At 43.5% G+C, this 71754-nt stretch overlaps 2 protein-coding genes across 3 annotated transcripts; one reads left to right on the forward strand and one right to left on the reverse strand.

Moving 5' to 3' along the window:
* Positions 1-2185: 2185 nt before the first annotated feature.
* G3BP1 (G3BP stress granule assembly factor 1) lies at positions 2186-40723 on the reverse strand. The gene is made up of 12 exons (XM_070414556.1): positions 40643-40723; positions 26966-27078; positions 22975-23056; positions 21418-21591; positions 17167-17257; positions 16186-16279; positions 14602-14803; positions 13345-13446; positions 12974-13085; positions 12630-12758; positions 12204-12313; positions 2186-6711 (listed from the first exon to the last, which is right to left on the reverse strand). The coding sequence occupies exons 2-12, from the start codon at positions 27058-27060 to the stop codon at positions 6505-6507; spliced, it is 1398 nt and encodes a 465-aa protein (XP_070270657.1). The 5' UTR covers positions 27061-27078; positions 40643-40723; the 3' UTR covers positions 2186-6504.
* A 6942-nt stretch (positions 40724-47665) lies between these two features.
* Positions 47666-65429, forward strand: ATOX1 (antioxidant 1 copper chaperone). 2 transcript variants are annotated; one of them, XR_011471497.1, is made up of 5 exons: positions 47666-47771; positions 53176-53251; positions 56425-56594; positions 61377-61666; positions 65213-65429. XR_011471497.1 is itself a non-coding variant. In XM_070414557.1 (4 exons), exons 1-3 carry the CDS (start codon positions 47766-47768, stop codon positions 56547-56549), a joined length of 207 nt encoding a protein of 68 aa, XP_070270658.1. In that variant the 5' UTR covers positions 47666-47765; the 3' UTR covers positions 56550-56594; positions 59142-59262. The 2 variants fall into 2 exon arrangements, 1 of the variants encoding a protein (XP_070270658.1); XM_070414557.1 differs by lacking the exons at positions 61377-61666; positions 65213-65429 and adding an exon at positions 59142-59262.
* The last annotated feature ends 6325 nt before the right edge of the window (positions 65430-71754 follow it).

Consider the following 71754-nt stretch of genomic DNA (forward strand, 5'->3'; position numbering starts at 1 on the left):
ACTTAAGTCAGGCCAAGGATGGAAGTACCTCAAAATGACCAGTGACTTCCTCTCTCCTCCACTCCCCCACCCCCCTTAAAATTTCCCAACAATCCCCTCCACTATGAAATGTCATAGTGCCTAAAATTTCTTCAATTAAGTCCTGGCTCTAGGCATACCTCCCTTTTGAAAATGAAAACAGAAATACATTAATTCATTCAACTCAATGAGTCATCATTAAATGCCTCTTTCCTATAGTCACTGTACCTTCAGTGGAGTGCTGGGATTAATTTCCCAGTCCTTGTCCTCTAGGAGCTGTGGTCTAATGATGTAGTATAACAGATTCAGGTCATTCTAATTCCAGGTTGAAGGCATAAGTTTTCAGCTAGGAGAAAGGTAGAAAGTGCTCTAGGAACACATATTTTTTAAAAATGAAGATTGGGACAGACTGTCAAACAGAAGGGACAATGTGGAAGGAAAGAATATGGGAATGAGTTTGTTCCTCATTTCAAATTCTGGCCAGATCAACCACCAAATAAAGGTTCCCCGCTCCTGTTGCAGATCTTTTCTCTCTCAGGGAAAAAGAACAATTAGTTCTTGAACTGGATCTTCAAAAAAAATGACTTTGATGGCAAGGAATCTGGACGGGGGAGAGCAGATGCAAGTGTATCTTCAGGGAAGAGAGAGGCACTTGAAGCCACGGAGTCGCAATGCCTGGCCTCTCAGAGGAGCCAGGAGTAGTTCAGGATGGCTGGAGCATCGCTTCCATGAAGAATTGGGAAAAATCACTGGAAAGGAAGGTTAGGACCCTGATACACACACGGCACTGCCAGGCACTGAACAGGGTACCTGTCTAAGACCAAATGGCTGCCCCTTAGGAGCTTACAGTTATAATACAAGGTGGAGAAGCACCACAATGTACAGAATGTAAAATGCTGACAGATTTAGGAGAAAATTACAGCTGAGTTTCAGCTATTAACACATTAGGATACCCAATAGCTTTCTGACAGCTAGTAGTAAACCCATCCCTGAGGGGAGCACATGTTAATGTCTTTCAACAGGCCCTGGTAGAAGTGGGCATTAAGACAGTTCTAAGGAAATGGAGTAAACCTAGGTATGAAAACTGAGCTATATAGGAGCAACTGAGTGAGCATGTAAAATGTGGCTCCTTTCTCTTTCTCCCATATCCGGATCTTCAGCCAGCCCAGGGAGGACTAGCAATCCCCTCCGTGTTACTTCTACAGGCCGATCTGGGACTCTGTACCAATAATTAATTCTCTGAGCACCTAGATCTTTGGAAAAATGAAGGTGTTATACAAATCATTTTAGTCCTTTCCAGCACTAACTTTCTATGATTCAATGAATTCTAGGAGCCTCTTCTGTCGCTTGTGCTAATAATCAGAATGAGAAGAAATCTTTTAAGAAAACATTCAATTGTTTCTCATTTTAAAATTATGGTTTTTTTCCTTATAAATCACAAAATGATTTCTATACCATCAGCTAAGTTCCACCTCCACGTCACTCATCTTCAAAAGCTAACAACTACCTATATGAATTTTTTTTAACAAGTTATGTTCTACAATCTACTTAAGTGTGCACTGAATCTTTAAAGGAAGGGAAGTTCTTTTCTTCTCCTTACTCCCTTATGCCAGCTTCTCAGCATGTCTTCATTTAAAAGGGCCAAATCAGTATACATACACAATCTTCACAAAGACATTTAAGAATTTAAATAAAATCCAAAGTAAAATAGGTGGTTCTAACAAAGCTTGGGGCAAGTTTCAGTAACCAAAATGGATAATTATAACAATAGTTAAAACTGCTTATATCCAGATTAAATAAAACATGATCATCCCGGAAATTACTACCAAAATAGGCAAACTTCCCCTAAGTGGGTTTATGAAAAAAGATTTGTTAAAATAATTCAATAGTAAATTTTTGGTAAACATCCCTTAATTTTCTTTTTTTTTTTAAAATAAGACACATTGGGTAGATGAAAGTCCCTTGGAATCTGTGACATGGGCCACGTTTCAAAGTGCAAAACGTGTGGATTTCTAGTTGGCCAGGTCACATGGTTTATGGGAGTAATAGTGGAACTGACTTCCAATACTATTTTCTTCTCTCAAGGAACTAAAAAAAAAAGCTACCAGGTTCAAATGGAAATTGGAGGAGAAGAGACTATCCAAGGTTTTCAAAATAAGTCACATAATCAAAAAGCAAACAACCTTTATTCTAAGCCATACTGTAGCATAAATCAAAACAAATAAAACTAGTGCTTTTAGGCCGCCTCTAATCAACTCTTTATTCATTCAGGCCACGATGAGAGACTGTTTCATGAAAGCACAAGCAAAGCAGTCTAATTTCAGCATTACTCTGAGCTACATACATAGTCACTAAAAAGAATATAAATGGAAGTTTTATCTCACATGTGCCACCATTTTTCCTTTAGTTTAGTAAGAATTCACAAGCCTGCCTATGGTCCCCAGAACTTCAATATCACAGTATACAAATGAAAATCCCAAAAGGAATTACTACCTTAAAAGCAGAAATCCTTACATAATTATCTAGTACCACATAGCCAATACTTGATCAGCAAGTTAAATCTACAACCTCATTCCACATAAGACATTGCTAAGTTGCTAACATTCATTCCTAAGGTTTTTAAACATTTGTGAAAGACTGTCATGATTATCCAATGCCCATTTTCAGTATATTAGGCAATTAGCTAGAACCCTATATTCAAATAAATGTTGAAGTTGCTTCTTTTTAAAGTTCAAGATTGCTTAATTAAAAGGTCATCTGTATGTAGTTCCTGCAGAAAGTCTTTTAAGTAGCACAAAAATAAAACTTCAATATAAAAGATATCTTTAGATCAGTAGGTTTGACAAATGCAACCATTTACATAAAAGAAATAGGCCATTCAGCATAAACAATGGTCTACAAATTTAAACCTCATAGGAAGATTATTTCCATACAGATTCTAACGAATTATTTTCTATAAAGTGCCTCATTTTCCACTAACTCATTAAACTCTACAAGGATTTTCAAATAAAGGGGTGAAGGAAGTATCAGAGGATGGCAGTTATAAGCACAAAACATAACTGCTATAAATTCACCTGGATTATGCTCTGATAAAAATATTATTCACATCCAGATTTCTAAATGTATTATCAAACCAGATAAGAAATTAATCTAACAAGTCATTATTGTTACCAAATAGTCTGCATATCAAAAGAAGCCCTATACAAATCATTTACATTATATTATTTACCCTATGGAAATGAAGAACAGAAATGCTAACCTTGTTATCAATGTTTTTTAGACCCTGGTTTCTATACTGTAGTAATTATATGGTCATATCCTATATCTTGATATGTCATTCAAATGTACATATGTAGGCATTTTGGTTTTGGAAAAAAAGCATCAGTTTCGGAGGTCAATCTGCTCCTTGCTACATGGATGGTTTGGAGGCCTAGTCACATAGCTGCCCTGATGCCGTTTCTCCTTTATCTATTACTTTGGGGAAAACAGTACCTAATCCACAGAGTCGTGAAAATTATTTTTCCAACCTAAACTAAAGTGCAATTTAACTAATACTGTGCAGTAACCTACTCAAATAATTATTTTTGGATAATTCTTTTCACTGCTCCCCAGCAAAAGCTCAAAAAGTTGAGAACAAAGGCATACACAAGTCAAGACCAACCTCACCATAAAAGCAAATAAAAGTACTTTTTTAAGTCCCAAGGTGTATTTATTTTCAACAGTTCTTAAAAGATAAAGATGCACATTGAACTAATCTTATACCTAGTAAGTTACTAGGTAAGTAAGTAAGGGTGTTAAGCTCAGTAGAAAAGAACTAGACACTGGGCCATTCCTAGAAATGAAAAATTATATTTTAAAACCTGAAAAGATTGAATATGATGAGCTGATGCTGCCTATAGAAAAATCTTGCCTTATTTTATTTTCACTTTGTATCTGTGTGAATATATGTATCTCTACGGTATCATGTTTATTCCATCAGCAATAATGGAAACAAAGATACCAGGATTTTTATAGTGTTAAAACATGACGCTAAATCCTACATATAAAAGTCCTATGCTATTCAAAACCCCACAATCACCCAAATTCTGATGAGCTGAAATTACTCAAGTAAACTTTTGTTTTCTGGGATTACACAGTAACTCCCTGCAACAAGTTACAAGCAGCATCTAGCATAATGCTACCTTCTCCAAAAATTTTTTAAAACCACATATTGGTACAAATGAAGGGAAATGAGATAACTTACAGTAGATGTTACTATAATTGCTGAAAGAGCTATCTATTTGCTAATTCATTTATTTTTATTTATCTGAAGCTTTACTGCAAAGGAATGAGTCTTCAACTCCAGTTGTAGTAATCCACTGCTCCGCCCATCATGCATTTATAGGAAACTATCTATTTTTAATGCAGTTGCTTCATTTTTACAGAACATGTGCATTGTTGATACCTACCCACTAAATGCCAAATGCAGTGTCCCCCTCCAACACCCTTCACAATCTCACACATTTCCAATGTCCTCTAGTCTAGGATATAACAGCCCCAAATTGGGTACCATGGCATCTAGTTAGTACCCTTAAACCTGAGTAGAAAGAACTCCTATTTTGAAATGCATGGTTTAGTATTCACTTGTGAAAAATGATTTTTAGGTTATCCATAATTTATGTCTTTACAGTTACTGCAAAAATAACTCAGGCTAAGTTTTTTTCCTTTCTACAACAAGCTTAATATAAGCTACAGAAGTATAAGCTGGATTTCTCCTAATTATCACTGGCTAGGCCAAATGAAGTGGTTACCAAATAATCATTTAAACTGAACACCAAAACAGCCGTGTGATTCAGTTATATAAGTTTCTTTATATGAAGGAGATGCTGCCAATTTTCAAATATTTGAGGTATTGAGGACCAACTGATAACATCAAATTTCATTTTAGTTTAAGACTACACCCTTCAGCAAACCTAGTTTCCCAGTAACAGAAAAACAAACATTCCTATTCCTACTCACACTATCCTCAAACAACAGTCCTAAAGATGAATACTGTTAGAAGAAAATAAGTTAAATTTGACAGCCTTGTTGCCCTTCAACTAATAACAATGATAAGATACTACACAAAGGCTTGCTTCACAAATGTGTAAACAAAACCTTCACCCAAGTCATACACAGCACTCAACAAACATACTATGTAAAACGAGTATTAGCCTACATGTCAGATTAAATTTTCTTCCCAGAAATATTTTAATAAGAATTGGCCATTTCAAAGAAACACCCACTGCATGTCCATCGATAAAAGAGAACCAGTAAAACAGAAAATTTACCGTATAGCTATGATTTAAAGGAAAAAGACTAGCAGACACTCAAGCATACCAGCAAAGTCCAATATGAAAATCACATTCCTTCTTGTGGGCTGATTAGAATTCTGAATAGATACCAAAATAAAATGCTGAGCTATTTAGGTCAAAGGACCTCTACAGAAGCACCCGTCCTCAAGGCATTCCAGTTTGAGACTCAATTTCAGACTAAAGCATAACAAGTGAACAGAAGACGCACAGTGAAAGAGGGGTTCCACAATTCCCAACATACTCTGAACCTGGAAAAAAACAAATCTAGACTTTTTTTTATTATTTTTCTTTAAACAATTGCCAAGACCGGAATCAAAGATAAATAGAAGGCACAACAGTTTTGCTCTGGTTTTGTGTTCCTCGGATTGTGGTGGGGAGGGTGTTGTCTTTTCTTGTTTGTTTAACAAATACAAATTAAACATGAAAATAAATTCTACTTCAAAAAAACCCCTAATAATTTAAGAAAAGCATATCAGTTGCATTCTAGACATTTAAAACCTATCTCACAATTTAAATTTCAATGGTAAAAAGAGTGGATTTTATAATTGTTTTGTGATCACATATCAAAAGAAAAAACTTCACTAACATCTTTTATTCAGTTTTTATCCATACCAGCGAGAATCAAAATTGTCAATTTTTCCAATGGCAGTTTCTCCACACCAGAAGGTAGTCATGACTCTCAAAAGAAACAATTTTGGGGTTTTTCCTGCCTTCAAAATGTTTATCAAATCCTGTATTTCTCAAAGGCTTTTGAAACATGTAGAAAATAAGTAAGAAATATCCCAATGAATGAAACATACCAAATGTCAGTAATAAGCGACACATTCCTTTGGGGAAAATGGCTGTTTAAAAAAAAAAAAATCCAGTCTGTATATGCAAAGCAAGGAAATTCAGTCTTTTTTTTTTCTTCTTTAAAAATCCATTTTTCCTAAAATATCATTCCACAAAATTGGAAGTGAAGGAATAAAAGGTGAGGAGAGAAAAGAGGAAGGGAGGGAACACACACCATTAACACAAAAAGTAAAATTGTACAAACTTAAGCAGTTTATAAGAGACCAGGGTCATACTGCAAGATACCAAAGGATGGTTGAAGAAATCACCATTCTGCAGGAACGGGGTTTGTACTGCTGCGTGAAGATCAGTGAAGAGCAATTCACTGCCTTGGAGCAATTCCCCTTCCCACTCCAAATCCTGGTTTCTGCACCATGCCTCCACGGGGAGGGCCTCTCATTCCACCACCCAGCCCACCTCGAGGGCCTCCGGGTCCCCGCAGGCGGTTATCTCGCCGGTCTCCTTCCCGGGCAGCTCGATTCTTCTTCTCTTCCACATTCAGACGAACCTCACCCCTGAACATGATGGGCTGTAAGAGTCAAGGTGAGAAGATTTACACACAGTGCTGACCAACTACCAACTATCAAGGTTAAAACAAAGCTATTATACAGAACCAGCAGCTTACAAATCACCTATGTCCTCACAGTTCAGTTTTTGTTTTAAATTCAGAATATATAATGTTCCCATTAACAAAAACATGGAAAGGTGATTAGATATGCAGGAGTATGCAGGCTAGTTCAAAAAAGTCCATTTAAACAGCATAGGAGCACAAGGTACTCTAATTGTACTTTATTAAAGTAGATCTTATTTTCCCATAGAATTACATAAATACAATATAAGAATTGTCATCTCTATGAATTTCAAGCCTTTGAATAAAACCCCATCACCTAATGTGGAAAGATTGTGCTGCACATACTTATACAAAGTACATATGCTTCTCAAAAGCTTTAATTTTATCGAAATAATAATGTCCCATCACACGGATTCGTGCACACGGAAAGGAAATTAATTAGAAGTAATATTTTAATATCGTTATTCACGTCTTGTTAATGAAAAGAAAATAGGATTCTACCAAGTCTCCTATCTACCTACTCCAGGACTTCTGTGAGGATCAAATGAGATGAGGCACGGGAAAACGCTTCACAAACATTTGGTTAAACTGTAAAATGTTTGCACCTGGCTATAAAGCAAGTTGGGTTCCTTGGCTAAAGAAACTCCAAGGAGGCTAGTCTCTAGCGAGAGGACGCCCAGTGTTGCTATGTGACGTCATTACCCGGCGCCCACAGCCACCATTTCCAGGCTGGGCTGGGTTGTGGGGCACATTTTACGCTATGGGGTCTTAGCAGCGTTGGCTGCAATTTGGTGGGGTGTCACTCCAGAGAGGTGGCAGGGCCTGTGACCCTCTTGGGGGAAGCCCAGTGTTGGTTTGTTGGCGCCAGGTCCTTGGTGCCACTTATTTTTAAATGGCCAGGGTGCGTCACTGCAGCTCCTGCATTGAGCATCTGCTCCCTGGTGGTCAGTGCATCATAGTTACTGGTAGGACAAACACTTAGCCTTTTATATCTATAATAACAATAAAAGCGTAATATGCAAATCAACCGAATGGCTGAACAGCAGAATGACCATCTGGACAACCATCCGGATGACTGTCTAGTCCAGGGGTGGGCAAACTTTTTGACTCGAGGGCCACAATAGGTTCTTAAACTGGACCGGAGGGCCAGAACAAAAGCATGGATGGAGTGTTTGTGTGAACTAATATAAATTCAAAGTAAACATCATTACATAAAAGGGTACGGTCTTTTTTTTGTTTTGTTTTATTCATTTCAAACTGGCCGGATCCAGCCCTCGGGCCGTAGTTTGCCCACGGCTGGTCTAGTTGAAACCAGGGATGCGAGGGCAGAGTCCCTTGCATGAATTTCATGCCTCTAGTATATAGAAAAATTTCACAAAATGCTATTTGCCTTAGTAGAATTTTGAAAATACTGAGGACAATGAAGATAACATTATCTTATTAAAAGGAAAAAGAAAACACATACACACTAAGTCTTTGGCTTTCCTTTTCACCCAATAGAGCTAAAGTAGGAACAAAGGTTTACTTCAGATTCTAATGAATTCAATGTACATGTTTCATTAGCAATCCTGTTTGCTAACTGAAATATTTTTAAAAATAAATATCTAACAGAACTTGCTCTGCAGATACATGTTCTATATGCTTCACATGTATTCTCTCATTTGACCTTCACAACTCTCTGAGGATTGTTGTTATACCTATTTTAGAGGCCAGCAAACTATGGGCCAGGAAGGTTGAGGAACACTCAGCTCATGGGCCACAGCACTAGTGAGTGAGTGATGGAAGAGGACTGTAAACCAAGCCATCCGGACTGGAAAGTATAAGATTTGAACCACTACGCTACACAAAAACATGTCAAATATCATGGTCATCAGACTTATATAAGCTACTTCTGTACTCATAAAAAATTACTGAAGGGATTTCTATCAATACAGTGAGATGAGGGAAAAATTAAGTTACATCTGAAGTCCCCAAACTACAAAGACATAATCTGAAAGTATACATTTAAAAAAGGCTTTTTTGAATTCTAATTTATACTTTAAATTCTAATTAAACATATATTTATATTTGCACATTTATATTTTATTTAACACTTAAGATAAATGTAAGTATTTTTATATAAATCACTTCACACACAATCTGAAGCACTGTTACAGGCAATCTTCTAATACAACGGGAAGAATAAAATCATATTAAAGTCTGAAAGATTAAAGGGACATAGGTTTGGGCTGGGATATTTTGAAACATAGTTATGGAAAACATCTCTGGGAGTTATCATAAGGGTAGAAGCAATCTGAATGAAAAGGTATCAGACATACGGCCCCTTTTCTGAGAAAATTTACTTCAAACAATTCTTATACATAAAGATGCCCTGGCTTACCCACATTCATTAAAAGAAACAAATCCCTATCTTGGGCAATTAACGAGGAAGCCAGTATGGGAATATCATACCCTGCAAGGCAGGAGTGAGGAACCATTTTTCTGCTAAAGGCCAGTTGGGTATTTATAACATCGTTCACGGGCCATACAAAATTATCAACTTAAAAATTAGGCTGCTAGATTTAGTCAAACATTTAATTAACTCAACCCTAATGCCTTGGCATGCCAAATAATTTTGCAGGCCTTATACAGCCCACGGGCCAGATGTTCCACACCCCTGCTGTAAGGAAACAATTCAAGGCTGCGCCACAAAACTTGGCCACTAGACCTATTGCATACTCAATGATGGATTTATCCAAAGCCTACTGGAGATTTCTGGGTTCAATATTCTGTGGCCTTCGTGAGATAATAAGTTAGTTTCTCACTTCTCAAAGTTGTGCAGGAGATGCTTCACAAAAATAGTGGAGTCAATGTACACATCTCACTGGCACTCAAAATGCATACGTACAGGTTAAGGCTCACATAATATTATGACCACATCAAACTTTGCAGAATATATCCATTAACATTCTGGAGAACCTCTGGGAAATAATGATATACCACATTCCTATTACATGGTTAATAAGACCTGTAGTTTTAATTTGCAGAGACTGAAAGCAGATTAGTGGTTGCCACTCCTATTACATGGTTAATAAAACCTGTAGTTTTAATTTGCAGAGACTGAAAGCAGATTAGTGGTTGCCACGGGCTGGGTAGAGAGGATATGGGAAGAGACAGCTTAATGGGTAAGGACTTACTTTTGATGAAAATGTTTGGGGGTTTTTTGGTTTTGTTTTGTGGGTGTTTTTTTTTCTGATTTCTTTTTTTATTTCAGAGAGGAAGGGAGAGGGTGAGAGAGATAAAAACATCAATGATGAGAATCATTGATTGGCTGCCTCCTGCACGCCCCCTACTGGGGATAGAGCCTGCAACTTGGGCCTGTGTCCACTGAGCCAAATTAGCTAGGGCTGATGAAAATGTTTTGAAACTAGATAGGTGTTAATAAATGTTACTGTACTGTTCTAAATTTATTGGGGGTACTTTGTAAATTATATAAATGTCTAACCACTATGCTGCACACCTTATAATATTGACTGTCAATGATAATAGAAACCATTTTTTAAAAGAAACAAACACATTAAAAAGTTTGAAAATAGAACTAAGGCCATAGCCGGTTTGGCTCAGAGGATAGAGCGTCGGCCTGCGGACTGAAGGGTCCCTGGTTCAATTCCAGTCAAGGGCACATGCCTGGGTTGTGGGCTCGATCCCCAGTAGGAGGTGTACAGGAGACAGCCAATCAATTATTCTCTCTCATCATTGATGTTTCTCTCTTTCCCTACCTCTCTGAAATCAATAAAAATTTATTTAAAAATAAGTAAATAAAATAAAACTAAGATGAGCCAGTGTGGCTCAGTTTGTTGGGAATTGCCCCATGCACCAAAAGGTTGATGATTTGAAAGTTGATTGTTCGATTCACTGTCAGGGCACATGCCTGGGTTGTTGGCTGGATCTCCACGAGGGGGCCTTCAGGAAGCAGCTGATCAATGTTCAGTTCTCACATCGATGCTTCTCTTTCTCCCTCTCCCTCTCCCATCCTCTCTAAAAATTCAATAAAAATATTTTAAGCCCTAACCGGTTTGGCTCAGTGAATAGAGCATCAGCCTGAGAACTGAAGGGTCCCAGGTTTGAGTCCAGTCAAGGGCATGTACCTTGGATGCGGGCACATACCCAGTAGAAGGTGTGCAGGAGGCAGCTGATCGATGTTTCTCTCTCGTTGATGTTTCTAACTCTCTATCCCTCTCCCTTCCTCTCTGTAAAAAATTAATAAAATATATTAATAAAATATTTTAAGACTTAATTTTGTTTTGTGAATTTTACCTCAAATTTTAAAAAATGAGGGTTTTTTTTGCCGAACCGGTTTGGCTCAGTGGATAGAGCGTCGGCCTGCGGACTCAAGGGTCCCGGGTTCGATTCCGGTCAAGGGCATGTACCTTGGTTGCGGGCGCATCCCCACTGGGGGGCGTGCAGGAGGCAGCTGATCGATGTTTCTCTCTCATTGATGTTTCTAGCTCTCTATCCCTCTCCCTTCTTCTCTGTGGAAAATCAATAAAATATATTTTTAAAAAATAAAATAAAATAAAATAAAAATAAATAAAAAAAATAAAATAAAAAATGAGGTTTTTAAATTCCCATATCCATCCAAGAAAATTAACAATTATTTATCTCTCTGTTCTTCTCTACTACTAGTGCTACAGGAAGTATTTTTTGCTAATGAAAGTTGTCGGGGAAAAGAAGAGTTCTTTAGAACTATCAGTAAGATAATTACAATTCTACGAATCCCTCTGTAATTAGACTAACAGTGATTTTTAAAAAAATATATTTTTATTGATTTCAGAGAGAGAAACATCAATGATGAGAGAGAATCATGGATCGGCTGGCTGCCTCCTGCACGCCCCACATTGGGGATTGAGCCGGCAATCCTGGCATGTGCCCTTACCCGGAATTGATCTAAGGAACCCTTCAGTCCGCAGGCCGACACTCTATCCACTGAGCCAAACAGGCTAGGGAAGACTAACAGTAATTTTAATAAAAGTGGTTTCAGGTAATGTGACTCCAAACCCAGACTACTTATAGAATAAAAGGCAAAGCTCCTCATAGTTATGACCCAGGCTGCAGTTTTATACCAAGACTACCCAGGGCAAACAGGCTCTTAAAATATCTTAGCTAAATGCAACATTGTATTTCATGTTCTACACAATAAGCCACCACCAAGAAAAGGAATTTGCATAACTCTCAGTGAATCGGGAATTATTCTCATCATTCACTTATTAAAAAACTAAGTTATTTAGACAGAAGCTTTGTTTTTCTAAACTCCCAGGCAGTTCTTTTGATACTAAGGGTTGAACATCATAGAATATATTACCAAACATGTTGGAATAAATTGCACTTTACATATCAACCATAGTTAGAAGGATAAATATTCCAAGAGCCAACACACATGCTTATAAAAAAAAAAATGAAAAGCTGCTTACCCTGTTGCTAAGGACCTTTTGAACAGGCTCAGAATCATCAAACACAACAAAACCAAAATTGGGTAATTTCCCACCGCTGTTAATGCGCAGCTCCACCACATTCCCATAATCTGCAAGTGAAATACAAATTCTCAAATAACTTATTAGGACATTTCATTTAAATATTACACACACACTATCCAATACGACATGGCTATAGAGTACTTGAAATGTGGCTAGTTCAAAACAAGACATGCATTAAGTCTAAAAATACATGACTCTGAAGACTGAGAATAGAAAAATATATACCATCTTTTACATATTTTTATATGTTGAAATGACAGCTTAGATACTTTGTGTTAAATAATTACATATGTGACTCATCTTCTATTTCTATTGGGCAGTGCTGCATTAGATGAAGCTAGTGTTTAAAACTCAATCACCTACTTTGAAAGAAATCTTTAAGCTCTGATTTGTCGACCTCATGAGGCAGATTGCCAATGAAGAGTTGGTGACTGTCAGGGTGTCGCACGATTCTTCGGGGTTCAACATCGCCTTGCTCACCAGCCTCACGGACTTAAGAGAAAACAAAAGCAACAATGAAAGACAAAGACATGTTTCAGTGACTATTACATACAAGTGTTTTCTCTTTACCCTAAATACAGGTAATTTCAACTCTCAGGTAATTTTTTAATCTAAGAAAATATTGAGCACTGCCCTCCCCCAAAGAAAAACAAGGTACCCACTTCAAAATCCCCCAAACTAGAAAAGTCATCCTTCTGAGCTCTTACTTGGTCTAGGTCCCCTCTGGGGAGGAATATTTATCCGTTGTTCTCGAACTCTTTGATCCCTCTGAGGCCTCTGCGGTGGAATCTGAGATTCAGGCTTAGACTCTGGGCGAGGCTGAAACATTTCTAAGTTAACTTTTGTGTAAAAACAAAGCAAGCTTACTTTTTTTCTTGTGAAGTTTCTTAGCTAACAATAAGGTTTAAACTAGAATATGACAATTCTCTCTCACACACAAAAATCATTAAAACTATCTTTTACCCTTCTCCTCTGGTCTTATAACATCAGTTTCCACATTCTCTAAAGCACTATGAAACCACAGTACACAAAATAAAAATAAATTTGCCTTAATATGCAAGCTGAATGAGAAATTCACCTGTGAAGCTGGTACTTTAACAACGTGAGGTGGTATCCCAGTAACTGGAACAGCTCCACTGGGTGGAAGGTTCTTACTGGTCACAGATGCCCAGGAAAATGTCTAAGGCAACAAACATCAATACCAGCTGATTATACTATATATTAAAACAATATAAAAGCCATTAGTTCTTGATTTCTTGTACATGATATATGCATCACATTTTCATAGGCAAGGTAGTTTATAATTATCTTGAGATTACCCCCCACCCCCCCATTTACAAATTTAGTACTAAAATTTCTTAGAAATGCTATGATATAAACACTGATCCAATGTTATCAACTTTAGAGTTATCGTAAACCCCTTTTCTATCCATATAAAATCACCAAATTCTGTTATTTAACTCTGAATTATCTTCTTGCCATGTCCCTAATCCAAAATATCATTCATTCTCTCTCTCCAGAATATAACAGCCACCTAACAACTGATCATTCATTCTCAATCCAGCCAACCCACTTTTCTACCTGCAAGCTAGTCTCACCATTTCTTTCCTACTTACTCACTTACTAAAGGAGAGACCAAGAACCCTATCCATTTAACAGATAGTTCCCATACCTAGAACAATGCCTACAACATTGGCACTTGAATTAACTGTCAGACAAACATAAATATTATAAGAACCCTGACCCCATAAATACAGCACTAAAACATATTTCTTCACAGAGTACCAAATGTAAAGGTTCTGGGAGTTCAGTTAACATCATCCTGATGTGACAGGAGTTACTGAAAAGTTTCAACACTTTGAAATCAGGTATTCTAATCAGGAAAGTAGTTAGTTACATTTCAACAATTTGTTTCTACTCCTACCATAAAGTTATTCTCAATTAGATTTCATCAAAAAAGAGAAGAAAGTCTTTTGTGTCATATTATTTTTTAAAGATTCATCACCACTTGTTTGTTATAACAAGCATGTAATAATCTTCAATTTAAAAGATGAAATATTAAAAAGATGAGGGGTTGTTGATATGGCGATAAAACAACACCTGAAAATTTCTGGTACAAAAAGTATTCAAGATTCCTTAGAGGGGAAAGCAAAGTTACTTTTGATTTTATAAAGCAATATGCATCTCTTATCTGAGGCATGGCTCAATGTGTAAGAAATTTCCCTGAGCCACCAATATAAAAATGCACATACAGAAGTCAATCAAGCATAACAAAAGAGAAGAGAGATTTAAAAGTAAACCAGAAGGAGGATAAAAATAAAGACATGCTGCACACCCTCAAGTCTTCCTGCGCTGTCTGAGCGATGTCTGTGGGTGCTGGAGAAGAACTCTTCTGAGAATCCTCAGGAGCCGTTTCCTCCAATACTGGCTCACACTTCTCCTCCTGGATTTCAGATACGGGTTCTTGTTCCGGTTCTGGTTCAGGATCAGGCTCAGGTTCAGCAACAGGTTCCTCTAAATGTTCTTCCAAGTCATTGCTTTCACAGAAAAATTTGAGAAATATCATTCTGCCTCCACTGATTTAGCAAAAAATTCTCAAGTATTTATTAATTAACTATAGAGACTTGAACCCAAAAAAGATATAAGAAATACATGTCTGAGTATTAAAACAAGACAATTTTTTAGAAAAGCACTCAATGAGTCTGGCCAGTGTGGCTCCCATGGTTGAGTGCTAACCTATGAATCAGGAGGTCACAGTTCAATCCCCAAGCTACAGGCTCGATTCCCAGAGGGAAGCAGCCGACCAATGATTCTCTCTCATTCATTGATGTTTCTATCTTTCCCTCGTCCTTTCTCTCTGAAATTAATAAACCTTAACTACAATTAGATTGGCTCAATTCTCATAAGGAAATGCATCAAAATGGATCAAAACTATTACAATTTACCTATCACACATTACACAACTCTATAGGCTGTGAGAAGGGGGCAAGGGTAGTTGAGCTGTTCAATGGGTACAGTTTCAGTTTTGCAGGATGGAAAGTTCTAGAGATGTGTTTGTACAACCATATGTACATTACACTTAAAATGGTTAAGAAGGTAAATTTTGTTATGTGATTTTACTACACAAATAAAACCTCTCATAATAAAATAGGTTAAAAAAAAGACACTAGTTATGATTCAGAATAGTTCTTAAACTTTCACATAAATCAGTTTGTTAAAGCTGCAGATGTTTTCACCCCTGAAATTCTAACTCGGTAGGTTTGTGGTACAATAAGTCATTTTCAACCAGTAATGCAGGTGAGTACTGTGATAAGTTCATCAGTGCACCTTAAGAAACATTTGAAAATATCCTTTAAGCACTGAATATTAACATTACTGGTATCACATGGCAACACGTAAACATCATAGTAATTCCTATTCCTATCTAACACATTTCTGTTCTGGTTGCAGATTTAAAAAAAAACAAGATACAGTAGCACATTTATTGTCTCAGTTAATTGATGAAATTCTTTACTGCTACAAATCATGTCCGAATTTCTATCGAGTTATGCCTAATCTCTAAACAAGCCCTAGTAACTTTATAACCATCTTCTTCCCCAAAGCACTTAATGCAGTGGCTTGGTAAAATGTGTTCATTACTTGGTAAGAAATCCTAACTCTTTTACACTTCCACCCAGAAAAAACTAAGCCAAAAAGCAACTGGTGGATCCTATTTAAATAGTCCTCATAGTGCCAAGTATATTGAACACATTATAGATTTTTGGAAGCTCAAAGGTACCAAAAGTAAAACCTTTCTTTTGGGAAATTATCACTATTTTCTGAAGTAATTCTGAGATTACATAACTATCCTCCAACAAAGGGAAAGACCAGACAACCCCAATTCTCATGCAGCTCTGGAGAGAAAAACAGTTTTCCTTACCTGACAGTCTGATCATAGAAAGTTCCAGAATCATCAGGTACCACTTCTGGTGTTTGCTGTCTTTCTTCAGGTTCCTCTACTTCTTCCTCAGATTCTAAGTGAGAAAAGAAACTTACAGTAATTTGTGCTTATTTAATTCACAAATAAATTCCCTTTCACAATGTTCATCATAATAAAAAAGGCAGTGACTTAAGAAAAGCAAATATATATTTAAAAAGTCAAGAAAACAAGGCAATTCAGTAAAATCATAGCATAGGCTTTAAGGACACTGTAGTGTCGGGTTAAGAACATGGACTCTGAGGTCATATTGCCAGTAATCCAATACAGGCTCTACCACCAAATCAGCTATATGCCATCGGGAAAATTACTTCTCTGTATTGCAGTGCCCTAATCTACTAAATGGGAACAACAGTGCCTAAAGTACTTATCTATAAGGCTATGGTATTACATAATAAATATAAAGCACTTAGAATCGTCTCAGCCATACAGAAATTGTTCTGAGACAAATCTCCATGGGTTTCTTGTGTTTCTATATGTCTTACAATTGAGGCAATGTCTATCCTTTGTTCCAGACTATCTTTTAAGAACATTTATAGAGCAAACAACCTCGGAAAACAGGGTCTCTCTCCAGATGCAAGGGCAGTCATGTTTACTATCCATTCTAAAAGATCTGGGTTCCCTAAACTTAAGGTTCCATTCTTACAATGCATCCCATTGCAATGCAGGTATCATTTGGACTTCAATGTCCTGTGGAAACTGTGACAAAAAAATGCTACTATTTTTGCTGTAACAGCCTGTCTACTTATGACTTAGGAGTTTTATGTCTTCTACCAATATCCATGAAGCAGACTAACCTGTTAGCTTCAAGTAGGTTAAAAACTTGATGTCTTCATACATCTTGACAATTTCAAGTTGTTAATGAAGAATAGAGCGTATAATGATTAATTAATGCCATCAAAAAAATTTAGGCAAGTAACTTACCCTCCTGAGGCTCAGTGACAAAGCCACCAAAGACCTCATCTTGGTATCTGAAGATATCATTGTGAACGTAGAACTTATTTGCAACAGAGCCCTGCAACACCAACAAAAAGTTATTACTTATTCAGCAGACTTTTAAAAACCCAAATCACCCTACACTGGCAGTTCTCAACTAAGGGCATTATTGCCTCTCCAAGGAACTACTTGGCAATACCTGCAGACATTTCCATTTTCACATAGGGAGTGCAACTGACAACTTTGAGTAGAGGACAGGGATGCTGCTAAACATCCTTCAATGCACAGAACAGCCAGCCACAACAAAGACTTATTGGCCTAAAATATTAACTGTGCCAAGGTGAAAAACCCTACTCTACATTATGGCTGTTAAAATTGACACTCAAATATATGGCTTGCTCTATTTTTTCAAATTATAAGAAAAAGTTTATTTAGAAAGCTACATAGATAGAAGTGAGCCAGATGGGCTGCATAAGCTCAGGAATCAAGTTACAGAAGCAGAGGAAGAACCCTTCGAGCTTAGGAGAGAGAAAGGCAAAGGTAATGTGCCTGGGAGAGGGGTGGTGTCAAGGCGGGGGAGAGTGGAGAAGAAGGGGAAGGGAAAGGCGCTGGCATGCTCCCAAGTGAAAGAGCCTCAAATATATGGTTTGCTTTACATACCAACAGTTGGATGCCCAAAATGTGATAAAGCTTTAAGTATGTAAGATGCCACAGCCCTCACCTCAAATCATTTCTTGAACAATAAATACCTATTGCCAACTTTAGCAGATGTTTTAAATTCCCTATTTTTGTACCCAAGACTATTGATACAAGCACTCAAGAGTAGGGTAGCTGAAAAAGTTTGCCTACACTAGATTAAGACACTCTCGAGTCTAAATCCAAGTATGTCAACTACTAGCTATTCAACCTCTAAGGCTATTTCCTCATGTGTAAAAAGGAATAGCAACATATACCTTAGAGCTTTCAGTATTAAATGAGCTAGACTTTTCCTTTTATATCCCAACTAACCCCATGCAGATTTAGAAAGTCATCAGCAGTTTTACACTGTAGATAATCAAAGCCTTCCTCTAAAAATTATGACTACAATGACATGTAGTTTTCAAAGACAACTGAATTATTTTATGTTCAAACAGTAAAATGATAGGGGTTTTAGGTTCACTATCCTAAACAGAATATTATCTTAAGAGTAACGGTAAAGAAAACATTTAATCAGCAAGTCCTTATTGAGCCATTTCCACAGATTATGCAGATAGGCTTCCTGCCATGGTTCAGTCTGGACCAGTTGGGAAAACAGTACAAAAGCAATTACTCAACATAAATCTGTGGTCCTTTAATAAGCATGATAACTAAAAAGAGCCAGGGCTCCTTGAAGAAAACAGCTGATCCAGGGCTGGGGCTGGGGCTGGAGCTGGAGCAGAGACAGTGCAAGATGAGCCTGAAGTATCTTCTGCCACAAAGTTACAAAGTGATTTATTTATTTATTTTTTTTAAAATATATTTTATTGACTTTTTACAGAGAGGAAGGGAGAGAGATAGAGAGTTAGAAACATCGATGAGAGAGAAACATCGATCAGCTGCCTTCTGCACATCCCCCACTGGGGATGTGCCCGCAACCCAGGTACATGCCCTTGACCAGAATCGAACCCGGGACCCCTCAGTCCGCAGGCCGACGCTCTATCCACTGAGCCAAACCGGTTTCGGCACAAAGTGATTTAAAAAAAAAAAAAAGATACACACACACACCCACACACACACAGGAGCTGGCTTAAAGGGGTTCACACTTGCCATGTCTGGGACATTTTAGACATTGATATAAAGTTAGCAATGGATTAAATCTACCACATAAAGACTTCATGAGTGATAAGAGATAGGAGAAAAGGTGAAACTCTTTACAGTAGAATACCAATTAATATTGAATGATAGAATCAGATAATCATCATTTGTAACTATTCAAAGTAGCAGTTAGTTCCGGCAAGAATCATCAATGAATGAAAAAACTAGTATATAAGTTTGATGAAGAACAGGGTATTTGGCCCTAGCCAGTTTGGCTCAGTGGATAGAGAATCGGCCTGAGGACTGAAGGGTCCTGGGTTCGATTCCGGTCAAGGGTACATGCCTGGGTTACGGGCTCTATCCACAGTAAGGGGGGGCAGGGGCTGCAGAAGGCAGCCAATCAATGATTCTCTCTCATCATTGATGTTTCTCTCTCTTTTTTTTCTCCCTTCCTCTCTGAAATCAATAAAAATATATTTTAAAAAAACAGAACAGGGTATTTGCACAGTCTCAAAGAATTACCCACAATCTACACTAATAAAAGAGAAACATGCAAATTGGTGTCACTCCGCTACGCCCACCCAACGAAAATGGCAGTTAATTTGCATATGAAGACTGAAGGCTCCGGCCGGAGTGAGGAGTGAAGAGTGAAGACTGAAGGGCCCAGCTGCAGCGGAGAAGCCAAGCCTCGCTGCGGCTGCAGTGGAGAAGCCAAGCCTCGCTGCGGCCGGAGGGGAAAAGCCTAGCCTCAAGGCTTGGCTTCTCCACTGCGGCCAGACCAAAGGCCTGGGTCCCAGGTTCTGGAGGAAAACTGGTGCTGGCAGCCAGGGGAAGGAAGGCCTATTGCGCGAATCTTCACGCAACAGTCTTCATATATATATGGTAGTCGACACTCCGGCGTTGGGTGTGGGTGCAAGCAGGGCCAGCACCAACAGTGGGTGCGAGCGATGGCTCCAGCACCGGTAGTTTTTTATATATATATATATATATAAAAAACCCTAATATGCAAATAGACCAAACAGCAGAACAAACAATTGGTTGGTATGACATGTGCTGACCACCAGGGGGCACGTGCAGAACATGGCTGGCATCACCAGCAGGCAGCAGAGTGCAGAACATGGCAGGCATAGGCCGTGGCAGGATGGTGGAGCAGGTGAGTGGGGGCGCCAGACCAAGGCGGGGAGCCGGTCGCTGTCATCAGGGTGAGCCTCTGGTGATTACTGAAAATTCCTTGTTCCGTGCGCCATGGTCCTGCCCAGCACTCACACCTGCTGTCGACGCCAGCCCTACTCGCACCCGCTGCCGGCCCCGATTGCCCCTCAGGGCTTCTCCACCTCTCCCTGCTCCTAAGGGACAATCGGGGCCAGCTGCCACCAACAGCCCCGCTCCCACCCACTACCGGTGCTGGAGCCATCGCTCGCACCCACTGTTGGTGCTGGCCCTGCTTGCACCCACACCCAACGCCGGAGTGTCGACTACCAGCCCCAATCGCCCCTTAGGGCTTTTCCATCTCCCCCTGCTCCAAAGGGGCAATGGGGGCAGCAGCCTCCACTCATAACCGCTACTGGTGCCGGCCCCAATCACTCCATGCCATCAGTGGATGCGAGCAGTGCCGTCGCCATCAGCATGTGGGAACTACGGTGGCAGGAGCAGGGCTGCAAGCAGAAAGGGGACCAGGAGCCACGGTGGAAGGGGCTGGGCAGGGGCATGGAGCATGGAGCATGGGCCAAGACCCAGCCCTGTGCCCACCTCAGCCTCATGGCCCACAGTTCCTTTCAAGGTGCACGAATTCGTGCCCTGGGCCCCCAGTTTATTTATAAATGAGCAAAGTAAAACTTCAGAGTGGCGAAATCTGTTGACCATTGCCTTAAGTGACGAAAATTAACATCGCTAATAAGAGGAATAAAGGAAATCAAGAGCCTCCCTAATATAAGGCACTGAAAGAACATATGTGTATAACCTAAATCTAATCACAAGACATTCAGACAATTCAAACTGAGGCATTCTACAAAGTAACTTGATCATACTCTTCCAAAAGGTCAATGCCACCAATAAACAAAAAATAAAACTAAAGAGACACCAGAGCTATACACAATGTGTATTCCTATACTCAATCTTGGATTGGGGTGGTGGATGGGGATTACTGTAAAGGACATTATTGAGAAGATAGCCAAAATTTAAATATGGACTATAGATTGATAACTATACTATGGTTATGAAATGCTCACTTAAGTATTTGAAGATGACTGGGCATATTTCTAATTTACTATCAAATGGTTTAGAATTTAAAATGATAGGTTAATAGAAAAAGAATTCTAAATGTATGGACAAGTGCTGACAGTGGCTCTAGGTAAGAAGTATATAGAAGTTATTGTACTGTTATTATAACTTTTCTTTAAATTGGAAATTTCAAAATGAATACTTTTTTAAGAGATGCACAACCATTCATTGTTTCTTTTTTCATACCTCAGGAGCAAGGACAAATGTCTGCATGAATCTCCTCAAAGCCTGGTTGTTATTGGAGAGCAACCCCATCACCTGGACCACCACACCATCATTCAAAGTGGCATGAGCATCAACATGGCGAATCTTAGTGTGGCAATTGGTAAAGTTTTGTGACATCACCTTCCTATGGATTTCCTAAGGAATGAAAGCATAGGTTAATGCCTTAAAACTTACACAATCTACAACAACAAAAAATTTCCCACATAACTGTGAGAATTTACATGTTTAAATTACAAACTATACAGACCCTATTCTGATTTGTCTTCTTTTTTTGTATGTAACAGCTTGAGCCAATCTGATGACATATGCCAGGCAGCAAGTTGTCAAATGCTTTCCCATAACTTGCTTCATTTAATATAGTATACTAGAGGCCCAGTGCACAAAATTCGTGCACTTGGGGGGGTGGGGGGGAGTCCAGGATCCCTCAGGACAACCTTCTCGCAGTCCAGGACCCCTCGCACCTTAGCTCTCGGCTTACTGCTCCTTAGCGCTGCCGCAGAGGTGGGAGAGGCTCCTGCCACCGCCACGGCGCTCACCAGCCATAAGTCCAGCTTCTGGCTGAGCAGCGCACCCCCTGTGGGAGCACACTGACCACAGGGGGCAGCTCCTGCATTGAGTGTCTGCCCCCTAGTGGTCAATTTGCATCATAGTGACCAGCCGTTGTGGTCGTTCTGCCATAAAGGTCGCTTAGGCTTTTATAATATAAACTAGAGGCCTGTTGCATGAAAAGATTCATGCAATAGGCCTTCCCTTCCCCTGACTGCCGGCACCAGTTTTCCTCCAGCACCCGGGACCCAAGCCTTCGCTCCGCCGGAGCCGCCTTCAGTCTTTGCTCCGCCTACATATGCAAATTAACCACCATCTCTGTTGGTGGTTAATTTGCATATCTTGCTGATTAGCCATTGGGAGGCATAGCAAAGGTACGGTCAATTACCATTTTTGTCTATTATTAGATAGGATAGATTCCTCGTGACCACTCCTGAGCCTTTTAAATTATTGTCTTGAATAACATACCCAAAAATATTTACAGCCCTCGCCGGTTTAGTTAAGTGGATAGAGCGTAGGCCTTGGGACTAAAGGGTCCCAGGTTTGATTCTGGTCAAGGGCATATGCCCAGTGGCCCAGTGGGGAGTATGCAGGAGGCAGCCAATCAATGACTCTCTCTTATCACTGATGTTTCTTTCTTTCTCTCTCTCTCTCTCCCACTCTCTGAAATCAATAAAAATATAGTTTAAAAAAAATTAGAAAAGAAAGTTTATAATAGATGACCCCATGCTAAAACCAATAATCTCCTCATATAAAAAAAACCTTCACAATATATAATACAAAATGAGCAATGTGACATAAGCATTTCAGTAACTACCGTATTAACCAAATAGTCATTAAATACCTAAATTTTTTTAAACTTGACAAATTTGATCTTTCAGTATCAGCCAATCTATTAAGCATGCATCTACCTCAACTTTAGGGATTATTTTCTAGCTACTAAACCACCTACATAAAGCTTGGTATGCTTACTTTCTGTCCATAGACTGCATCTGCTGGCTTTCCATTTGAATCCAATCCCCCGTGGACATAAGAAGAGTTCTTTCCATAAAATCTGTCAAACAGGAACATAATTTACTTGTCATCTTCCTAAGACCAGGTATTAATTTTTCATGTTTGGTACTTAACTGCCTCAGCGGCAGATTCTTGGAAGCAAGAATGTGCTTTCTTGCCCTAACCCAGCAGTTCTCAACCTGTGGGTCGCGACCCCTTTGGGGGTCTAAGGACCCTTTCACAGGGGTTGCCTAAGACAATCAGAAAACACATATATAATTACGTATTGTTTTTGTGATTAATCACTATGCTTTAATTATGTTCAATTTGTAACAATGAAAATACATCCTGCATATCAGATATTTACATTATGATTCACAACAGTAGCAAAATTACAGTTATGAAGTAGCAATGAAAATATTTTATGGTTGGGGGTCACCACAACATGAGGAACTGTATTAAAGGGTCGCAGCATTAGGAAGGTTGAGAACCACTGCCCTAACCGGTTTGGCTCAGTGGATAGAGTGTCGGCCTGCAGATTGAAGGGTCCCAGGTTCGATTCCAGTCAAGGGCATGTACCTTGGTTGCGGGCACATACCCAGTAGGGGGTGTGCAGGAGGCAGCTGATCGATGTTTCTCTCTCATCGATGTTTCTAACTCTCTATCCCTCTCCCTTCCACTCTGTAAAAAAATCTATTTTAAAAAAAAAAAAGAAAGAAAAGACAAGACCTAGAAAGGGGAACAGGGACCAAGATTTAAAAAGAAAAAAAAAAAAAAAGAATGTGCTTTCTTTTTCATCTTTGTACACAATCATGGATCCATCCCCTACATGTCAGTAAACAATGCTGAGTAGGAATGGACTTGGTCAATGAGGTGAACAGTTATTTTACAACTCACACCTTCCAGGTTTCAGAGTAGGATGATCATGTTGAGAAGGATCTTGGAGTTAATATCAGGAAGGCCACTTAAAATAAAACAAGAGTCCCTGTTTTCACTCAAGAAGAAATCAGGCACTTTGAAATAGATGAGGACACCTATAATCTCCATAGACTTGGAGAGTCCTTTCGTATCTAAGAATGCAGGTGAGGAATTCCCATTAAAACCCAGTAAACTCATCATGCAAGTGTGTTTTAGTAGTTTTTAGTAATGCTTGCTGATGCACTACAAGCTGGAGATTTTAATCCCCATAGCTTTTTCATTTTCTTCTATCCTTGACTGCTGTGTTCTCATTACAATACTATACTGGATCAGGAAAGCCAACTCACAGTTAACCACCCTATAAGGATTTCTTGATATCTGTACTTTATATAAATAATTTTTCACATTGGCCTGCACAAGGCCCTGAGTTCAATCCCCGGCACCTCCACCAAAATAATAATAATAATAATAATAATAATAATAACAATTTTTCACAAATGAGCCATTCTACATCTTGACTACTTCCCCCACCCCCCAAAAAGGGAAAGATCTGGGCTCACAAGACCCCAAGTATATCTTTTAATTGTTAGTTATTAAAAGGTTGCACATCAGCCAGTGAAATCAATTCACTGCTGGTAAGCCACTTTTCATACCTCAGAGATAAAATGTGAAAAAAAAAAGATGTCTTAGAATCAATAAATATCAATACTGACAAGAAATATATGAATGTCCTTGGTTAGTGTCTTTCAAAACCTGCTTCTTAAATTCAAATTTACCTAACTTCTCTAAGGGTACAGAATAAAATTTTGACCTAAAACACAACAAAAGGCCCAGCCGGTGAGGCTCAGTGATTGCGGGTGGAGAGTGGTTGGCAGTTTGATTCCTGGTCAGGGCACATGCCTGGGTTTTGGGCTTGATCTCCCATGAGGGGCATGCAGGAGGCAGCCAATCGATGTTATCTCTCATCGATGTTTCTATCTCCCTTTCCTTTCCTCTCTCTCTAAAAACATTAACACACACACACACACACACACACACACACACACACCTAAAAAGTTTTTTTAATAAAAAATAAAACACAACAAAATGTTTGTAGACTTTTTCTATTACTAACATTCATGAATACCAGGAAATTTTTAACTCTTTAGCATCTTTATCTGCAAAATCAGATTAACTCTCTACAATGCCTTACCAAAAAGTTTTGGAAAAGTTCAAGAAGAAACAGGTACAAGAAATATTTCCCATTTCTAGAGTACATACATAGAAAGATTGTTAGCATGGTTTTACTTCCATGTTTATTTAATAATGTTTTAATTTATAACAAGCATAGCCCCTAATTTTTAAAAGCATAGCAACACTGAAGTATGTTTTTACAAGAACAGTCTTCAATATGACTCAACAAAAACACAACAATGAACAAACAAAAGCATGAATATTTTACCTTTAATTTTCAGGCATTATTTTTCTGATAATGTGTAAGTTTTGTTAACTTAAGTCTCATTTTTAAATAATATTTATAGCCCTGGCTGTTTGTTCAGTGGTTAGAGCATCCACCTACAGACTGAATGAAGGGTCACAAGTTCTGAATGAAGGGTCACAGGTTCGATTCATGGTCAAGGGCACATTCCTGGGTTGCAGGTTCCCCAGCCCCAGTAGGGGCACAGTGAGGAAGCAACCAATCGATGTGTCTCTCTCAAGTCAATGTTTCTATCACTCTCTACCCACCTCCTCCCTCCCTTTACTCTCTCTAGAAATAAATGGAAAAAATATCCTTAGCTGACAATTAAAAAATTATCTATATGCTAGAGGCCTGGTGCACGAATTCGTGCATGGGTGGGGGGGGGTCCCTCAGCCTGGCTGATGATCGAAGCCTATCGGGGGACTGGCCAGGAGGAAGGACCGCGGGAAGTTGACCAGCCAGGGGGCGGAGGGGCCACGAAAGGTTGGCCAGCTGGCCCCCCAGTTGGGGCTATAGGGGATGGAAAGGGAGGGGCACCAGCTGGCCGGGGGGAGGGACCACGGAAGGTTGGCTGTGGGAGTGCACTGACCACCAGGGGGCAGCTCCTGTGTTGAGCTTCTGTCCCCGGGGTGGTCAGTGCATGTCATAGTGACTGATCAACTGGTCGTTCCAGTTGTTCTTAAGAGCTGCCCCCTGGTGGTCAGTGTGCTCCCACAGCGGGAGCACCACTCAGCTGACTGACTGGCACCAGACACAGGGCTCACAGCTAGCCACCACAGCCCAGAGACTGCAGCGGAGCAGCAGCAAGCCTACCGAGTGGTGGCAGCAGGCGCAGTGGTGCTGGGATGAGCAGGAGCAGCAGGCAGGAACAGCAAGCAGTGCTGGACTGCCAGTTTCGGCCAAATCCCCGCAGGCTATGCTGAGGGACCCCACAGGTGCACAAATCCATGCACCGGGCCTCTAGCAATAATAACATTTGTGTATTTTATTTAGAATGGTATCATTTTAGGAGACATATGTACTACTATTTGTAATACTTTAAACAAGAAAATAAAATTTTTGCCGAAACCGGTTTGGCTCAGTGGATAGAGCGTCGGCCTGCGGACTGAAAGGTCCCAGGTTCGATTCCGGTCAAGGGCATGTACCTGGTTGCAGGCACATACCCAGTAGATGTGCAGGAGGCAGCTGATCGATGTTTCTCTCTCATCGATGTTTCTAACTCTCTATCTCTCTTCCTTCCTCTCTGTGAAGAATTAATAAAACATATTTTAAAAAAAAGAAAAGAAAATTTTAAAAATAAATAAATAAAATGGTATCATTTTAACAACCACAATTTATTGGCACTTATATAAAGCACCATTACACATTTTGACTTGAGATGGTAAACATACAATATAATATACAGATAGATGATGTACTGTAGAACTGCATACCTGAAATCCATATGATTTCATTAACCCATGTCATCCCAATAAATCAATGAAAAGAAAGCACTATTATGCAACAACCCTTTATGTGAAGGATGAATAAGAGAATTTCAAGGATAAATAACCACATACTAGAAAACAACATTTGAAGGAGAACAACTTTCACCTGTGTAGCATGTCTGGGGCCTGGTTCAGCAGTGTGTAATACTGTCTCACGAATTCCCGCCCGACCAGCAGGGGACTAGGCTTCTCCATAACCATTGCTTTGGTCAATTCAACCTGGAAAAAAACAGCAGTTAAATATGTTCAACTGGAAAGATCAAGTACAAAGGGAAAAAGTAGCAGGGAAGAAGATAATCATTTAGCTAAAACCAACTCAAAAGTAAAGACAAGATCACTTCAGAAATTCTTGGTTTTAAAAAGAAATAATTATTATAAAAACAAAACACACAGACCAGGTGATATTTTATACACTGAAATTTATTGTAATCAGAGAAATACTGGGAGAAAAAAATCACTATAAAGAATTAATTCATCATTATTCCCAATATTCGATTTTCTTAAAGTGAATATAAGAAACTCAAAGGTACATATTTCCATCTACCATAATCTTCCAAATTAATTTAACCCAGAGTATTCGAGTTATAAATTACAAACATATTCTTATTTATGCAACTATTTCATTCGAGGATGATAAAATCAAACAATAAATATAGCTTAAGACATATGGGCACATACTATCACATTTTTAATCAAACTAAGTCAGGGAAATATTTGGTATCTTTAAAAACAAAACCTGGAAGTTCTAAATATGCTCAATTTATTCTATAATGGGACCAAAAATAATCTGAAAATAATGTGGGTAAAAAAAGTTAACAAACAAAATGTTTTTACTCAACAAAATAATCCCTATCACCTCAAAATTATCATGATTTAAAGTTAGTACCTTTGAGCGTTAAGAAAGGCACCTGACAGATACTAAGTCCTCAATTATTGTCAGTTATTATTTTAAAAGAACTTTAAGGATATGATTTTCTAATCACTCTGCTGTACATCTGAAACTAATACAAAATTATATTGAAAGTAAACTGTTATTGAAAAAAAATTCAAACCTAAAAACAAGGAAAGAAAAACTCTGAAAGATATTTGGTGTGAGATAATCCCGAATTTTCACTTAAAAGATAAAATTATCTTGAATTTAAACGCAAAGGCATATATACAGATTAATTACAGTATCAATTAAGGAGACAAATTTTATTTCAGTTTTCTAAAGGATGGGCAAAATGGACTGAGTTTGGTTTGTCAATTCCTGCATAAACAGTTTGTGGAGATATGTTTATTCTCACCCACGGCATTTCCTCATTTTTTTTCTTTTCCTTTTTTTTAAACTTAATTTTTATTGTTGACGTTATTACAGATGTCCCCATCCTCATTATTCTTAAATCTGTCCTACTTGTTTCACCAGAATCTAAGAAATTAGTTGAAGGCCTGTTCAGCATTTTCCCCAAATTACAGACACTATGAAATAGCTTCCCATCATACTGAAGAGTAGTTTGCCTACAGGCATGGTTATGAGGATATCAGTAACAAGAATTTGGATCCCAAGTCTTAAATAAACTTAAAGTAGACTAACCTGAGGCAGAATGCGAAATTGCTTATTTTTTCCCCTGGCTCTTGGTCCAGAAAAAGATAATTCCTGATGTTTTTACTGATCTTAGATTCTTCGGAACTTACAGATTACAGTTGAATATTAAAGGTTCTTAATAGTCATCTAGCCTGTAGTTTCTGAGTTTTAAGATTTCCCATTACTTACTTAAACCAGAGCGACTATACTTTATATATTAGAGTTCCCATATAAATTTTCCTTTCTTAAAAGGGCTTAGCTTCTCACCCTAGTTGGTTTGGCTCAGTGGATAGAGCATTAGCCTGTGAACCAAAGCGTCACGGGTTCAATTCCAGTCAAGGGCATGTATCTTGGTTGCAGGCTCCGCCCCGGCCCTGGTCAGGGCTCCTGCAGGAGGCAACCAATTGATGTTTCCCTCACATCGATGTTTCTGTCTTGCCCTCTCTTCCATTCTCTCTAAAAAAAAAAAATCAAAATAAATGGAAAAATATACTCGGGTGAGGATTAACAAAAACAATAAATAAATGTTAAATGTTAAAAAGGGGGGGGCAGGTCTTAGCTTCTCTATTGAAAAATCACTAACATCTGACCCAATATCAGATTAAAAGAAAAATTCCCAGATCTCACAACTAATTTCAAAATGTTAAACGGGTCTTCCAATTCCTCAGAAACTGGTGAAGTTAATAACATTTTTATTCCATTAAGTTGTACTTACATATTTTCAAATATAGAGGCTGAACAGAAAGTTTTGCTTCCCTGTCTCATCTAAAATAGACGATATATCCACAATATAAAAAGCAATTAAAAGGGAACCTTCATGACAGGACAGATAAACCAGAGAAAGAAAACAGTATAATTAAGTAAACACCGATCTTTTTTTTAGTGCCCTTAACCTGAATTGAACCCAAGACCCTTTGGTGCACGGGCTGATGCTCCAACCACTGAGCCACACTGGCCTACTCCTATCTTTTTCTGCTAATTGCACTACCTTCTCTTCAGTACCATATGCTCTTATTCACTAAGCAATATTACAAATGTCAGCATTACTAGACTAGTAACATCAACCTAACTTCGTCCTTTGATACTGTCAAGAAGTCTCATTAAAATATAAATTTCTAAGTAACATTTTATCAAATACTATTTCTCACATCCAATCTTCCTATGCAAAATTCCTGAAAATCCTTTAGGTTGTATATCAAAGGTAAAAAAAAAAAAAAAAAAAAATTAAAACCTCTAGACCACCTCTAGAATTTCTATTTTCTCTTTCTGTGAGATTACCTAGATCATTCAAATTAAAAGAATTATCATCAACATTTTATTTCAGGTTATCACCATAAAACCAAGTAAGTAAAGTCAAACATATTTATATGCTAAATTTATCTTCATCACATTTGTAAATTTTTCTTAACTGCTATAATTCTGAAACTTATCAAAGAAATACTTATAATTCAACAAGTTTCCAAACATCAATTTTATTAGTTTAATAGCTTAACATAATTGAATATTTTGGAAACTAGGTTTATAATTACCATTTCTGAATTTTCCAAACAGATGGTACTTTATTTGGGGTTGAAATTTTCAACTTCAGAAACATGCAATATAGCTACATGGAAACCAAATTTTCAATATTCTGGTACTAAAGTTACAAGTTTTAATGTCGATCATCAGGGTTGCCTCCAAGGCTTATTTATGTACTAGAGGCGTACTAGAGGCCCAGTGCATGAAATTAGTTCGGGGGGGGGGGGCGGGGCGGGGGGCCTCCGCCCAGCCTGCACCCTCTCCAATCCGGTTCAGGACCACTGGCTCCTAACTGCTCACCGGCCTGCCTGTCTGATCTCCCCCAACTGCCCCCCCCGCCAGGCTGGTCACCCCTAACTGCGCCCCCGAAGGCCCGGTCGCCCCTTACTGTCCTCCCTGCCACCCTGGTCACCCCTAACTGCCCCCCTCTGCCAGCCTAGTCGCCCCCAACTGTCCCTCCTGCTGGCCTGGTCGCCCCTAACTGCCCCCCGCCCCCCCCCCCCCCCCGCTGGTGTGGTCACCCCCAACTACCCCCCTGCCGGCCTGGTCGCCCCCAACTGCCCCCCCGCCCCCCGCCAGCCTGGTCGCCCCACACAGCCTGCTGTTCAGTCGTTTAGCTGTCCCTCACTAACCCCCCTGCCAGCTTTGTTGCCCCATGCAGCCTGCTGTTTGGTTGTCCATCTGGTTGTTTTGGTCGTGACAGCCCCTGGCTTTTTATATATTAGGATTAGGATACCACCGGCACATGTGGTTCCACTAAAATGAAAGCTTTGGCTCTTGAAGTCTCTCCTTTAAGCACTTTTATAATAAACATTGAACAACGAGCCCAAGAGAAACTGTAGCAGTATTTAAAAATAATGTTCTTGGCAATTATTTCTCAATAAAACTGGGGGAAAAATTATATCCACATGACTAAAATAAAGAGTATTTTAATAGAAAGGAACTGTATTGCTTCACTGTTCAAAAAAGGGGCTGATTCCAAACTTAAAATATCAAAGGCTTTAAGAATTCCACATTAGGAAGAATGCAAGCTTCTTACTAAAGGGTGTCCCAAAATTCATGCAAGATTTGAATTTTACACCATTTGTGCCGTAAGGTGTTGCCAACGGGAAAAAAAAGATAGCGTGACAGCTGACAGTTCAGGGTTATTAAAAATGGAGCGTCACACGAAAGAACAACGCGTTTTCATTGTTGAGCAATATTTTAAAAATAATGAAGGTTGGGGCAGCTACAGTTTGCAATTTTCGTGCAAAATGTGGTCGAAATAGTGATTTAACTTTATCAACTGTGAAGAGATTAATTAAAAAATTTAGGGAGACTGGATCAATTAGTTATCTTAAACACTCTGGCCGTCCTTCAACAAGTCGTTCAACACAAAACATCGAAGCAGTTCGTGAGAGTGTTGCTGAGAGTCCAGGGACATCAATTCGGCACCGTGGTCAAGAATTGGACATTTCGAGAAGCTCTCGAAGGCCATTTACCCGATATATTATTCCATACATAACCCTATACTGTATACTTTATGAATCAATAAAAAATTACAATTTTTAATTATAAACCTGTGTTTTCTATCAAAATTACTTCTTGCGTGAATTTTGGGACACCCTTTACATGTTACATTTCTTAAGAATAGAGATCATTTCTCACATAACTTTCTACTCCTAAAACTTAATAGGAAATAAAAGTTTTCTTTCATTCAACATTCTCACACAAAAGGAGGTTAAAATTTTATGCAAGCAAAATTAATATCTGACCATCCATTTGTCAGGGTTTGTGTAACTTAGATTAAGATAGCAGGCATAACATTGTTTCTTTAAAGGTTAAGAAAAAACTAAGGTTAAGGTGGCTAGAAGATAGTTGCCTGAGAGAGAACTGACAGAATAGGATCACGGGAACTGGTTAGGGTGAGAAAAATGCATGTATTAAGGTGACAGTTACATGTATATGACTTCTCAAACTGAACCTTTACATTCTATGATCTTACTGTTTGTAAAGTATGCCTCAAAAATTAACAAAAAAAAAAAAGACTTCCACATTTTAAAAAAAATCCTGACCTTTTTTTTCGGGGGGGAGGTGTAGATGTAGAAGAGGGTATTGGGGGGATAAATGGTGATGGGAAAAAATACGGAAAAAAAAAGAGCATTTGGACATGTGTCAATAAAGCTATTTTTGCATGTGATATTAAAAAAATTCTGAAGACATCATAAAATGTATTGAAATAATGAAGATTAAACCACTAATCAGTGACTACAAAATGTTTAGGGAAGTTCTTAGGTAATCTAAGATCATACACTTAAAGTTTTGCAAATAAGCGTCTCTATTTAATCACCATTCTCAGTGAAAAAGAAATGCAGAAAATGTAGGCAATCTGAGCCCAAAAGATCTGAGTCTATGCAGACAAACTCTATCCTAATTAGAAAAATTCTATTTGGTAAATCATCTCTCTGAAATATTCATCATTGTTTCTGGCCCAAACATAAAACACAAGCTATGAAAAATATGTGAACTAATACCATATCTCCTGATAATAAAGTCATTAATCTCACTCTTGTTTGTCATAACTCTCAATTCTATCAAATCTAAAATGAAAGTAAACAGACTCAAATGGATTCATTTCAGAAAAGGTGGTGTTTTGCCAATCACTGATTCATTGTGACAATTATAAACTATTAATGAAAAGCCATGTTAAAAAGTTCCAACATTCTCCCTCATTTACTAAACACTCCTGGAACACCGTGTCCTTTTAAAAGAGGTTTTATAAATTTATACAACTATGGAGTATGGCTGTTCCTAACATAACAGTATACTCCCATCAATGGAAAGATATGATGCATGTACCAAAATCAGGAGTAGGAAACTTCTTACTATTGCAATCCCCAGGCTGAAGACTTCCTAAAAGAAGTCATTCTCCCAAGACACAGTAAGTTCGTTAAACAAACATTCCAAACAATTCCAATGTGGAGATCACTCCCTTATTACACTGCTTTCAGAGCAACAGGATATATCATTCTTAGGATTATTATTATTATTTTATTTCTTTTTTAAATGTCTTATTTGATTTTAGAGAGAGAGGAACATTGATGTGAGAGAAACATCAGTTACCTCCCACACGCATCCCTACCAGGGACCGAACCCACAATATGTCGTCTGTGTATATTTTACACAGATAACAAAGTACAGTGATTGCCAGAGAGAAAGGGGGTGAGAGAAAGAAGAGGGTAAAGGGGGGATAAATGGTGATGGAAGGAGACTTGATTTTTAATGTGAACACAATACAATATATAATGTATTATAGAATTGAACACCTGGAACCTATATAATTTTATTAACCAATGTCAGCCCAATATATTCAATAAGAATTTTAAATAATAATAATGATAGTAATAATATTCCTGCCCTGACCCATGTGGCTCAATTGGTTGAACATTGTCCCGTACACTTAAAAGTCACCAATTTGATTCCCTGTCAGGCACATGCCCAAATTGTGGGTTCGGTCCCTGGTAGGGATGCGTGTGGGAGGTAACTGACTGATGTTTCTCTCACATCAATGTTCCTCTCTCTCTAAAATCAAATAAAGACATATTTTAAAAATAATAATAATATTCCTAAGAATGATATAAACTGAAATCATTACAGACTAGAAAGATTAGAGATGAAAGAAACAGGACCTGGGAAGAATAAAGGGAAGAGGAGAAGCACTCATTTTTCACTAAAGGAAGTTCACTTTCCACTAATTTTATATCTAAGTTTATAATATTCCCAGTATTTATGAATGTCATGATATCCCAAAATTATACTCAATGAAAGGGAACAGGAAATATGTATTTTTAAAATTTTATACTTTCCCTTAAAATATTTTTCTGGAAATACTAAAAAGGTGCTAGGTTAGGAAAAGGGAATCATTCTTTACCCTAAGAATTAAAAGACAAAATTGACCACTTAGAAATGACTAAAAGAAGTAAAACATGACAAATGAACTTAGAAATTGAGTGCTCTATTTTAAAAATAGTAAATGAGTATTGGAAATTCAACAAAAGGTACCCCCAAATTTTCTTTAATGCTTTCACTAGGGAAAATCCTCAACTCCATTCACTAGCTGTGCTCATGGGCTAGTAACGTGCTATCTGTGCCCCTCAGTTCTTTCATCTGTAAAATTAAAATCCTAATTATAAGAATTAAATGTCTGGTACACAGTAAGCACTGAATGTTAGCTTTTAGTACTATTAATATTATAATTATTAACTATGATAAAAGAAAGCATTTCTACATCCCGTCCTTTTCTGTCACTTAGAAGACAATTTATGTATTCTGCTAGCAATATAAAAATGTAGATTTCCTGTGAAAACAAGAATTTTTGTAATTCTGAAATACAGAAGCCCAAGCATTCAATGTTAAACTTGACCTTTTTAGAAAGGTCAAGTATAGTAGTCCACCTATACTAATGCTATGTAGGAAGACTTGTCTGTGTGCCCACAGAATGTAACTGTCCAGTCAAACTGTAAAACTAAAACTAAATCAAGTACACATCTTAATATCTTAACTTTTAAAACATGCATCTTGGAAATACAGTTGTTTTAGGTATGTTTAAGCCCTGTTAGGTGTAAAAACGTCTGCTCTCTTTTTAAAAAATTAGCATTAGCCCTAACAGGTTTGGCTCAGTGGGTGGAGCGTCGGCCTGCAGACTGAAGGGTCCCAGGTTCGATTGAGGCCCCGTCGATGTGTCTCTCTGTCTCTCCCCCTCCCTTACACTCTCTCTAAAAAAATCAATGGAAAAATATCCTTAGGTGAGACTTAACAAAAAAACAACAAAAATATTATCATTAAGTTTTACTTTTCTGTTAAACACTGATAATTTATTCTTATGCTAGGAAAATTAGTTTGCTGAATAGAATTAGTATTTCTGAAACAATTTTTACTCATCATAGTCATCAGGAATATTTCCCTTGAGAAAAACTACTAGAAAATGTGAAAATGTTTATCTCATTTTATTCCAAATACTAGAGACCCAGTGCACGAAATTGATGATTATGTAAGATGTTAACATTAGGGAAGCTGAACAAAGTCTATATAAGATGTCTCTGGCCATGGCTGGTGTGGCTCATTGGGTTGGAGCATCATCAGTACACTTAAAGATTGCAGGTTCAATCCCAGGCCCATCAAAAGCAGGAAGGCAGCCCATCAAAACCCACATTAAAAACAGAGCCTCAAAAAACACATATCCTCAGGTGAGGATTTAAAAAAAAAAAAAAAAAAAAGATGTCTCTACATTGCATTCCAACTCCTATATAAATCTAAAATTTATCTATCTCAAAAAAAACTTTTCCTGAAAGATAAAAACTTCAAGACAGAAATTACAAAACATAACATGCACCAGCTTTTCTTGGTTTTTAGCATCCCTTTCCCATTCCAAAATTAAAAGTTAAGTCAGCTGTGTTTATAATTAAGCAACTATCTATTCTTTCTTATCAAGAAGATACTGTATAGTTACTACTAATGCTTCACCTATGAAATTCCTAGAAACATAAACTTCCTAGCCTTTAGATCATACAGCATAGGTGGATACACTCCAGGAAACCCTAAGAGCAAGCTCACAGTTCAAACATGGGGTGTACTTGAGGCACAGCCTAGGACAGGTAAGTGTCACACTCACGCCATACAGATTCTGAATCCCTCAGGTTTTTTTTGAATAGCTAGATACACCACATGCTTTACAAAATAGTTTAGACAACTATTTGAATATCAAATTATCAGTTCTCTTTTTTAAGTAAAAACATAGGCAAATCTAAGATATGTGAAAGCAATTTTAAAACATGTAAAGGGCCATACAAATATACAATGCTGTTATATTCATAGCCACTTAAGTTAACAGCCACCAAGGATGACATACCTACAAAATGTGCCCCATCCAGGATGCCGGCTTTCTTTTTCTGAACCATCTAATATTTTTCAAATACCTCAATAGCACACAGGCTAAACAGCTAAGCAATATTATGAGATTGGCCCAAGGACAGAAGGGGAAATTTATCATGTAAAGACCATACTTACTGCCCTAGATGGTTTGCTCAGTGGATAGAGCCAACTGAAGGGTCCCAGGTTCGATTTTGGTCAGAGGCACATGGCTCGGGTTTCGAGCTCCATCCCCAGTAGTGGGTGTGCAGGAGAGGCAGCCGATCAGTGAGTGATTCAGTGATTCTCTCTCCCCTTCAATCTCTCTTCCTCTCCCTTCCTCTCTGAAATCAATAAAAAAAATTATTAAAAAATAAGAACTGCCAAAACCGGTTTGGCTCGGTGAATAGAGCGTCAGCCTGTGGACTGAAGGTCCCGGGTTCGATTCCGGTCAAGGGCATGTGCCTGGGTTGCGGGCACATCCCCAGTAGGAGATGTGCAGGAGGCAGCTGATCGATGTTTCTAACTATCTCTCTCCCTTCCTCTCTGTAAAAAATCAATAAAATATATTTAAAAAAAAAATAAGTACTAAAGCCACAGCCTTTTTCATATTTACTTTCTACTTTATAAAACCCACTCATCACGTGTCAATTATTCCTAGCTCTTCACTGTTATCACTTGGCTTGCAATTTAGCTTTTCCAATCAAGGCCAGACAAGGTATCCAATAATACTTAAAATAAAAAATTTTAAGTAAACAAAAAGCTTATTTTTGAGATTTAAAAACATAAACCTGCCTGCTGATTCTGGCCTAGTGGATAGAACATCAGCCCTCGGACTGAAGGGTCTCAGATTCGATTATGGTCAAGGGCACATACTTCAGTTGCAGGTTCAATCCCTGGCCCCGGTTGGGCACCTACAGGAGGCAACCAATCGATGTTTCTCCTTCTCTCCACCTCCCTTCCACGCTCTAAAAACCAATGGAAAAATATTCTCGGGTGAGGATTAACAAAAAAATAAAATAAAAATAACAACATAAACCTGGTTAAGTGCCACAGTGAGATCACCAACTACAAGTGAGATTACAGTTGCTCAATGTAAATGTAACTACATGGCTGAAAGGACATTATTGCACGAAAGGTTTTGCACACTAGATGTTAAGAACTGATTAGCCAGGGGAGAAAAGAGCAGTTTGGTTTTTTTTAGCCTACCTACTCTGACGATTATCTTCCTTTGTAAAGTCAATTAAGTTTTGTGCAAAGCAGTCTTTTTCTTTAAGATTTTTTTTTTAATGTTCTTTTTGGAAGTGATTTCCTTTTTAATTTTTTTATTTTTTATTGATTGATTTCAGAGAGGAAGGGAGAGGGAGAGAAAGAAAGAAACATCAATGAGGAGAGAGAATCATTGATCTTCTGGACATATGCCCTTGACCAGAATTGAACCCAGGACCTTTCAGTCTGAAGGCCAATGCTCTATCCACTAGGGCTCTTTAAGATTTTTGTATTGATTTTTAGAGAGAGGGAGGGAGAGAGAAACATGGATGTGAGAGCAAAACATCAATCAGCTGCCTCCTGCCTGCCCCCCTCCACGGAGTAGAGCTGAAAGTGGAGCATGTGCCCTCACCAGGAATGGAAATGGCAACCCTTCAGTGCACAGGACAACGCCTAACCAACTGAGCCACACCAGCCAGGGCTCCAAAGCAGTCTTAAAGCACTACTAAATGAACATACAATGCATATATAAATTCTGAAATATTATCTTAAAAAACACAATATTTGCTGTAAGGTCAAGTGAGTAATTTTATTAAACTGGCAAAAAGAAAAAATTTATTTAGGTCACAAATTCAGGCTTTATATTGAATTTCATCTTTTAATTAAACATTTCCTTATCCGTCCTAAGAGCCATATACAATTCAAAAACCTGTAAGAAGCCCTAGCTGATTTGGCTCAGTGGATAGAGCATCCGCCCACGGACTGAAGGGTCCTGGGTTCAATTCCAGTCAAGGGCACTTGTCCAGGTTGCAGGCTCAATCCTCAGTGGGGGATGTGCAAGAGGCAGCTGATCATTGATTCTCATCATTTATGTTTCTATCTCTCTCCCTCGCTCTTCCTCTCTGAAATCAATAAATATTAAAAAAATAAAAGAACAAATGATTTTTTAAAAAACCTGTAAGAATTTAAAACTAAGCTCTGCCCTTTATTTTCTATTCAAAGTACTAAAACAAGTAAAATAAAATAATGTAAATTACAAAAAAAAACTGCTGCGAAGTAGGTCACCAACATTTCCACATCTCCTGATGTTCCCTTAGCAGACTGTCAGCTGAGAACTGCAACTGAATTAAATAAAGAACAAAGAACTGCCTACTTTTCCACCAGTTAGAAGAGGCACAAAAGCTTATATTGAAAGGGTTTAACAACAATAAAAGTAACCTCTGACTTGGCTGGGAATCAAGATGGCACCTAAGTCTTGCATTATTACAACTTTTCTTCAAAAATCACTTGTTCTTGATAAATAAATGCACAAGAGATCAGCTGGGCTACCAATTTGTGAAGTATCAGTTTTCATATTCCTGCTCAACTGATAACCATTTGCCTGAGGCCAAGAACAGAGTTTTTCTTAAAGAAGAATTTGAAGGGGAAAGTAACAAAATTTCCCCCCAATTAACGCATAAGATAATTTCATTGGTATGTCTTACCTCAAGCAATAACAAAATTAGCTGGACTCAAACTCAGTTTAAATGTAGGTCATTATAGTGTTTTAACATTTGCTAACTTAAAATGCTAATTCAACAGCTAAACCGATGTCTAATCGCAGGTAAATGGCACTGCTACAGGAAGGCAAGTTCCAAGTAAAACAATGTTATATTCTAAGGCAATCTGTTATTTATGGCAACACCAACATAGATACAACTTTTCAATACAAAATTTCAATCCTATATTTACTGCTACTTTCTGTTAAGAAACATGGAAAGTATTTGGTAAATGGACACACAAATATTAAGCTTCCTGATAGTTTTTAAATTTACTTACAAGGATTAAATTATGTATTCTCTCTGACTGCAAAAAAATCAAGACCAATCCTAAAAAGTGTCTATATACACAAAATAGGTAAATTTCTTAAAAAAAAAAAAATTGAAAGCCATCCGAATCAAAATTCAAATGAATTAAGTCTCAAAACTTTTACTGTACTTTTATCTCAATAGAGACATCTGTGGTATAATGACTTGGACATGCAACACAAGGAACATTTATTATTTCATGAAGCCAAGAGAATATATTGGCTTTCAAAAAACTAAAATATAACTTTACTAGAAAAATATACACTCAAGTCTTTGAAAGTGTCTTCTGTGTCTGCATATACACAGGAGCCTAATAGTAAATGCCAAATAATGAACTGAATGCGGATAGGCTGTCATCCACAGTAGATCCCAACTACCTACAAGGGTAAAGACTGCCCACACCTCATTCACCCCAATTCACCTGGCATAAGGTCAGATGTACACTGCAACTGAGCACCCTCCTTCCCATTCCTATTTCAAGTTTTAACCCACACATGCTGCCGAGGTCTGAAACTCATGTTCTTCAATTATATAAAACGAGGAAGTTAAACTATGTTCGCGCAGGTCTTTCTCAAAAGTCTGCTCCGATTTTTTATTTTTTTTTTTAAGAGAGAGAAATGATTCAGGGTCTCATATCGGAGCCTAACTTCCTGCTGGCGGGAATTTCCCATCATCACGCTGTGAGTTTCAAATCAGACGAGGAACACTGTCCATGTTCCCTTGCACTGACTCGTTTGATCTGATGCTTTTCCCGGGAGCTTTCAGGGCAGCACCCCCCTCAGCTACCTACGCGGACACAAACAGAAAGGAAGCCCAAACGCTTTCTCTCCCTTTGTCTTCAGCCCACGGCCGACCCTGGTCTCCCTGGAAGCCCAGGACTGGCTCAAGCACAAATGCCGCTGCAGCCTTCGCAGCAGGGCCTTTCGGGGCGGATGCTGTCCCCAAGGGACCCCCGGTGCTCTGGGGGCCAAGGTGCCCGGGGACCACATCGGACGCTGGAATGAAGAATAAAAGAGGCTCGGGGACCAGGAGTCAGGCCACCTGGGTGCAAACAAGCACCTGCCCCTTACCGTCTGCATGCCTCTGACCATGTCCCTCCACCGCGGGACCGCCGAGTCCGCTGGAAAATGAGGAAAGTCATCGCACCGACCTCCCCTGGTTGCGGGAGTACACGAGAGGCACACAAGTGGCTCCACACAGTGCCTGGCACACAATAAGGGCTCGGGAAGAATTCGTTACCACCACGCATCACCCATGCATGCACCCGCAGCTCCCCCTTTACTCCCTGGAAAACCAAAGAGCAGCACTTCTGCCTCCCGGTCGCAAAATCCTGTTCTTATCGCACTTTCGTGACGCTCCCGCCCCCGAATAAAAGCCTCCTCCTCTGGCTCCGGCCACGCTGCAGCCCCCTCGCCAGGGAAGGAAAGACCCGCTGGCGCGTGGGAAGGCGGGCGGGAAACGCGAGCGAGCCCTGGAGATCGCCCTGGGACCCCGGGCGGCGGCCGCGGCTCGCTCTCGCCCCGCGTGGCAGTTGGGCGCGGCACGCGCACGCGGCGGACACGGCCACGCGCGCCGGCCCGGGGGCGGGGGGGGGGGGGCGGAGGGGCGGAGAGCCTCCGCGCGCCCGTGCGCCCGCCTGCGGCCGTTGAAGGGGGGGCGCGCCTCACACGGGCGCCGCTCGGTCTTCTACTCCCTCTCACAACCGCTGCCGCTCTTCCTCGACCCCGGGCCACACGGCCCCGCCCATACCCCGGCGTACCTGCGCGGCTGAGCGGGAGAGGAACAAGCTTTGCTCCACTGCTCGGAGGAAGGAAAAAAAGCCTTCACGCAACTGCGTCCGCACACGCGTGCTCCGTCGCCGGTCTATATAAGCGCGACGCAGCCTAACTTGTTGCGGCCAGGTCCGGCAGGCTGGCGACCAATCCCGACTGCGTCCTCTGGGCTCCTCGAGCAGCCATTGGATATCGACTCAGGATGAAGGCGTGACTCTTGATTGGCTTTGACTCATGCCTATGAGACTGTGAGGATCTCGTTTCCCTAGTAACGGATTGGCATAGAGAGAGGCCAATTACTTAAATGGTCGGTGGAAAGGAGGGCGGGAAGTTTTTTGACCGATATCCACAATGGCCAATAAATGCTTGGGGCCGCTCCCATTCGTTGAAACGTCTTACCCTGGGCGGAGATCCGTTTTCCATTGCATGAGCGGTTGCTCCACAAGGTGGGGCCCGTGTACTTTGGGGAAGTAAACCCCAAGCAACTAGGAGGTGGGAACGAGGGAGGCCAAGGAAGGCCTCGGCCAATCGCAACGCGAGAAAGAGCTGATTGACACGGGGGTTGGACGGCACCAAGGAGACCGAGCCCTAGGGCCCCAGTGCCTTCAGGGGCGGTTCTGAGCCTCTCCGGTCCGGGGCTGGGTCCTTTTTCCTTCTTTCCCTCCCTTGTTAGATCCGGCCCCTGCGGCCCCTCTCCCGCCTTTTCCGCAGATCGGTACCAGGGGAACCAAGTGGTAAACTTTCCCCTTGTTTGTTTCTTCTTATGACAACTTTTTATTTCCATGCCGAAGGGCACTTGCTGGCTCCCCCCCCTCCCCCCCATTAGTCTGCACTAGCGCGGACAACTATTAAGGGAAAGCCAAGGAGAAGGTAACCCCCGTGAAAGAAGTGAAAAGTCGCGCGTGAGAGCTGCTGTTGAGCTGGAGAACGCACATTTCAGCCCTGCTGTTTGGGGCAAGTGCTGCTGCAGGTCGGCCCGAAGGAGCCGCGTGGGTGTTGCTGAGGTTTCCCCTTTCTGCTGTCGCCGAGGGGCGGCCGTTTGCAGACTCTCTGATCCGCTTGGGCTTCCATGCAACGCCCCGTGCGTCACGGCCATTGTCATTCGGTTTTCTAATCGCTGGGGAGGAGGGGGCGCTTATTTCTCCCGGCCATTCCGTCTTTAAAAGGTAACTTGTCAAACTCCTCTGTGGACACCCCCAGGATTTCCCGAAACAGTTCTAGGGCTCAGCGGCGCGCCGGCCGCGTCCAGTCCACGTCTCTGAGCGTATCGCTGGGCCCCCTGTTGGTGACCAAGAGCATTTTCCATGGAAATACAAAGGCACGCCTGGGGCCGTTCGCATTGCAGGCATGTGACCCTGCGGGAGGGGGGCTCCCGATAAGACTTAGCGGATAAGTTTTGCAGAGCCACGTGGAAGGGAAGCACGTGGAGCGTCTCTGTTGGGACAGAAAGGGGCGCGGGGCAGCCGCTCCGTGGCATCCGGGCGCGTCCCAGTTGGCCCCCCAACGCAGGCCTGGCCCCGGGAGCAAAGTGAGAGCAGAGCGCCCGGCTGCCCCCCACCCACTCCATCCCCAGGCCTCACTCCGGCAGCGGCCTCGCGCTTTCAGCATTTATTGAGCTGCAGGGGCTGGAATCAGGGATGATCTAGAATCTAGATGCTGTCCCTGCTCGCTGTCACCCCTTTCAACAGACCAGAGTGCTGCGCTGCGCTGGGTCCGGCGCTCCCCAAACCGGGGACAGGTGTCTTGAGGCTGTGAAGACACCAGAGGCAACTCAGCCCAGAGGAGAGGTTTTCTGGAGGTAGAAACCTCCAGGAACGTGTTAGCCATGCTAAGGAATTTGAACTTTATTCTGAAAGCAATGGAGAGCTACTGAAAGGTTTCTTAAAGTTGGACTAAGAAATTTGCATTTTACAAGATGACCCTCCAAATTGAAACGCTAATGGAAGCAAATTGGCGCAACTTTAAATTCACAGGTTGGTCATTTAAACCCAAGTGGTCTGTGATAGGGGTCAAGGCTATTCTTAATTTCATGGGAGGGGGGGGGGGGATTTTAAGTGATTACAGCTCTTTTTGTAAGGCTACTTGGCAGTCTCTATTAAATCGTGTATATCCCACTTCTTCGTTGATGGCCACTTTTTTTTTTTTTACAAAGGCATGTACAGTGTGTACATTACAGTATCGTCAGCTTTGTTAGACTATTTACACTGCAAAAGTAATTGCTCATCAGTTTACAAACTAACTGTTGATGTGCATGTAATATAGAATACTCTGCAGCAGTTTAAATTTTTTTATTTCTTTATTTGAGAGAGAGAGAGAGAGAGAGAGCGAGCAAGGGGGAGAGAAAGATCTATTTGTTGTTCCACTCATTTATGCATTCATTGGTTGATTCTTGTATGTGCCCAATCTGGGATCAAACCCCCAACCTTGGCGTATGGGATGACACTGTAACTGAGCAACCCGGCCAGGGCCCTCTGCAGCAGATTAAAAGAGAAGGAGATAGAATTGTACAGATATGGATCAGTATCCAATTGTTAATTGAAAAAAAATTTAAGTGCAGCGGGAGAGTTCTAAATTTAAAACAATAGCCATTCCCCCTAGGGAATCCCCTAGGTTGGAAGCAATGAGTATTTGAAAGTTTTACACTGAGGCTGTGTGTTATGTACTGTGTTGAGCAACAGGAGGTAAGAAGACAGGAAGAAAGGAAGGAAGAAAAGGAAGGGAGGGTGGGAAGGATTACTGGAGAGGGAATGTGGACAAGACCTCAGGTGGCTGTTGCTGTCTTCCATAGGAGAGAGGGAGTTGACATCTTGTGATAGTTTCCTACTCACATCCTAAACCAGTGATGGCGAACCTCTGACACGCGTGTCAGAGGTGACACGCGGACTCATTTTTTTGGTTGATTTTTCTTTGTTAAATGGCATTTAAATATATAAAATAAATATCAGAAATATGTCTTTGTTTTACTATGGTTGCAAATATCAAGAAAATTCTATATGTGACACGGCACCAGAGTTAAGTTAGGGTTTTTCAAAATGCTGACACGCCGAGCTCAAAAGGTTCGCCAGCACTGTCCTAAACCCTCAGGACCCAGCTGCTAGATGCTTAGGAAATGTTCAGTGAGTAATTTACCACCAGTGAATTGTCTGGAGCACTGTTCTCACGGTGGAGAACGCGGGGAGATTTTGCCCTCAAGAGACCTATGGCCTCGTCACAACTGGGTAGAGGTGCTACTGGCATCTAGTGGGCAGAGGCCAGGGGTGCACAGGAGAGCCCCCCATGACCAACTGTTATCTGGCCAAAAAGTCACTAGAGAAACCCCGGTCTAGTTGTTACTGGTGAGATGATGAGACCTCAGTTCTTGTCTTCTTGGAGGAAAGATTTCCATCAAGAGACAACGTGTAGAAAAGCAAGCCAGAATGTATTGGCTGTAGCAGAAATATACTTAGGAAAGTGAAATAAAGAAGGGCATGGAAGAAGCAACAGGAGAGCTGGGCTGGGCTGCTCTGGCTCACTGGGAAGTCAGAGAAAAGGGGGCCTTGGAGACAGGTTCAGGGGGTTAGCCCGGGATGAGCTACTACTGCCCATTGCTCCCCTGGTTGCAAGTTTCATGGGGGTCCTTTGGAGTTTAGGAGATACATGCCTGTGGGGAAGGGAGGGGGGAAGGGAATGGCATGGATGTGCTCCCTGGAGGGAGAACTCCCAATGGGTCCTTTGCTTGGGGGTATGTATCTCTCTCTGGCCGGTGGGAATCTTTGGGGAGGTCTCAGGGAAGGGTCTCAATAGAAATTCATCAGCTTTCCAGGTGTGTCCTTTCAGGGTCATGTCTCCACCAATTGGTCAACGCAGCTGGTCCTGAGGCAGCCATGGCATCACTTGTCTGGCTTTTCTGCTTTTCTGGGCCTGGAGCTGAAATATAGCTGAGGCCTAGATGTTATCCCTAGGGAGGAAAAGGTCAGGAGGTCTAAACCACATGACTAGTGACACCGCATCAGTATTCTAGGCAGGAAGGGGAAGGAGTGGTGTCTGTTCTCCTTGTGAGAAAAGCAAGACCTTTCCCAAAAGCTTCTTCTAAGCTTCTAGACTCCTTCCAGACTTCCGCTTCGGACTCTTCGTCCAGAGCCGTAGCTTATGGGCAAACTGGCTGCAAGGGAGGATGGGAAAGCAAGTATTGAGAGATCTAGCCTGTAGAGTAGCAAGAGTAAAAAGATTGGGAATGAGTGTTGGATGAGCCAACCAATGGTTTCTGCCATAGGGGCTGGTTAAATAGACTATGGAACAATGAAACGATAGAACACTAGGTAGCCAAGATAGTAAGATAGAGTGCCTAAGGAAGAACCCCCACCCCACCCCCCCCCACCCCACCCCACACACACACCCAACCCCACCACCACCCCTCGGCTGAGATCCAGGCTTGGCCCACTGAACTCCCTGGTGGTGGAACTTGCTAGACATCCACCCTCTGGGCTGGAAAACCACCTGGGAGGATGCTGGGAAAAGTTCTTCACAGAAAGAGGCATTTCACTGGAGGCACTGGGCTATGAAAGCACACAAGCGGGTAGGTGCTGGGGGAAGCTGCTGGCTGCTAGGTGCTGCTGGTCCCCCTGCACAGGAGGAGCCTGGTGCTGGAGAAGCCATGCTCAGGCGCTGGGCCTGGGGCAGCCACACATGCCTCAGGGAGCACTGAAGTCAGGAAGGAAAACCTTTCCCTTCCCAGTGTCTCTACAAAAACTTGCCTGAGGAAGCTTAACATCCTGCCAGTGGGCAAAGGAAAAAAATGTAATGGTCCGGATCCATTTTCACAGAGTAGGCAAAAAGGATGAATTGGAGCTGAGAGACAATAACCAGCATGCTTTCTCAAAAAGGTTTCATGTGTTAAGATTATAGTTTTCTTCATCTAGTGGTTCCCAAAGCCAAAAGGAGGAGGGGGACTAAAAGTAGGCCTTGAAATTCAGGGGCAATGTATCCAGGGTGAGGCCTAGAAATCTGAGGGTTTAAAAAAAAAAAGTTTATATATTGATTTGAGAGAGAGAAAACATTGATTTGTATTTCCCTTGTTTATGCATTCATTGGTTGATTCTTATATGTGCCCTGACCAGGGATCAAACCTGCAACTTTGGTGTATTGGGACAGTGCTCTAGCCAACTAAGCTACCCAATCAGGGCTAGAAATATGAGGTATTTTGGTGTGTGTGTGTGTGTGTCTTTAATTGATTTGAGAGAGAGGATGGGAGAGAGAGAAAGAGAGAGAGAGAGAGAGAGATTGATTTGTTCTATATATTTATTCATTGGTTGATTCTTTTTTAAAAATAATAACTTTTAAAAAATATATTTTTATTGAGGAAGAGAGAGGGAGAGAAAGATGGAAACATCCATGATGTTTGCATGCCCCCCAATGGGGTTTGAGCCCGTAACCCCAGCATGTGCCCTGACGTGGAATCCAGCCATAACCTCCTGGTTCATAGGTCGACACTCAACCACTGAGCCATGCCGGTTGGGCAATGGTTGATTCTTGTATGTGCCCTGACTGGGGATTGCACCTGTAACCTTGGCATATCGAGATGATGCTCTAACCAACTGAGCTGCCCAGCAAGGGCTCAATCTGAGTTTTTATAAGCTCTCCATGCACTCTGTTGGTGGAGGATTCTTTGAAACTACATAGACTGAGCCCCTTTGGCAGAATCCTTGGACATTCCAAGGACAGAACCACCTTGGGTGTGTGTGTGTGTGTCTGAAGTTCCAAATGTTGGCCTGTTTCTCTGGAAGTGTCCTATAGCACCTGCCTCCATCTGTCTTCACCCATGGCTGTTGTTTCATTTTCTGCCTCTCAGTCTGAATGTCTCCACCTCTCAACCCATGCTCACACTTGTCTTCCAAGGTTTGTACTTGCTATTTTGCCTGCCTCCCTCCTTCCCAAATTTCTCATCTCTTTTCATCATGTAGGGCCTCATAATGAGTTACCCCAAGATGAGCCTCTTTGATATGTAGATTATTTTCTGCTAAAGACAACCGAGTCCTGTTACACTCAAGAGAAACTTCTGTGCCCCCACCCCCCACTTCCTAGAAGGATTTAAATTAGGGATCTTGCCCATAATATAATTTATAACCAGAAATAACTTTCTATGACCTATCTATATGTTAGGGCAAACTTCTAATTACTGAACTTCTGCTTTTTTTTCTTTTTTCTTCCTGTTCTTCCCATTCTGAGAATGACCTTCCTTGCCTATGGAAGCCCCAAGTACTTGACCTCATCCTTAGCTCAGAATGTCATAGATTCATCATGTTGTATCTCAGAACGCTCATGGACATGGGGTCTCTGACTCTCTCGTGTGTGTGTGGGGTTCCCATACATAGATACGTTACTAAATGGGGTCATTTTCTCCCATTAATCTGTCTCATGACAACTTAATTATTAGACCAGCAGAAAGAACCTTGGAAAGTGGAGGGAAGGATCTTCCTCCCAGACCAGATGAAGGTGTCCTCACTCTTCCCTTCGCTCAGCTATCACCTCCTGCGCAATCTCCCCTCTTCCAGAACCACCTGCTCCCCTCGTGCCCCCACCACGCGCACTCCGTCTGCGTTAGCCTTTCCTGCTCCTATGACACGACTCCGTTCACACTGCAACACCACGCACGCTTCCTTGGCTCCCTACTCGGCTGCGTCTTTTCCACTTCTGCACTGTGGATGCCTAGCCAGCTGGGGACTCATAATAGTGACCGAGTGAACACATGGGAAGGACGGGGTGTGTCCTGGTCCCTAAGGGGCCCTTGCATTCCAGCCCCTAACGCAGCCCTGGGAGGAAGCAAGCTTTCTAAGAAAGGCCAGCAGGCGGCGGAGGCCAGCCCAGGTCGCTCGCCGCCTCGCTCAGAAGCGCCGGGTGTCCGGGCCGCGCGCGCCGGAAGGAGGCGGAACGGCCAACCGCGGCCGGGCAGCTCGGGGCCGGGGCAGGAGGCGGGGCCTAACTGCCGGGGGAGGGCGGGGGCGGGGCCTAACTGCCGGGGGAGGGCGGGGGCGGGGCCTGGCCTGCCGGGCGGCTCCCCGGCGCGCACGCCCGGAAACACAGCAGCGCCAGCGTTCGGAACCCCGAGGAGCGTCGCCGCCGCCGCCCACCGCCATGCCGGTAAGTGGCCGCCCGCCCCGGCCCCGCGCAGCCCGCCTCCCCGGCTGGCGCCTCTGCTGCACAGCTGCTTGGCCAGATGTTGCTCCTCCAGGGCTCGGGCGCAGCCTGAGCGAGCGCCCCTCTTCCCAGCCCGCCTTCCCACCCCCCCAGCCCCTGCCTCGGCGCCGCTCCGGGAAATCGAATGTGAAAGGGGTCTTATGTGGAAGTCAGGCTGCAAAGCATCTGAACTGCAAGGCCTCCAGCGATTACAAGCCCAGTCCTTCCCTGCAGAGACGGGGAAAGAGAGCAGCCCGAACTCACCCGGGAGTGGGTGGCGAGCCGGACCTGTTCCCGGTCCGGGTCCCGGTCCCTGCGCCCCCCACCTGGACACGCCAGTCCGGGGAGCTGGCTGGGAAACAGGGGCGGGCGGGGTGGCCATTGCCTTTCGGACGCGGCAGATTTTCAAAGGTCCGTGTTTTTCTTCCCTTCCCTGTCCACTCTGTACAGGGAGACACTGAATGGATCCAGTACTTTTACCACTTTCTGAATTTGAACCCGTGAGCCCCAGAGAGGGTCAGGGACCTGCCCAGTCCAGTTGCTCAGTGGCAAAGTTGGGAAGGAATGAGCAGGTCTTCGTTGGTCTGTGCAGCTCACTCAGTCTTTCCGCATATTTCAGGTTGCTCCTGGCCTCATTTTGTAGATAAGAAATTAAGATCATGCCCTGGCCGGTGTGTCTCAGTGGGTTGGGCGACTCCCTGGCACCAAAAGATTGCCGGTTCCATTACTGATCAGGGCACATGCAGTCGCGGGCTTATCCCTGGTAGGGGGCTTGCAGGAGGCAGCCGATTGACATATTGCTCTCATATTGATGTTTCTCTCTCTCTCCCTCTCCCTTCCTCTCTCTAAAAATCAATTTTTAAAACTTTAAAAAAAAAAAGAAATTAAGGCCTTTTGGCTCACTTTCCCTCTCGGGAGCACACTCCCTGCCTTTCCCGTCCCTTTCTTCATCCCCCCTCCCCCTAGGCCCCCTACCTTTCTCTCCTAAGCTCCAAGGGCCCTTCTTTTGCTTCTGTAACTTGTTTCAGAAGCCCAGCTGGCTCACTTCTACTACCTCTGTAACTTTCTAAATAAACTTTCTCTTATAATTTGGAAAAAAAAAAAAAGAAATTAAGGCCTTTTGCAAATACAAAAAACAAAACACCAAAGCCCGTAACTTACTCAAGATCTTGGGAGTCAGATGGAGCCAGCATTAATCCCCTTATCTTCAGACTCCCAGTCTCTTCTGGCCTGGCCATGTGCAGACAGAAGTAGTCACGCTGGCCAGGGAGGAAGCTTCGATCCCGGTTGCATCCTAGGAATCCTGATTGGGTCATGTGGTGTTCAGCAGTTCCCCCCATGGTGCCTAGTTCTCAGCTCTGCCCCCAGCGAGCACTCAGAGGTGTCTCACAGATGCCCCGTGTCTTAGCAGCCGAGCTTTGGGGAAGCGGCAGGTGAGCCAGAGGCCCCCTGGGCCCAGCCACAAACATCTCAGGTGTCATTTCCCTTGGGTCTTGGCAGGTGCTTTGAGACAAATCCTCAGACAACACAAAGTATGGACTAAGAGCCTGACAGGATCAGCCCTCCCAGTTGAGCAAATGTTAGCGGACAGCACTAATCACCCTGGGACCGGGATCGTGGAGGCCACCAGGTTTCTGAGGGGCGTGGCAGTGAGAGGAAGGCCAGCCGGGGAATCACTATTCTGTGTTCACTTCTGGGGATTTTGACAAACAAAAGACCCTTCAGAGGGATGACGGGTATGGAGGGCACTTGGTTCCATGTCATGAGATGAACGGCTGAAGGAAGGAGGCGGAGGACTGTCACCTGAGAGGTTTCCCAAGCACTTGGGATCTCATAAACCTTTCTGAAAATCTGTGCTTCTGCTTGTCAATCAGATGATCTCAGTTAAGCTGCTTTACTTCTCTGCGCCTTGATTTCCTCATCTGTAAAATGGGAATAAAAACTGACCTCCCAGGCCCTAGCTGGTTTGGCTCAGTAGATAGAGCGTCACCCTGCGGACTGAAGGGTTCTATTCCAGTCAAAGGCACATGCCCGGGTTGATCCCCAGTGGGGGTTGTGCAGGAGACAGCCGATCAATGATTCTCTCTCATCATTGATGTTTCTATCTCTCTTCCTCTCCTTCCTCTCTGAAATCAATCAAAATATATTTTTAAAAGAACACACACAAAACAAACAAAAAAAACTGACCTCTCAGGAGAGTTGTTAGTGTTAACTGGAAAAATGCCACTAAAATGGTTGGCACAGCCACTGACATAGCTAGTCCACAAGAAATGGTAGCTCTTGTGTAGATTTGGGACAAGTAGGGTAGAACTACAGGCAGGCAGATTTCAAACCCCATTTTAACACAAGGACCACAGGGGTTAAGTTTAGGCTTTGGAGACTATGTCCGGTGGGGGTAGGCCCTGCTACTCACTAGCTATGTCACACTGAGTGAGTGGCCAAACTTCTGAACTTCAATTTTCTTATTTGTCAGGAAGGGATAATTATAGTGATTAACTCATGGGATTCTTGTGATGATTAAACGGTGTAATTCCCGGAAGGTGCTTAGAACGATGTTTGGCACAGAGGAGGCACTCAAGTATTACCAGTAGTAAACTCCCAGGATTTGGGGTGTTCAAAGACTGACTGTCTTGGAGAGTTGAGAAAGAATTCCTTCTGGGAGGGGAGCTGGACAATGTGACCCCACTCTAGTCCCGCTTTCCCAGTTCTGAGATTCTGTGAAAGAGTTGTACAACTTACTGGATTTTTTTCATCGACTTTAAAGGACCCATTTTCAGGTGACTGATCAGAGGCTTTGAGGGGCTGGAGCTGCGCAAAGTCAAGCGTTCAGTGGTGGGCCGGTCTTGGGATTCTCTGTGAAGAATGGCATATGCTGCCCATTAAGTAGATTTTCCACCACCCCCAAATTTACTTTTGCACTTCACAATGGAGGGGGAGAACACTGGGTTGTCATGTTTGCCACCCAGAAGCCTCCTGCTGGCTTCTGGCCGCTGCACTGTGAGGATGAAAGGAGACCTGTCTGTGGTCTGCAGAAGAAAGCTTCAGATATCTGGTGATTTAGACCCTTGGGCAGCAGAAACTCATGCTACCTCACAAGGTGTGCCCACTCCCAGAGCTCCTGCTAAGAGTCAGGGTTGCAGGGGAAGGGGGTGTGTGTGGGGGGGGGGGGGGGCTGGGGGAGAGTGGTAGGTAGCAGTGCTGATTGCTGGTCCAGAACCAACAGGATGTCCCTGGAGCCAGGAAAGCCTGGGTTCACATCCCAGCCTCAGCACATGCTTGCCACGTGACTGTGGGCCAGCGGTTCTCAACCTGTGGGTCGCCTAAGACCATCGGAAAACACATATATAATTACATATTGTGCCGGGAGCCGGTCCATCCTTGCTGCTTGACACAGTCGCTGCAGGGAAGAAACATCTGCACAGCATATGTTTCAAGGGATCTGCCGTATATGGCATACTGTTCTTAATATGTTTGCTCCCCTTCTTGTCGCTATGTGTTTTAACCAAGGTCACCTCTCCGAGAAAGGTTGTTTCCCCAGGTAGGGATTTTCCCCTGAAGTTAGGGAGGGAATAAAAGCCCTTAACTAAGTGCCAGGCGGGTAGTTAATCACTTTAACTACGAACAATCACGCCTAAGCTACATAATCTTTATTGCCTGGAATGGAGATAAGAAACGCCCTAGCCTTTGGAATAGAAATTGATAGGATTAAAATCAACTAGTATAAATACAGATGTAACAAGACAACAGAACACAGAACCTACAGAGAGAACCTAGGGAGAGAACATGGCAAAAGATCCTGAACAGAACCTGGCTACAGAACTTGGCTGGAGAACCTAGACAGAACATGGCAGGAGAACCTAGACAGAACATGGCAGGAGAACCTGGCTGGAGAACCTAGAGAGAGAACATGGCAACAGAACCTGGCGACCAGAACTTGGCTGGAGATCCTGACCAGAACTTGGCTGGAGATCCTAACCAGAACTTGGCTAGAGATCCTGGCTGGGCTGCTGATCAACTGAATGCTGTCTCCATGTCATTCCTACATCGCCGACTCCGTCCACACCTTTGGGGATCCCTGGACCCGCTGGGATTGGACCCCAACAATATTGTTTTTGTGATTAATCACTATGCTTTAATTATGTTCAATTTGTAACAATGAAATTGGGGGTCACCACAACATGAGGAACTGTATTAAAAGGTCGAGGCATTAGGAAGGTTGAGAACCACTGCTGTGGGCAGTCTAACCCCTGGGAATCTCAGTTTCCTTCTGAGTAAAATAAGGTGACCAGCTGCCTTTCCAGGCAAAGATCACAACTTGCTTTATTGCGACACCCGCCATACTGTGGTGGTCTGGAGTCAAACTTGCAATATCTCCGAGCAGTGCCTGTGTTGGGGATGCAGCAGTGAAGTGGACGAAGTCTCTGTCTTCTGGAAGCTCAGTGTGTTGGATATCGTGGAGACTGTGGGTGTCGGGCCTTCATGAAGCAGCCAGGAGCCGGGGTTCCCTCCTTGGTCTGCCCTCCGACTCACTGGGAGCCCATGCAAATCCACTCCCCAGGCTTTAGGGGCTGCCTCTGAGAATGAGGCATTTGGATGAGAGCAGTGTTCACTGTATATCAGAATCACCAGGGGAGCTTCCTAGTCCTTGTAGACACCCCAGCCTACACTTGCTGATTAGAACCTACAGTCTTTGCAAGCTCCCTGGTGATTCTAATGCAGGTGATCTTCGATGCATAAATAAGACCACCAGACCAGCATGGCTCCGAGGATAGGCGTCCACCCATGTCAGAGTCGATGGGCCTGAGATGGCCCCCTAGTTCAAGAATCAGGGTTTTGAAGGTGAGACTAGAAACCAACACTTTTTAAAAATATATATTTTTTTATTGATTTCAGAGAGGAAGAGAGGGAGAGAGAGATAGAAACATCAATGATGAAGAGAGAACCATTGATCAGCTGCCTCCTGCACACCCCCTACTGGGGATCAAGCCTGCAACCGGGGCATGTGCCCTTGATTGGAATTGAACCCAGGACCCTTCAGTCTGCAGGCCAACACTCTATCCTCTGAGCCAAACCAGCTCGGGCAGAAACCGACACTTTAAACTGGCTTCCCAGCTGATTGAACTCATTGAGTGCCAGGCACTGCTAAAGGAGTTGTAGGGATTATCTCACTCAGTGCAGCAGCCTGTGAGATACAGAAATCCTTAGTTACTCCATTTTGAAGAGTGGGGGGCCCAGAAACAGGCGATGGGTGAGTCTGATGACAGCCAGACCTTGCCCCGTGTCTTGGCCCGTGAATGGGCCTGCATGCTGGTGGGGTATGTGGGTCTCCCTGCAGGTCTTGGCTCATGGTCCCCTTTGTTTATTTCAGAAGCACGAGTTCTTTGTAGACATGACTTGTGAAGGCTGCTCTAACGCAGCCGCTCGGGTCCTCAACAAGCTAGGAGGTGAGTGAGCGGCCCTCGGTTGGGGGTGAGGTGGGGGAGGCCGATAAACTTCATATTGTGTTCAAATGCATGCAGACATGGAGCAGGAGAAGCTGGGGTTGAAGCTGATAGATAATAACAGTACAACTAAGATGTACTGAGTGCTTAGCATGTGCCAGGTACTCTGCTTACTGGCTTTCATTTCATCCTCACCACCATTTAAGGAGCTTCTTTTTTTATTTGGTTAATCCTCACCCAAGGATATTTTTCCATTGATTTTTTAGAGAGAGTGGAAGGGAGGGGGAGAGACAAAAAGAGAGAGAAACACATGGATTAGTTGACTCCTGCACGGGGATCAAGCCTGCAACCCAGGTACATGCCCTTGACCGGAATCAATGCTCTATCCACTGAGCCAAACCGGCTGGGGCTAGGTAGCTTCTTACACTATCTCTGTTATAGCAGGAGGGAACTGAAGTTCAGAGAGGTTGGGTAACTTCCCTGGGATCACACAGCCGGTAGCCAGTAAGTGGCAGAGCTGGGATTTGGCCTTGCTGTCCAGCTCCAGAGCCCTGTCAGTACTAGTTAGTATGTTGGTGATCTCCACTGGGATCACTTTGGTTATATGACACATTTGAGTGTCCTTTTCTATTAAGACTTTTAAAATTGCAACAATTTAAAAAATAAACTTCGAATCAGTCATGTGTAGAACTCCTAAAGCTCCTCTTTTGGATACATTTAGAAAACCTTTATTCTCATTCAGCTCCCTCAACTCTCAGCTGGGGAAACTGAGGCCCAGAGAGGGCTGAGGGCTGGCCCTGGGGCTCCATGAAGTAATGACGGAGCTGCGAACAGAATTCTGGTAGTGCTGGGGCAGTCGGTCTTCCAAGATTTTCACTTTTAAAACCCTAGATGATGATAACACCCCATTTCCAAAGGGCTTCCGCGTGGATGTGCTCTGGGCAGCACTTCCAGCAGGCCCTCTGCGCGGTGCTTCCACCTGTGGAACGGGGATGTTGACACCAGTGCCCCCAGGGGAAGTGACTTGCCCAGATTCCCACAGTGAGTCACTGGCTGGTTTCTCGTCAAGTAACCAGAATCTTCTATTTTGAAAGAAACGGTGGAAAGAACCTAGCTGCTGACTTGTCACCTGACCGGCCTCTTCTCCCCCTGGCCTGAGTTTCCCGGCTGTAACATGGGAATGTCAGCCTGTGTCTGCTTTTGCTGTGGATTCCCTGAGTGAGCGTCTGCTCAGAAACACCTCATATACAGAGTGGCACAGTCTGGATGAGATGAGGGGGCCACTGTGGACATGAGGACACCTGGCCAGGAACCGGGGCGGCAAGGAACACAATTTGAAATCCACTGTGTTAGATGGCCCCAGGGCTCCTTCCAGCTCTATTACACCAAAACATTCATTCCAGAGAGGAGGGAGGCACTTCTGAACCAAAAGACAAAAGCCCAGAGTGCAGCACCGATACATTATAGCACCCACCCACCCACCCCAGGTCTCATTAGGTACAAATTCAGGCACTAAACCTTGTGCCATGTGATTGATAAGGCCTGTTGACAGAGACTTGGGGGTCTGCTCTTGAATTTGGGCAGGTTTCTCCCCACCTTTCACTACTTTCCCTCATTTGTGCGGCCTCTTGAGGTGGGTCCGAAGGTTTTCAAGTTGGTTGGGACCCTGAGGAATCACAGACGAATAGCATACTTGAACTTGGAAAGACCATAGCGGCTGGCCAACCCAGCTCCTTCAGTACAGAGGGGGAAACTGAGGCCTATACTGGGCAGGACCCAGCAAGTCAGTGGAGAAGCCACACCTAGAACCTGTCAAGGGCCCTCCCCTTGTTGTCTCAACAAGACCCATTCTACATACTCCCATGTGCCACTCGGGGGCTTTAAGTTGGCACAGCCCTCGAAGAGGGAAGTTTTGCAATAGCAATCATCATCGAGAAGGTGCCCCACGATTTCGATTCTGTGAATGCTTGGGACAGAAATATTTTCACAGGTTTTATAAGATACGTTCAACTACGTTTACTATATCATTGTTGTGGGAAGAGTGAGGAACTGGAAGCAACCTCAGTGTCCTTCAGCAGGGGATTGAGTAGACGTGGGTACGTCCACACTATGGGACACAGTGTAGCTGTTAGAAAAAGAATGAGCCCTAACCGGTTTGGCTCAGTGGATAGAGCGTGGGCCTGCGGACTGAAGGGTCCCGGGTTCAATTCCTGTCAAGGGCATGTACCTTGGTTGCAGGCACATCCCCAGTAGGAGGTGTGCGGGAGGCAGCTGATCGATGCTTCCCTCTCATCGATGTTTCTAACTCTCTATCCCTCTCCCTTCCTCTCTGTAAAAAAATCAATAAAATATATATTTTTTTTTTTTTTAAAGAAAAAGAATGAAATAGGGAGGGGAGGGGGCAGGCTAGAAGGGGTCAGTGGGGGGCGGGGGGGGACGGACGGACATATGTTACTTTCAACAAGAAAGGAATGAAGTGTGTATGTGCTACAAGATATCCTGGCCATTGGAAGTGAATTCAGCAAGACCTGTTTGTATAGTATGATGCCATTTGGGAAAGTCATTTTTTTCCCTTTGTCTATCAGAGAGAAAGATGGGACAGTGCCACACTGGTTGCAGTGATCTCTAGAGGTAGAAGACAGTAGGGGCCTCACACTTGCAAAATTTATTCAGAAATATTTGACTTTTTTTTTTCTTAATGGTGTGTCTCTATTACTTTGTTGTTGTTAATCCTCACCCAAGGATATTTTTTCCATTGATTTTCAGAGAGTGGAATGGGGGTGGGGGGGGAGGCCAGAGAGAGAGAGAGCGAGAGAGAGAGAGAAGGAGAGAGAGAAGCAGCACTGTGAGAGAGACATTTTGATTGGTTGCCTCCTGCATGCACCTGGACTAGGACGGGGTAATGAACCTGCAACCGAGGTACATGCCCTTGACCGGGAATCGAACCCGCAACTCTTGGGTGCCAGGCCAGTGCTCTAACCACTGAGCCCACCAGCCAGGACTGTCTCTACTACTTTTGCAGTTAAAAAGACACTTAAAAGAAGCCCTGGTCTAGAGCAGGGATCAGCAAACTGCAGCCTTACAGGGAGTTTCCCGACCCCTGCTCTGGAGGAAAGGGGAAGAGTGGTTGTGAATAAGATTTTCAGAGCCTGAACTCTTTCTTCCTCTTCCTGCAGGAGTTGAGTTTGAGATCGACCTGCCCAACAAGAAGGTTTGCATCGACTCTGAGCACAACGTGGACACTCTGCTGGAAACGCTGAAGAAAACAGGGAAGACTGTTACCTACATCGGCCCCAAATAGCGAGGGCCTGGGCCCCCGGCCCGCAGGATGGACCAGAGTGAGCAGGTGGGTGAGGCCCCAGCACTTCGCCAGAATACTTCATTATCTAATGCCAGTCACGTGTCCAGGGAACCCTAGCAGTACCTGTGAGTAGAGGTTGCCCTGTGCGATGTCTCCCAGGGCTGCTTTTATGACATGGATGCACTTCACAATCAATATATTTTATTGATTTTTTACAGAGAGAAAGGGAGAGGGATGGAGAGTTAGGAACATCGATGAGAGAAAAACATCGATCAGCTGCCTCTTGCACGCCCCCTACTGGGGATGTGCCCGCAACCAAGGTACATGCCCTTGACTGGAATCGAACCTGGGACCCTTCAGTCCACAGGCCGAAGCTCTATCCACTGAGCCAAACCGGTTAGGGCAGCAGTGTGCTTTCTGCTTTGATAAGCTGACTGTCCATCAGAGATGACACCTGTGCCCTGGGCCTTGTGCTCTGTGCTGACCAGGTAGGTATGTAGACTGAGGCCGAAGAGTTGTGTGTTTAAGCTGGATATTCCCACTGATTTTCTGAAATCCAGGAGGCCAGTAAGAGGCACTGTGCCAGCGCTCTTCCCTAGGGAACCAGGGCAGACAGCACTCGTCCATCCAGCATGCCCTCTGTGCCCAGCCGCAGCCTCAGAACCCTTCACGGCACAGCCTCCTGGTGTCACGCCCCACGTAGTGCGTGGGCTGCGTGAATGGCAGTAATTGCCATCCCTGTGACTGAGGAAAATGAGGCCTGCTGAGGGGAAGTGGCGTGACTAAAGCCCCATCCAGGTGAGTGGCAGTGGTAGGATGGGCGTCAGGCGTCCTGAATCCGAGATCTGTAATGGCTGGTGGCATTGTCCCCAGTGGCCGTGGAGAGCTCCCAGGTAGGGCGGCCAGCCACAACTGACCGGTGGGCCATGTCCGTCCCCGTGAGTACAGCCTCCTTCCTAAAGGTGCCCATTGGAATCTGAGCCAGGGCAGTGTCCTGTGCATAGAGTGACCTCACATGCTCATGGCTACAACCCACATTCAGGATGAGCACAGGATGGACGGTCAGAATTCCAGGGTTCTGAGTCCAGCCCCGCCCTCATTGCACACCGTGACTTTGGACACTTCTGCTTACGTGCCGAGAGTCAGCCTTCCCTTCTGTAAAAATGGGGCTACAACTCTCCTCTGCTTTCCTGCCTGGCAGGGGTTACTGTGAAATCTCTCGAAGAGGCTGGCGGCTCCAGGTGCTGCGGGCCAGTGTTCGTCATTATCCCTGCATCCCTAGGGTTCTGTTGGGGGGCGTGGAGGGGGCTGAGGGATGGACGGAGGGAGGGAAGACAAAAGCTTCCCAAGCTGGTCAAACACATGGGGAGCCCCAGTGCCCACAATGAATTGGAACCTCCTGGCCTGCCTGTTGTAAACCATGCTTGGCGGCTTAATGTTTTTCTCACAGTATTTTTAAAAATTGAGGTGAAATTCACATAACACGCAGTTAACCATTTTCAAGTGCATCATTCATCAGCATTTAGTGTATTCACGATGTTGTACAATCACCACCTTTCCCTAGATTCAGAGTTTTTTCATCACTCCAGAAAAAATTCCCTGTACCCATTAAGCAATCTCTCCCACTGCCCTCCCACCACCCCATCTCCTGGCAATCACTAATCTCTCCGCCTCTGGATTCACCTATTCTGGACATTTTATGGAAAAGGAATCATGCAATGTGTGACCTTTTGTGTATGGTTTCTTACACTTAGCGCCATGTTTTCAAGATCCATCCAAGCGTAGCATGGGTCAGTACTGCATTCCTTTCTGTGGCTGGGTAATGCTCATAGTTTTTATTTATTTATTTTGGTTTGTTTTTTTTTTAATGGTAGGAAGTGTCACACACCTACAAGTAGAGTTGTAAAAATGAATCCCCATGTACCCATCACTCAGATCCAACCATTGTCCAGTCACTGCCACCATTATTTCATCTGTGGCCTCTCCCCCCGCCCATACTGTCCCACAGAACATTCCAGACATCATATGCTTTTACCTGCACATAGGTCAGTAACCGTGTGTAGTATAGGAAGGCTCCCCAGATTCGGGTTTTGGCACTGGGTGAGAATCGCCAGTCAAGCGCTTTACCCTACACACCCAGGCAGCATCCCATCTGTCTGAGTCTGCTTACGAGTCTGCTTAGGGGCCCCCAGGGGCTGATTTCAGGTTTAGGAACAAGAGCTAGAATGGTTGTTGGTTATGAAGCCCCTTGATCATCTCTTGGCGGGTTCGTTTGCCCAGGATGCTGTTCATTGCCTTCCCAGTGTAAGTTGAAGCAGGACAGGGAGTGCTGTCCCAGCAGCCCCCAGAGTCCCCAGAAGAGGCCTGGGCTGTGATTGGCTTAGCAAGGTTACCGGGCTCCAGTCAAGCTGGAAACCACAGATTGGGAGCAGTGAACAGGGCTAGACACCGGGCTTTTGGGTCTTGTCCAGCACCTGGTTTCCCACCTCCCCTCCCACAACCGCCTCTTAGGGAACCTTTACTGCTTCTGCAAGGCGTCCATGTGCACAGCAGATGGCGCCCTTGTCCCACCTAATGTCTCATCTCTTCCAGGACCCTGATCCTCTCCTGCCTTCCAGACAGATCTGGAACCTGGCACTCCTGCCCAACGTTGGGAGTTCCTGCGGAGACCCTCCCTAGCTTCCCTGCAATAAAGTCAAACTGCTTTTGTTGATGTTGTCTCGTATGTAGTCCTGATGTCACTGGCTTACGCGCTGTGATGCTCACACGTTGCTATGAAGGAGGTAACTGCAGTGTTTACTTGGGTTGGAGCTCTGAGACCTCCTAACTGGGAGTAAGAAACCCAGTGGATCTGGATGCTTTGCTGTGTGATATTTTACAAGTCACTCACCCTCTCTGACGCTCGCTTTTCGTCATTTATAAAGTGAAGGTGTTGGGTCAGATTGGTGATCTTATTTCTTTTCACTACTTCCTTGGACTCTGTATTTTGAAAATCTTGTATCAAGTGAATGTCAAATCTTAAGACAGAAAAAGTGGGAAGAGGCAGTGAAGTCAGACTGCCTGGGACAGAGTCCAAGCACATGTAACTCCTCAGCTGGGCCACTCATCTGTCCCCTCAGTGTCCCCAGGATAAAATGTGATAATAGCATCTCCTGCAGATGGTGGTTGGAGATGAGATGAAGCGACACATGTAGATCACTCAGAGCAGAGCCCGCCCGTTAGAAATCACTCAGTAGCCATTCTCTACTCACATATGTATTTTTCATTAATCTGTAGAAATGATAGTTACAATTTCAGTCAGCCTAAGAATTAGGATTTCAATCAATCTAAAAATCAGTGCCTCACAGCATAGAGTTGGTTCACCTAGATCAAAACAGGGCTGTTTTAGTTTGGGTAACTTTATTTTTTGAAATATTTCGTTAAACCAGCAGTTCTCAAACTTTTTTTTATCCTAAGGCCCATTTATACTCTTAAAAATTACTGTCTCAGAGGGCTTTTGGTTATATGTGAGCCATGTTATATTAGAAATTAAAACAGGAATTTTTGGAACACTAGAGAACACGAGCACACATCCCATCAGCCATTGGGACAATGCACAGCACTTAGATTGTGGAAATTTCACTGTATGATTGTAGGAGAGAAAAAGGTATCTTATGAAGATGGTTTTTACCTCCTGGACCTTCTGAAAGGTCTTGGGGACCACACGTTGAGAATCACTGCTCTTAACCATTAACCCTTTATTGGGCAGAGACTGAGGACCCTGGGGTAAGACCTGGCCCTGTGCTTGGCCACGTGTGACCTTGGACCAGTCGCCTAATCTCTCCCGGAGGCAGTTTCCTTATCTGCACAATACACAGCACCTGCACCTCAGGGACCCTGGCAGCCAGAAACAAGGCTTGGTTTTGACTCTAAAATGTATGCCAGCATCACTTTGGTTCCATTGTGAAATTCAGGCCCAGCCATTTCTGGCTGTGTGGTCCCTCGGGGGCACAGGGCCTTTCCCAGCCTTCCTGGTATCTGGGTTTCTGGGCCACGAGATGGCAGTGTCCTTTGGACTTACACATCCTGGGAGAAGTCTGTGTCTGCAGGCTCTGGGAACAGGAACTTGGGGAGTTTTTTCATTTTCACAGCTTCCCCCGGAGACCTGGTTCAGGCTGGCTGGCCCGTTGGGAACGCCTGAGGGTTGAGCGACCGGTGCCTCTTGGGGCGAGTGGTCTTGGGAGGAGCTCCTCTCCTCTGGCTCTTTGAATCCAAATTTCCAGCTGAGGCCCCAGAGGAGCTGGGGCCGCTCCCACGCCTGCCAGCAGCCCAGCTGGCTGTCCACAGAGCAAATGAGATCGAACAGCAGGACGGGCGCTTCGGCAGGGGTAGGGGTGGGAGTGGGAGATGTGTGCTTCCCCCAGCACTGACCCGGCCCCCTTCCCGCCCCTCCTGTGTCTCCCAGGTGTCTGCCTTTCTTTCATGCTGCCCCACTGTATGTGGAATGATTGCCTCCACCCGCCTCCCCGCCTCGGCCTCAGCCTTATCTCCATGTGCAGATTCCTTTCCCTCCCTTGCATTCCACGGCCTCCGTGAAACGCTCCACAACTGGAAGTAATTTATTTCTCCTCTTGGCCCTCACAGCGCCTGTCCCACCAGCTTGTGTTGTGGCAAAGCTCTTGGTCCACGTGTCTTTCCCGTCTTCAAGGATCAGGGCAGGCGCCTAGTCCCTCGGCGCACAGAACAGCCACTGAGGGGGTATTGGATGGCCATGCAATAACTGCCTTTGGGGGACATTTGTCCCTCGAGCCCTCGCATTAATCTCATTCCATCCTGTCTGGTCCCCAGGAGACAGTGGCCTAGCCCAGCGACATCAAGCCTTGCTCCGACGCCAGCACATCTGTATTCAGTCTGTTTTCACCGCTTAATAATGATGCCACCTTGGAAAAGTCACCGGTTCCTTTGTGCAACTCGGTTTCCTCGTCTGTAAAATGGGGATCATAACAATAGCTAGCCCAGGCGACTACTTCGACTTAAGAGCCATCGCGTGCCTCATGCTTGATGATGGCATCCCACACATCGAGTTTGAAAACCGAAACATTCAAATCTGGATCCGTTCAACCCTGGCAAACTGAAAAGTAAAAATGGAGCCTTGGGCACTGCGCCGTGTGGGTGTGTGTGTGGGGGGGGGGGGGGGGGGGGTGAGCGGTTGTTGTTTGGGACGTGGCCCGCTGGTGGCATTCTCCTTTAATTGGTGCCAGGCTCTTAAAAACCCAGGTCTGTAATTTCTGGGGAGTGTCCCTCGGAGCCGCTTTTAGAATGCATTAGGGGCTGTGGCCACATAGTTTAAGTGGACAAGTTTCCAACCTGCTTCCTGAGAGAGGGGAAGGTCTGCAAATCTCATGGCCGCCCACAGCAGCCTTGAAATAAAACATCAAAGCCTCTGGGAGTAGGAACATTATCTCCCTGGGTCTCCTTATCATGGGCTCCGAGCACCCTAATCCTTTAGCATTGCAGAGCCCAGCTGGAGGCAGGCTGTATCTTGGGTAGGAATGCAGGCTCTGCAGGCCGAGGGTCAGTCCAGCCCGCTGTGCACCAGTTGTGTGAGCTCGGGCACGTTGCTTAACTGCCTAGGGCAGTGACGGCGAACCTATGACACGCGTGTCAGAGGTGACACGCGGACTCATTTTTTTGGTTGATTTTTCTTTGTTAAATGGCATTTAAATATATAAAATAAATATCAAAAATATAAATCTTTGTTTTACTATGATTGCAAAGATGAAAAAATTTCTATATGTGACACGGCACCAGAGTTAAGTTAGGGTTTTTCAAAATGCTGACACGCCGAGCTCAAAAGGTTCGCCATCACTGGCCTAGGGTCTTGTTTGCTTAACTGTAAAATAGGAACAATAGCAACTAGACCTTCTTAGACTCAAGTGAGAGAATGTGTGCACACGGAGGGTGCCCAGCTGGGTACTGTCGTTATCACTGCAGGATCTTAGGGACGGAGAAGACCTAGCTGGTCATCCAGCCCAGTGTGCACACCCCTCCCTCCGTCGGGTGGCCCTCAGTCTCGACCTGCACGCCACTCCTGAGAGAGTGCCAGGAGCAGCTTGCAGCCCTGGGCAGCCCTGTGAGGGAAAATTCTGGCGTTGAACTCACCCCTGTCTCCCTGGTACTTCTCACGACTGGGCTGGGATTGTCGTGACACACGGGGCTTCCGTCTGGCCCAGTGATGGCGAACCTTTTGAGCTCGGCGTGTCAGCATTTTGAAAAACCCTACCTTAACTCTGGTGCCGTGTCTCATATAGAAATTTTTTGGTCTTTGCAACCATAGTAAAACAAAGACTTATATTTTTGATATTTATTTTATATATTTAAATGCCATTTAACAAAGAAAAATCAACCAAAAAAATGAGTTTGCGTGTCACCTCTGACACGCATGTCATAGGTTCGCCATCACTGGTCTAGCCCTTCCCCATGGTGGTTCCTCGGAGGCCAAACAGCCTTCCCTTTCTCCTCCCACCTCCCTCTCTGCTCTATGCCACAAGGAATCCCCAAATACCCTCCTCACCAGCCACCCCATCACTGGCCTCTTTGTCGAGGCCCTTTAGATAGTGGGAGCTGAGAAAACTGGGTGCCCACTGACCAGCTCACACAGTTCTCGACTCAGCATGGAAAAGCCGGACTAGTCCAGGGGCACCAGGTCACCGACAGAGGAACCTGGGCAGGGCACTCAGTCTTTGCTCCCCGACGGCACCTGCTTCCCAGGCGCAGAGCACCAGCACGGGCTGCGCCCAGGCATGGCCGGCGCTCCATGTTACAGTTTGAGAAGGTGTCTCCGAACCCTGCCACTTTGCGAAAGGACCCTCAGCAAGGCCGCACCCCACATCAGGCCAGGCCCTGCTCTGCTGTCCCTGCCCCTCCCAGGGCCCAAGTTGGAAACAGCCCTCACTGAGGCCGCCGTTTGTGGGTGTCTAACTCCTGGGTGTTTTTTGTTTTGGTTTGGTTTCTTTTCTTTTTTTCATTTTTTTTTTTTTGGTCTAAAAAGAAGCTGTGATTCTCTCTAGGTTCCTAGTAATTAGAGAGGCCAGAGAAGCCAGGGAGGTGGTAGGAAGGGCTGGAGGAGCAACCTGCAGTCGCCAAGATCTCCAAACTCCCCTTCCTGGCCGGAGACCCCCTCAGGCCCTCCCACCCTCACCTCTTCCTCAGACCAGATACCTCCAGAGATGGCAGGTGCTAGAGGAAGTCTAGGAAGTTAGAGCTGGACAGGTCTCTCAAAAAGACCTCCTACCTCATTTGTTGGTATTATTAGTAATGGAAGTAGCTAACTTCTGATGATACAGAAGAATTATAAACAATTTTAGAACCTTATTTCTAAATCACCCCTCCCCCATTCTCCACATAAGAAAGAAAATCCTTTTACTTTTCGGTGGATGTCCTTCCAGGTCCTTCTTAGGCTTGTGCAGTGTATATAGGTAAACATAAAAGGCAATGCAGCTTAGCGTTTCAAAGTTCAGGCTCTGGCGCCAGACTGCGTGGCTTCAGCTCCTCGCTCCAGATCTTACTGGTGAGGTATTTAAACCATCTACGCTGCTGTTTCCCCACCAGTAAGTTGGAGATCATTGCATTTATATCTTAGAGTGGTTCTGAGAATTAAACCAGATAATGCGCATAAATCATTGGGCCCAGTGCCTGGCACGTAGAAGTCTCAATAAGCATTAGCTATTCTATTAGTATTGATATTTGTAACTGGCTTCTTTCACTAAATAGTTCATGGACTCACTTTCATCTCAGACGCGTGTGTTATCTGGACCGGCTTCTGCACTACAGTGGCTCAGTTGATGGGGAAAAGACACCATGTGGCCCGAAGCCTAAAATGTTTACCATCCTGACATCTACAGAAAAATTTTGTTGATCTGTGGTCTACGTTAGTGATTTCAAACTATGTTCTGTGGAAACCATACAGGTATCTCAGGGGAAAGAGAGGAGCAGATGGTGGAATCCAGGCTCCCAGCACCTTCCTACCAAGATTGGTCCTCTTATTGATCCAAATTAACTAATTGTTCCGCCAAACACGTAAGGAAGAAATTATTCCAATTCTGTACAATCTCAGAGAACAGAAGCAGAGGGAATACTTCCCAACTCATACTATGAGGCCAGCATGATCCCCAAATCAAAAACAGACAGACATGACAAGAAAACTACAGACCAATGTCTCTTATGAGCATACACGCAAAAAGCCTCAACAAAAGTAGCAAATCAAATCCAACAATCTTTAAAAAGAATTATATACCACAACCAAGTAGGATTCATTCTAGGTATGCAAAGCTGGTTTACCCTTTGAAAATAAATTAATGAAATCCATCACATAAGCTAAACCAGAAGAATCACACAATCATGATTAAAACTCTTGGTAAACTAGGAAAAGAGGGCAACATCCTCACTTGATAGAGAATATTTTCAGAAAAAAAAACTAAAAGTAACATCATACTTAATGGTGAGAAACACGAAGCTTTCCCACCCACTAAGATCAGGTATAAGACAAGGATGGCCTCTCTTACCACTGCTTTTCAACATCGAACTGGAAGTACTTGCTAATATAAGGCAAGAAAAGAAAGAAGAAAAGAAAAGAAAAGGTATACAGATTAGGAAGGAAGAACTAAAACTCTCTTTGTTTGCAGATGAAATGATTGTCTCTGTAGAAAATCCGAAAGAATCGGGGTTTGGAGATCTTCCGGGTTGATGAACACATCCATGTACCAGAAGGTGTGCACCCCGACTCTATGGGGACAGAAGCTCCTGTGCTTGGGATCTGCCCAGACCCCACCCTGTGGACCTCTTCATCGGGCTGTTCAAGTGTGTCCTTTATCATTTCCTTTAATAAACTGGGAAACGTAAGTAATGAGTTCTAGCAAATGATCAAATACAAAGGGGAGACGTTCATGGGAACCTTGTAGTCAAGTCTGACAGAAGTTGTGGGCAACCTGGGGGCCTTCTACTTGCGACTGGCATCTGAGTAGGGGGAGTCTTGTGGAACCGAGCCCTGAACCTGTGGGGTCTGACTCTATCTCCAGGTAAATGGTGTCAGAGTTCAGTTAAAGTGTAGGATGCCTGGCCAGCGCTGCAGGTTTCCTTGGTGTGGGCAACCCCCCCGCCCCCCACATCTGGTGAGCAGGAGGGTCAGAAGTGTTCTATGTGAAAGTAAAGGGGAAAGACACAGTGGGAAACTGCAGGCTTTTCTGATACAACCATCTATGCCAAATGGGAAGATTTGTCAAAGCCAGCAGGTAGATACAATGGTATTAACTCTATTATCCTCACTTTGTATGCTTGAAATATTTCATAAATAAGAAAAACAGACTTGCTATATAGACATGGGAAATATTGCCAATAGTTCAAAAGAGCACACGATGAAAAATAAATATCCCATTTATTTCAGGTCCCTGGTCCTTCTCCACACAGACACTGATTATTACCCGTTTCATACGTATCCGGATGAGTCTGCAAACATGAATTTTAATACTAAAAGAGCCACTCCACTGAGAAGAATCATGCACCATCCCCACCCGTATGGCCTGCACACCCAGGCCTTCCTTTGAAGAGTCCACCTCGTGACCCTGTATTTAGGACGTTCACTGGAAACCACTCCGTGTCCTCTGTCATTGGACCTGAACCCACCATGTGTGTCTTTTCCAATGGGCAATTATGTGGGCTCTCTTGCTTAACCAGGGCCAGCTTCCCTGGAGCAAGACTGCTTGTCTCTCTGACACGTCCTCCCCCGGCTCCCCAGAATGAAATTTTCACCAGCCAAACAACCTGTATTTTAAGTCAGACCATTGCAAACATATCTTCAAATCTTGGTGCAAATCAGTCTGCCATTTTCTTATGATGGGGTGCACAAGTAGACAGGAAGCCACGAACTTCACTTTGTTACATGGATGAAACCCCACTGTCCCCTGCTCTGACCTTTAGGAAAAATGAAAGAGAGAAACTGTCAAAGTGAGAGCACGCTTAGCACACGACTCTGTACCCTGCCTTTTCCTTCTTGCTGATTACTGTGTCTTGAGATGGTTTCGTGCCACACAGATTTGCCCTTGCAGTTATAGTAGCCATACTGGTTCAATTCTGTGTGTGAATATACGGGGAGCTAAAATTAATAGTAATTTTATTCTTTCTAAAATAAAGTCTTCAAAAACAGAAAAAGAAATAAAAAGGAATAGCCCTGGCCTCCGTGGCTTAGTTGGTTGAGCGTCGCCCCATGCACCAAGAGGTTGCCAGTTAGATTCCCAGTCGGGGCACATGCCTGGGTTGCTGGGCTCGATTCCCAGTAGCGGGGGAGGGTGCAGGAGGCAACTGATTGATGCTTCTCATCTATGTTTCTCTCTATCTCCCTCTCTAAAGTCAATAAAAACATTTTTGTTAAAAAGTCTTTGTTTCTGTTAAGTATAGTGTGAACAACCCATCCCTTTGCCTGGGGTTTTCTCAGTCTTCTCACTTAAAGTCCTGTGTGCTGGAAAACCCTCAGCTCTGGGCGAACTGGGATGTTTGTCGCCATGTTTAAGGACTATATGCACATTAACCAAGTTTGAATAGGAGGTGTCACATGATCCTCATCTCTGCCCTAAAATATTTTTTAACCAGCTATTACCCACATAAAGTAAGGATTTAGCTAGGACTTTTGTTGTTATTGTTGGAAATTGCCTCATGCTTTTAGGAGGCTGCATAATATTCCATTGTATGACTTCACCATAATTGTATTAAACTTGTTCCCTACCGATGGACATTTAGTTTCTTTCCAGTGTTTTGCTGGAATAAATAACTCTACCAGAAATGTCCTTATTTATTCTATAAACTGGCAAATCATGCAGAATCATTTGTTTAGAAAATAAGGTTTTCCTGCTAAAAACAAAACTCAGAAAGCCACGGGATTAAAGACCCTTTCATCTGGGGCCTTCTGTGAGTCTCTTTCTCTTCAGGTGACTGACTGGGCTGAGGATGAGTTTAAAATGGATTGGCAGCCAATGCCTGGGAAGGAAGCCCAGGCCCGGGGAGGGCTTCCTGGGGTGCAGGAGGGAGAAAAACAGCCCGTGCTGTGGTTCCCAGCATGGAGGGGGTGTTTATCAAGGCGGTGGGAGATGAGTTGGCCAGACTTTGAGGGGTCCAGTGTTGGCTGGGAGCAGGGCTGAGAGACTGGACCTATTCAGCTATGTTCTAAAAGAAGCAGGGAGAGGAAGGAAAAACAAGCCCAGACACACACTGGGTGGCTGCCGGCTGGCCAGGGCTCTTGGTGCAACAAGCCCAGTGCCAGGCTGTGGGGCCCAGCCAGCTCGCCCCCCAGAGAACCCACCCCAGACTGGGCAGGTTTAGGTCAGTTCCACAATTGCTTCTTGGGCTGTTAGGAATGGATTTTTACAGAGGATGGGATAATTCAGTACTTTTCCAGAGAGATGGGCGACCTGGGCCAGAAGGGTGATTTTCTACCGTGTTCTATACATGATGCTTGTGTCTTCATGCATCTGCATCCGTCAAAGGGATTGCAGCGTCACTTGCCACACTATTCTATGCAGAATGCTGCTAGTGAAACTCAAGGCCCCAAAGACAAAAAAGTTTGGGAAATGCCAGGTCATCAAAATCAAATGTAACGCTTCACTGTGGGAATTCTCAGACCCTTCAACATGCTAATACTGTACCTCATGAATTTTCAAAAAGGAGATCTATATGTGCCCTGGCTGGGTAGCTCAGTTGGTTAGAGTGTCGTCCCAGTACCCCAAGGTTGGGGGTTCGATCCTCAGTCAGGGCACATACAAGAATCAACCAATGAATGCATAAATGGATGGAGCAACAAATGGATGTTTCTCTCTCTTTCTAAAATCAATCAATAAAATAAGTAAGTAAGTAAAGAGTCTTAAAATAAAAGGAGATCTATGCGGAAAGAGCCAGGTCCGTTGTTGGTGGAGGAGGGAATGTCCTGTACTAGAGGTTCTATGAGCAAGCCTTTCCCATCCTTCAGTCATTGGGTGAGGCTGGCACCTTGTCTCTAAGGTCCCTTCTCCTGGAAAGAACCAGAAAATGAGATGCTAAAGAGTCAGAGAGAACCTGAGTCTTAGTTCACTCTGCCACTAATCTGCTAATCGATGTTAGAAAGTCCTCTCCCCTCTCTGAGCCTCACATTCTTCCTCTAGAGCAGCGGTTCTCAACCTGTGGGTCGCGACCCCTTTGGCGGTCGAACGACCCTTTCACAGGGGTCGCCTAAGACCATCCTGCATATCAGATATTTACATTACGATTCATAACAGTAGCAACATTACAGTTATGAAGTAGCAACGAAAATAATTTTATGGTTGGGTCACAACATGAGGAACTGTATTTAAAGGGCCAGAAGGTTGAGAACCACTGCTCTAGAGCATGAGGTGGTCAGACTATTTCAGTTATTTCCTAACTGTTTGATAGGGGATGTCAGTCTTAAGCACCATCCCCTATAAAAGAGATAAAAGTGGCCTTTAACCCACGTGCTTTTAAGGTAATATTACATTATTCTAACATGGAAGTGTTTGCCATAAAAGTCAGGATGGAGGCATTTTCAGGAGCAAGGGGGCAGTTGTGATTGAGGCGGGGCACACGCAGGGCGTCCAGGTGGCGGTACAACTCTTTCCTGACCCGAGTGGCAGTTACAAGAGGCGTTTTCCTTACAATCATTCAGTAAACTATAAAAATATTGTATTACTAATGCATTATGGAGTCAATCACTGAGACCCCTGAATGTGTCAATTAAGTTTAGCTGCAAAAGGCAGAAACTCCAAAATAAGAGCTGCTTAGAGAAGATAGAAGTGTATGTTTCTTTCGTGTGAATGAAGTGTTGGGCGAGCAGTCCAGAGCACCCAATGAAAGTAAGAACCCAATGACCATCAAGGACTCCAGGCCCCTTCTCTCCTTTGTCCACCACCTTCAACATGAGACTTCCAATGCCAAGGCCAAGATGCAGCCTGAGCTCCACCGTCAGGTTCACCTGAGAACCAGCAAGAAGAGGGATGAGAAGGGCAGAGCCTTTCCCTTTAAGGAAACCCCTAGAAGCAGCACTCACAGCCTTTACTCACATCCCATTGGCCAAAACCTAATTACACAGCCTAGCTGCAAGTGAGGCTGGGAAATGTAGTCTTTGACTTGGGTGGCCATGGACTCACCCAACTGCAGTATTCACAGCAAAGGAAAAAGCGAAGGGTAGATTTGATGACAACCAGCAGAATCTGTTACAACACATTAATGGATTTTGGTTTCTGGTGTGTTGAAACGTAATGGGTGACCCATGTCAGTGTCGTTGCTGCTTTTCGGTCACAGTCTGAAATATAGCTTGAGGGTAGCCCAGCTGGTGTGGCTCAGTGGGTGAGCATTGACCTATGAACTGGGAGGTCACGATTTGATTCCAGGTTAGGGCACATGCCAGGGTTGTCAGCTTGATCCCCATTAGGGGGTGTGAAGGAGGCAGCTGATCAATGATTCTCATCATTGATGTTTCTATCTCTTTCTCCCTCTCCCTTCCTCTCTGAAATCAATAAAAACCCATTAAAAAATTAATACAGCTTGAGGCATACAAACCAAGATGAATACTATAGTTTGAGGGACTGCAGAAGCACTGGCAGAATGTGGCTTACACATCCCTGAACGGGAAACTCCCACAGAGCTTTCCAGCGTTGACATTCTAGAATGCCATGAGGGCCCTGCGCCTTCCTCGAGCTCTCAGAGGGCTTTCTCCCTGTCTCCCTGGGGACGGGCAGGGGACTTCAGTTACCTTTGGGACTGAGAACTGTGCTCATTGTTTTCTCTGAGTCAGCACAGCCCCAGCCAAATATCTTGAAAAGCTCTCTGTCACTCAGCAGCCTCCCCTCTCGGGCTGGGAGTTCCCCAGAGGAGGTGTAGTTTACCGAGGCATTGAAAACCAGGGTTTTAAAGCAGTGGCTGCTTCTCAGCAGGGAGTGGCTCAGACTTCTCCAGAGCCTCCCAGATCTTTATGACAGAAGGGCCCACCTTTGATTCAATCCTTTCATTTTGCAAAGGAGGAAGTATGGGTCCTGGGAGGCTGAGAGATTTATATGAAGTCATCAGCAACTTAGAGCATGGCTGGGCCACATGCTCACTTGTCCTGATACATTCCATTGCCCTTAATTATAATACCTTGAATTTAATGTACACTTTCTATGTGGCAGGCTCTGGGCTAAGCTAACATCACATGCATGATCTCATGTCACCCTCACAATCAACCTGAGAAGTAGTTACATTTTTTCCTCCCTTTTTTGGTCATTTTGCAGATGAGGAAATTGCAGCCTAGACTTGGCCAAGGCCACATTGTCTCTCGGTGTGGATCAGAGCCCAGGCAGAGCAATGGCAGAGGCTGCCCTTGAACCTCTATGCTAGGAACTACTGCACCCCATGGCTTGGTATGAGGATGGCAGATCCTCCTGTCACCGGAAAGGAGGGAAAGGAGACGGGGCTTGGAGTGGGTCTGCCTGGGGCCTGCGGGCAGTGTGTGAGTTCTTCAAATCATTCAGGAAAGATCTCACAACGCGAAACCAGGTGATTTTGAGAATATGCTTATTACAGCGGGACAGTGAAACAAAGGAAGGGCCTGGGTAGAAGCAGCAGGAGGGAGCCTGAGCAGGGCTCTGTCTGGCTCCCCAGAAATGTTCTAGGGAAGAAGTGGGCTGCTATCAGCTCACTGAAAAGTCAGAGAAAAGGGGGCCTTGGAGGCAGAGCCCAGGACGGACTGCCACTGCCATGCACCTGGGTCACTGCGAAGTGCAGCAACTTAATGATCTCCAATCAAAATAAGCAACAAACCAGTATGATCTCATTTCTGTTAACCTTGGAAGTTTACAGCAGTTAAAGTATTTTTGGCTTCTATGTATGAAGGTTAAAAAAGTATTTTTCATAAAATACAAGAGCAACCAATTTCACCACAGAGACGATGAGAAAAATCCATTGTCTCCTCCTTGGTATTCCATTCCCTGGGAGTCTATTCCGTACCGCAAGAGACTCCAATTCCACCACGTCCTTTCGCAAACTGGGACCCTTCTTGTGACTAATCCGTGACAATTTCCAAATTTTTTATAGTTGTTAGCAAACCATTCCCGCAGGGGCGTGCTCTCAGTGAGTTCATGTCCCAGTCCTGTCTCTTTCCTGTGAAATGGGATTTGTCCTCTTGTTCTGGAGTTAGATCGAGAATTTTCTC

This window comes from Myotis yumanensis, unplaced genomic scaffold (genome assembly GCF_028538775.1).
Source record: "Myotis yumanensis isolate MYYU_CA2020_CCGP unplaced genomic scaffold, mMyoYum1.0.hap1 SCAF_5, whole genome shotgun sequence".
NCBI classification, from domain to species: Eukaryota; Metazoa; Chordata; class Mammalia; order Chiroptera; family Vespertilionidae; genus Myotis; species Myotis yumanensis.

What these genes read in the sequence shown, in the direction of transcription:
- ATOX1 (XM_070414557.1), top strand. An exon ending in GGTCCTCAACAAGCTAGGAG is followed by an intron (nt 53,252 to 56,424) that starts GTGAGTGAGCGG and finishes CTCTTCCTGCAG; the next exon opens with GAGTTGAGTTTGAGATCGAC.
- G3BP1 (XM_070414556.1), bottom strand. Translation starts at nt 27,060, where the DNA reads ATGGTTATGGAGAAGCCTAGTCCCCTGCTGGTCGGGCGGGAATTCGTG. An exon ending in GCCCCAGACATGCTACACAG is followed by an intron (nt 23,057 to 26,965) that starts GTGAAAGTTGTT and finishes CCTGTTTGACAG; the next exon opens with ATTTTATGGAAAGAACTCTT. An exon ending in GCTTAAAGATTTCTTTCAAA is followed by an intron (nt 12,314 to 12,629) that starts GTAGGTGATTGA and finishes TTTCACTTGCAG; the next exon opens with ATTATGGGAATGTGGTGGAG.